The 72,089-nt window shown below is 44.6% G+C and overlaps 1 protein-coding gene across 5 annotated transcripts; it reads left to right on the top strand.

Annotated features, from left to right (window-relative positions):
- Window positions 1-28,890: 28,890 nt before the first annotated feature.
- Window positions 28,891-48,713, top strand: LOC123084671 (classical arabinogalactan protein 9). 5 transcript variants are annotated; one of them, XM_044506153.1, is made up of 10 exons: window positions 28,891-29,210; window positions 30,538-30,785; window positions 41,171-41,248; window positions 41,328-41,427; window positions 44,483-44,536; window positions 44,627-44,659; window positions 44,732-44,797; window positions 48,177-48,235; window positions 48,322-48,364; window positions 48,464-48,713. In XM_044506153.1, the coding sequence occupies exons 2-9, from the start codon at window positions 30,586-30,588 to the stop codon at window positions 48,335-48,337; spliced, it is 606 nt and encodes a 201-aa protein (XP_044362088.1). In that variant the 5' UTR covers window positions 28,891-29,210; window positions 30,538-30,585; the 3' UTR covers window positions 48,338-48,364; window positions 48,464-48,713. The 5 variants fall into 5 exon arrangements, with proteins under 5 accessions (XP_044362088.1, XP_044362089.1, XP_044362090.1 ...); XM_044506154.1 differs by having other exon boundaries at window positions 48,446-48,713; XM_044506155.1 differs by adding an exon at window positions 44,120-44,312 and having other exon boundaries at window positions 48,177-48,364.
- Window positions 48,714-72,089: the final 23,376 nt, after the last annotated feature.

The following is a 72,089-nucleotide window of genomic DNA, read 5'->3' as shown; positions in this document are numbered from 1 at the left end:
CCCCCAGCAAAAATCCATCGGAGCGCGCTTCGGAAAGATCCACTCCAGCATGGCCAACCTCCGCAGCTCCTCCTCCCGCCCCCGTAGCCCTAAGCCCGGTGATTGGGAGAGGTGTTCTGTCCCACACAGTCGATTAGTCGAACTGCAGACCAAGGGATTTCTCCCTCCAACGTATATGGTTCCCGTCCAAGCCGGGCTCGCCACCTACAATGGTGGGGAGCAAGTGGAGAGCTTCCCCAGCCCCTCTATGGGGGAGCGGGTATGCCTTGTTCCTTACTTATTAAGGGGACTCGGATTTCCAATTCATCCGTTCCTCCACAGGCTCCTGGAGTTTTACGGCCTCCAACTGCATAATTTCACCCCTGCTTCCATTTTACACATCGCCGGCTATGTTGCCCACTGCGAGTTATTCCTGGGCTATGAGCCTCATTTCGAGCTATGGAAAAGGTTATTTTGCCTCGTCCCCCGCACACAGAAGGGGTCACTTTATCAAGTGGGCGGAGCCGAAATATGGCGCATCACCGAAACCGGATACCTGTCCGGTACTCCGAAGAAGACGTCCGAAGAATGGCCTTCGGAATGGTTTTATATGGAGGATGTCCCCCTTCCGGACCCTGTTCGGCGGGGTCTTCCTGAGTTCAACAATGCTCCTCTGAAGAAACGCCGAAGTTGGCGCCCACGGAGCCCCCAGGAGGAAGACAACGGAGAAGTCCTTTACCTGATGAACCGGAGAAAAGCGCTCGCTCAATCTGGATTGACAGTAATCGAGGTTATGTCAATATGCATAATGCGGGGAGTGCAGCCACTTCAATATCGAGGGCATCCCCTGTGGTGTTTTAACGGGGAAGATAATGCCACCCGTTGCGGGCGGAAGGGTCCGGACAACGCTGCTGCTTTAGCAAAAATTATGTCCGAGTTGTTCAAGGGAGAGGTAGAGGAGTTCATCCGCATCAAGCCACGGGATGGATTCTCCATGTACAACCCTCCAAGCTGGGTGAGTTATATCTCCTTACTCCCATTCTTCCCGCATTCTTTGTCGTAGGTACTCACCTTGCCATTTTGCGGCAGGAACTGTGAAAAGCCATAAGGGAGGTCAACAACCCATCTCCACAACCAGAGGATCCTGACCGGGCCCTCGGTCCCGGACTCGAAGAAGATCCGGACATATTCATGGAGCTGATAGACCGGCAGTTCTACCAATTAAGCTGTGATGACACCATGGTGGCCATTACGGCCGACTATCCCGGACTGCTTCCTGCGTCGCACGTAAGAGAAAACCGAAAATCCCAACTCCAAAAACCAAGATCCCCTTTTAGACACTTCACCTACCATATACATATGGTGTTTTACAGGGAAGACATTCGAGACGCCGTGCCGAACCCGCGGCAACTCGCTAACAAGAGGCACCGAGGCCGGGCAGGCCAAAAAGGAAGGCGGTCAGGACGGAGACGCCGGTGCAGAGGTATGACAAAAACCCCGCTCAGTGGTTGTCGTCTTTCTCAAAATGTAATGACGTCCATGTTTCTTTAGCAGAAAAAACGCTCACTGGAATATGTCCGGTGAGGCTGCCGATCATGCTTCCACCAGTCGGGCTCCAGGACCGGAGATAGAGGCGGAAGCCGACATGGGGCGGACGCCGGATACTCCCCCTACAGAGGATGCAAATAGACTATCCGCTACAAATTCAGAAGTGGGGAGCGCCATGAATCATAGGCGTCGCCGGGCCGTACTCTGTGATGCTTGCTTCTCACCAGAGGCATTTGATGCCTTCAATTCTGGAGACGCGTACCTCCGTGCTGCTCAAACTGGTCTAGCCAGAGCCACGGACCAGTATGTAAGGGATGTACGGGTAAGCAAATCTGTTGATTATATGTAACAGTAGCCCCTGAGACTTGAAACAGTTAGCAGAACTGATTTAAGGATCATCTATTGTGCAGGTTCTTACAGAGAAGAATACTCGACTGTCACAGGAGCTAGAGGAATGCAAGACCCAACTTTGGGCCGCCGTTGTTGCATTGAAGGAACCTAAAAAGTCCCCAGCTGGTAACATTTGTTTCAAAGAATGATGGGTACCATATAGCGTGCGGCGTGGCTGCAGATCTAACAATAGATATTGTAGATGAATCCAGAGAGAATCTGGAGGACCAGCATGCCGTACGACAGCTAAAGGCTGGCGAACGCGTGCTGACTGAGGTCAGGCGAGAGAAAAACAATCTCCAAGACGCCAATACCAAGTTGAGCGTGGAACTGAAAGATGTTCGAGCCTAGCTTGCGGACTCCGAGAAGGAGAATAAGCGGCTTCGACATGGCATTTTCAGTAAGTGCTTGAACGAACCCTTAAAAAGGGGACGGCGGAGAAGCTGGCTAACAGAGTTATGTCTGCAGGTATGCTGATGGGTCGTCCCGTGGAGGAGATGCCCGGGTCTGTGGGTGATCTTCTATCCGAGCTCTCACAACTACACGAACAAGTTCGGCAGGTGATGCAAGGTATTGCCCAGGCCTTGTGGCCATCAGTCTCCCTGCCAGAAGGCATTGGAGAGCTTGCGGAGAAGCTCAAGGGAGCACAGCGGCGCTTCCGATTATGAAAGATATCGACCTGCCGTCAAGGTGCCAGGGAAGCCTGGGCCATGGTGAAGACGCGGTATACCAACGCTGACCCAAACCACATGGCCGAGGTCGGACCTGTGGGGCCCGATGGGAAAGAGATCCCTGTTAGCTTAGTCTATGGGCAAGTAGAATTAGCCGCAAAGTATTCCCAACAGGATTGTAGGCTAGACCGCCTGTTGGATGGTATAGAAGAGGAATTTAGTCAGTCTACATGACTGTGTAATTAAAGTGACATGTATAATGCCTTCTAGCCGGATTGTAGATCATTTGTCATGGCGGACCTTTTCGCTTCAACCTCGGGACCCGATAGTCCGGAGTGTGTCCGAATACCCGCTCAGTTATATAAGAACCGGGGTATGCATGGAAACCAGGCGTAGGGGTCATTAGTGTTTGAACAGACAAGTGCCCAACTAGTTATGTTATATTACATGGGTAGTAAGAAACATCTTTCAGGGAGAATAGTTCTGTTAGGGGTTCCTTTCCCTGGGTACGCATGCCCTAAAGTGCTGGTCCGGACTTCTAGCGGAGAGCTGGCAAAAACATCTGGGGGCATATATGGAAAATAAATAAAAATCATCTTTTGTTCACCGACCGAATATTCCCTTAAGAACGCTAGCTTTCGGCTTCACCCAGTCTGAGGTACACATCCGGCTGACCCGGCAGTAACAATCGCAGAGGTGCTCCCCTTATGCCCTAGCCGAATTAACGGGAACGTAGGGCATAAATACAAGAGCCAGGCAACCCAGCTTGGCCAAAACTTAAGTCATATCGATGCATAGCGTGGCGAAGAAAAGGAACATGCGGAAGAATAACACATGTTCGGGGCATGAAGCCCAGATAGATAATTAAGCTTCTGTGTAAGAAGCTCCCAGGTATAATGAGCGCGGTTAGCGCATCTATAGTGTGCAAGCGAGGCACAAGTTGGCCCTTGAAGGCCTTGAGAAAGAATAAAAGAAAGAAGAGAAAAAAAGACAGATAATGTATATGCAAAAAATGGACAGAGGAAGGAGACGAACACAGAGTCCGGCGCTAGGCGTAGAATCTTCGGAGCCTGGCTGCGTTCCATGGGTTCGGCTCAAGTCGATTATTCGATGCATCCCGCAGACGGTACGCTCCACCGGTCAGAACTTGGTTAATAATGAAGGGACCTTCCCATTTGGGGTCGAGCTTGGTCTTTTTCTTCTCCGACAGGCGTAGAATTAACTCGGCAACATTATAAGTTTTGGCCCATACTTCTCTGCTTTGGTATCTGCGAGCATGTTGCTGATAGAATCGGAACGGGCTTTTGCCACGTCGCGCTCCTCCTCCAGGGTGTCCAGACTGTCCTGCCGATCGAGCTCGGCTTCTCTTTCTTCGTACATGTGCACTCAAGGTGAGTCATGAATTATGTCGCAGGGCAGAACTGCCTCTGCGTCGTACACCATAAAGAAGGGTGTATATCCGGTAGTACGATTCAGCGTGGTCTGCAGCCCCCAGAGTACGGAGTCGAGCTCCTCTACCCAGTGCGTGTTAGACTCCTTTAAGGACTGCACTAATCTGGGTTTAATGCCGCTCATGATAAGACCATTTGCTCGCCCAACTTGGCCGTTGGTTTGTGGGTGATAGACGGAAGCATAATCGAGCTTAACGCCCATGTTGCTTCACCAGAGTTTTACCTCGTCGGCCATGAAGTTTGTGCCATTGTCAGTGATGATGTTGTGGGGGACGACATAACGGTGTACAACCCCGGATATGAAGTCTATCACCGGTCCGGATTCGGCTGTTTTAACAGGTTTGGCTTCTATCCATTTGGTGAATTTATCCACCATGACCAGTAAGTATTTTTTTCTTATGGGTTCCCCCTTTAAGGGGTCCAACCATGTCAAGCCCCGAGACTGCGAAGGGCCAGGTAATGGGGATTGTTTGGAGGGCAGTGGGTGGCATGTGGCTTTGGTTTGCAAAAATCTGGCAACTGACGCAGCGTTGGACCAAGTCCTGTGCGTCTGCCCGGGCTGTCGGCCAATAAAAACTTGTACGGAAAGCCTTGCTTACAAGGGCCCGGGCTGCGGCATGGTGACCGCCGAGTCCGGCGTGAATTTCTGCCAAAAGCTTCCGCCCTTCCTCTTTGGAGATGCATCTTTGACGGACTTCGGTAGTGCTTTTTTTATACAGCTCTCCCTCGTGGACCCTGTAGGCTTTAGATTGCTGCACTGTGCAGCGTGCCTCATTTTGGTCCTCGGGAAGTTCCTGCCTAGTTAGGTAGGCCAAGAATGGTTCTGTCCACGGGGCAATGATGTCCATTATGACGTGGGATGAAGGTGTTATTTCGGTGGCAGAGCCTCCGATTATGTTAGAGTGTTCGGTATCGGGCATTTTGGTCGGGTCCAGACTATTGTTACCGGTGTCCCCTTCCCATACCACGGATGGCTTAAACAACCTCTCCAAAAAGATGTTGGGGGAACCGCATCACGTTTTGCACCGATGCGGGCGAGGATATCCGCCGCCTGATTGTTTTCCCGAGCCACGTGGTGAAATTCGAGCCCCTCGAACCGAGCTGATATCTTTAGGACGGCGTGTCGATAGGCCGCCATCTTCAGATCCTTGGCATCGAAGTCTCCATTTATTTGGGATATTGAGAGGTTCGAATCCCCATGCACCTCCAGGCGTTGAATGCCCATGGAAACTGCCATCCGAAGACCATGTAACAGGGCTTCGTATTCGGCTGCGCTGTTGGAGTCTATATACAGTATCTGCAGTACGTATTACACTGCATCTCTGGTTGGGGATGTCAGGATGACGCCAGCCCCCAGACCAGCCAGCATTTTGGAGCCGTCGAAGTGCATGATCCAATTGGAGTATGTGCCATACTCTTTAGGGAGTTAGGCTTCCGTCCATTCGGCAACAAAGTCGGCCAATACTTGCGATTTAATGGCTCGCCGAGGTTTGTATGTTATGTCGAACGGGAGGAGCTCAATGGCCCATTTGGCAATCCGGCCCATGGTGTCGCGGTTGTTTATAATATCATTAAGTGGCACTTCTGAGGCTACTGTAATCGAACACTCTTGAAAGTAGTGTCACAGCTTCCGGGATGCCATGAATACCGCATAGGCTATCTTTTGATAATGTGGGTACCGTGATTTGCATGGAGTGAGGACAGTGGATACATAATATACTGTCTTTTGAAGAGGTTATTTATGTCCGTCCGCTTCTCGTTCGACGACGAGCACTACGCTTACAACCTGATGAGTTGCCGCAATGTACAACAGCATTGGTTCGCCGATGTTTGGCGCGGCCAGGATTGGGTTGGTTGCCAGTATGGCTTTTATTTCTTCCAATCCGGCTGTGGCAGCGTCCGTCCACTCGAAGTGTTCGGTGCACCGAAGGAGGCGATAAAGGGGTAATGCCTTTTCTCCTAAGCGAGAGATAAAGCGGCTTAGAGCCACCACACATCCAGTTAATTTCTGGATTTGTTTGAGGTCCGTTGGGATAGCCAACTGTGACAGAGCTCAGATTTTGGCCAGATTAGCTTCAATTCCTCTACTGGAGACAATGAAGCCCAGGAGCTTTCCGGCTGGTACGCCGAAAACACATTTTTCCGGATTGATCTTGATGTCGTATGTTCAGAGGTTGTTGAATGTGAGCCTCAAGTAGTCTATTAGAGAGTCGACGTGTTTGGTTTTAACAACCACATCATCTACGTATGCCTCTACTGTTTTGCCAATCTGTTTCTCCAGACATGTCTGAATCATGCGCTGATATGTTGCGCCGGCGTTTTTGAGCCCAAAAGGCATTGTGTTGAAACAGAAGGGGCCGTATGGTGTGATAAATGCCGTTGCAGCTTGGTCGGACTCCGCCATCTTGATTTGGTGGTAGCCGGAGTATGCGTCGAGGAAACACAATGACTCGTGTCCTGCGGTAGCATCGATAATTTGATAAATGCGGGGAGGGGGAAGGGATCCTTTGGGCAAGCCTTGTTGAGGTCCTTGAAGTCAACACATAGGCACCAGGATTTGTCCTTCTTTGGTACCATCACCAGGTTTGCTAGCCAGTCCGGGTGTTTTATTTCTCTAATGAATCCGGCCTCCAATAACTTGGCTAGTTCCTCTCCCATAGCTTGTCTCTTAGGTTCAGAGAAACGCCGAAGAGCCTGCTTGACCGGCTTGAATCCCTTTAGGATATTGAGGCTGTGCTCGACCAGCCTGCGTGGGATTCCTGGCATGTCTGAGGAGTGCCAGGCGAATATGTCCCAATTCTCGCGCAGGAACTCTCGTAGTGCGGCATCCACGGCGGGGTTTAACTGTGCCCCGATGGAGGCTGTTTTTGTAGGGTCCGTTGGGTGGACTTGGAATTTGACTATTTCATCCGCTGGTTTAAAAGAGGTGGACTTGGATCTCTTGTCAAGTATCACGTTGTCCCTGTCCACTGTGGAGCGTAGTGCAGTTAATTCCTCGGCCGAAAGGGCTTCGGATAATGCCTCGAGGGCCAATGCGGCTGTTTTGTTTTCGGCACGGAGTGCTGTGTCCGGATCACTAGCGAGAGTGATGTTTCCGTTGGGCCCGGGCATTTTGAGCTTCATGTACCCATAATGGGGTATGGCTTGGAAGATCATGAACGCCTCCCGTCCTAAAAGGGCGTGGTATCCACTACTGAACGGGGCCACTTGGAATGTAATTTCTTCGGACCTATAGTTCTCCGCGTGTCGAATACCACATCTAGTGTGATTTTCCCAACACAGCGTGCTTCCCGACTGGGGATGATTCCTCTGAAGGTTGTACTACTTTGCTCAATGCGGTTCCAGTCTATTTCCATTTTTTGAAGAGGTTTAATCCACTACCGCCGTCCATGAGTACTTTGGTGAGTTGAAAGCCGTCCACAATTGGACTGAGGACCAGTGCAGCTGGTGCTCGGGCTGTTCGGAATTTAGGTTCATCATTGGCAATGAAGGTAATAGCCGTGTCACTCCATGGATTTATTGCTGCCACATGGCAGATTTCGGCAATGTTGTGGAGTGTTCGCTTGCGCCTATTATTTGATGCGAAGGTCTCAAAGACTGTTAATACCGTATTATTATCCCTGGGATGGTTCTCTGTGGCATCTGGGATGAGAAGATCCTCGCCGCTTTTGGCCACCTGCCGGAGTATCCAACATGGTCTAAGGCTGTGTGTTGGTATGGTATCCGCTGTACTATGAATTTTGCAGGGTCCGTTGAACCATCCCTCCAATACGGTTCCACGCCCTGTAGAGGGTTTTTGCTTCTTTGTAATTAACTCGGGTGTCTTATGATAGTGCACCCTTTTACTTCGGACTGGGTGTATATTCCGAGCCGGATTATCCCAAAATTTCGTTTCGGTTTTCCAGGCACTTTCCATCACACGGTACTTTTGTACTATGGACGCCAAGTTGGCGAAGCGTGATATGTCACGGCGACTTATGGCGTTAAGGATTCCCTTGTCCGTGCAGTTATTGCAAAAAAGTGAGACTGTGTCTTCCTCGCGGTAGTCCTTAACCTTGTTCATCACAAGGAGGAATCTGGCCCAATAATGATGTACTGTTTCATGGGGCTCTTGCCTAACATGGGAAAGATCGTTTATGTCTGGGTGGGTGGGTGTATTTGAGTCCGAACCCTTACCCGATCTGAGACCCAGGGGCCGAGGTGTTTCCAATGTTGGAAGTTCGGATTCCGGGATGTTGCTCGATGAGTCTGGCCCGCTGCCTGACTCTAGGTTCAGGGTTTGGGTGATGTCCTCCCGTAAACGGGTATCCGGCTCGGAGAGCTCAGGAATCCGGACATAGTTAGTCCTCAAGATAAAGGAAGAATCGCCGCATTGTTCCTCCACCACCGCAATATGATGGGTGACTGGTGGAGAGTTAATCTCCCTTTGATCGGGTTTAAGCCCAATTCGATCATAGTCCATAGCGACTCCCAAGGCGGCGATGTTATCCAAGAGCCCGTTTAGGGAAGAGAACTCCATTGGATCCATCTGCTCGGTGAATTTCGAGCCGATGTGGAGGCTGTTTTCGATGACCCGAAAAGTCATCGTCGGTGCAGCGGCCGAACGGGCGGTCATGATGAAACTGCCAAGCCGGAGAGTTTGGCCGACAGCCAGGGCTCCCCCGGCGGTAATGTTGTTTTTAAGAACGAGACGAGGCATCCTTCCTTACGGCGATGACACAGTGGAACTCTCAATGAAAGCACCAATGTCGGTGTCAAAACCGGTGGATCTCGGGTAGGGGGTTCCAAACTGTGCGTCTAAGGCGGATGGTAACAGGAGGCAGGGGACACGATGTTTTACCCAGGTTCGGGCCCTCTTGATGGAGGTAAAACCCTACGTCCTGCTTGATTATTCTTGATAATATGAGTAGTACAAGAGTTGATCTACCACGAGATCAGAGAGGCTAAACCCTAGAAGCTAGCCTATGCTATGATTGTCTGTTGTCCTACGGACTAAAACCCTCCGGTTTATATAGACACCGGAGGGGGCTAGGGTTACACAAGGTCGGTTACAAAGGAGGAGATATACATATCCGTATTGCCTAGCTTGCCTTCCACGCCAAGTAGAGTCCCATCCGGACACGGGACGAAGTCTTCAATCTTGTGTCTTCATAGTCCAACAGTCCGGCCAAAGGATATAGTCCGGCTGTCCAGAGACCCCCTAATCCAGGAATCCCTCATAGAGCACCTTTAAAAATCAGGGACTGACTAGACATTTTAATTCATGGTAAAAGAGATCCAATCACAGTCATACTCAATGTAAACTAACAGTAATGGATGCAAATGACAGCGGTGCTCTCCAACTGGTGCTTTTTAATAAGAGGATGATGACTCAACATAAAAGTAAATGGATAGGCCCTTCGCAGAGGGAAGTAGGGATTTGTAGAGGTGCCAGAGCTCGGTTTTGAAATAGATATGAATAATATTTTGAGCGGTATACTTTCATTGTCAACATAACAACCGAGAGATCTCGATATCTTCCATGCTACACACATTATAGGCGGTTCCCAAGCAGAATGGTAAAGTTTATACTCCCCCACCACCAACAAGCATCAATCCATGGCTTCCCCGAAACAACGGGTGCCTCCAACTAACAACAATCCTGGGGGAGTTTTATTTACAATTATTTTGATTTGATTTGCTTAAAGCATGGGTCTGGGCATCCCGGTGACCAGCCATTTTCTCGTGAGTGAGGAGCAGAGTCCACTCCTCTTGAGAATAACCCGCCTAGCATGGAGGATAGAGACTGCCCTAGTTGATACATGAGCTATTCGAGCATACAAAACAGAATGTTTATTTGAAGGTCTAGAGTTTGGCACATACAAATTTACTTGGAACGGCAGGTAGATACCGTATATAAGTAGGTATGGTGTGCTCATATGGAACAACTTTGGGATTTATGGAGTTGGATGCACAAGCAGTATTCCCGCTTAGTACAAGTGAAGGCTAGAAAAATACTGGGAAGCGACCAGCTAGAGAGCGACAACGGTCTTGAACATACATTAAAGTTAATAAACACTGAATGCAAGCATGAGTAGGATATAATTCACCATGAAAATAAATATCATAGAGGCTATGTTGATTTTGTTTCAACTACATGCGTGAAAATGTGCCAAGTCAAGCCACTCGAATCGTTCAAAGGAGGATACCACTGCTACCTCTTGAGCACTGCGTTGGTTTTGCCTTGAAGAGGAAAGGGTGATGCAGTAGAGCAACGTAAGTATTTCCCTCAGTTTTTGAGAACCAAGGTATCAATCCAGTAGGAGGCCACGCACGAGTCCCTCGCACCTATACAAACAAATAAACTCCTCGCAACCAATGCGATAAAGGGGTTGTCAATCCCTTCACGGTCACATACGAGAGTGAGATCTGATAGATATGATAAGATAATATTTTTGGTATTTTAATGATAAAGAGAAATAAAGATGCAAGTAAAATTTATGGCAAAATAAATAACTAAGTATTGGAAGATTAATATGATGGAAAATAGACCCGGGGGCCATAGGTTTCACTAGAGGCTTCTCTCGAGAGCATAAGTATTATGGTGGGTGAACAAATTACTGTTGAGCAATTGACATAATTGAGCATAGTTATGAGAATATCTAGGTATGGCCATGTATATAGGCATCACGTCCAAGACAAGTAGACAGACTCCCGCCTGCATCTACTACTATTACTCCGCACATCGATCGCTATCCATCATGCATCTAGAGTATTAAGTTCAAGAGAACAGAGTAACGCTTTAAACAAGATGACATGATGTATAGGGATAAACTCATGCAATATGATATAAACCCCATCTTGTTATCCTCCATGGCAACAATACAGTACGTGCCCTGCTGCCCCTACTATCACTGGGAAAGGACTCCGCAAGATTGAACCCAAAGCCAAGCACTTCTCCCATTGCAAGAAAGATCAATCTAGTAGGCCAAAACAAACTGATAATTCGAAGAGACTTGCAAAGATAACCAATCATGCATAAAAGAATTCAGAGAAGAGCATAGACAAACTTGATCATAAACCCACAATTCATCAGTCTCAACAAACACACCACAAAAGAAGATTACATCGAATAGATCTCCACAAGAGAGGGGGAGAACTTTGTATTGAGATCCAAAAAGAGAGAAGAAGCCATCTAGATAATAAATATGGACCCATAGGTCTGAAGTAAACTACTCACACTTCATCAGAGAGGCTATGGTGTTGATGTAGAAGCCCTCCGTGATTGATACCCCCTCCAGCGGAGCTCCGGAAAAGGCCCCAAGATGGGATCTCGTGGATACAGAAAGTTACGGCGGTGGAATTAGGGTTTTGGCTCCGTATCTGGTAGTTTGGGGGTACCTAGGTATATATAGGAGGAAGGAGTACGTCGGTGGGGCAACATGGGCCCCACGAGGGTGGAGGGCGTGCCTGGGGGGGGTAGGGGCGCCCCTACCTCGTGCCTTCCTTGTTGATTGCATGTAGGGTCCAAGTCCTTTGGATCATGTTCGTTCCAAAAATTACGTTCCCGAAGGTTTCATTCCGTCTGGACTCCGTTTGATATTCTTTTTCCGCGAAACCTTAAAATAGGCAAAAAAAACAGCAATTCTGGGCTAGGCCTCCGATTAATAGGTAAGTCCCAAAAATAATATAAAAGTGTATAATAAAGCCCAATAATGTCCAAAACAGGATATAATATAGCATGGAACAATCAAAAATTATAGATACGTTGGAGACATATCAAGCATCCCCAAGCTTAATTCCTGCTTAATTCCTGCTCATCCTTGAGTAGGTAAATGATAAAACAGAATTTTTGATGTGGAATGCTACTTGGCATAATTTTCAATGTAATTCTTCTTAATTGTGGTATGAATATTCAGATCCGAAATATTCAAGACAAAAGTTTAATATTGACATAGAAATAATAATAATACTTCAAGCATACTAACCAAGCAATTATGTCTCTTCAAAATAACATGGCCAAAGAAAGTTATCCCTACAAAATCATATAGTCTGGCTATGCTCCATCTTCACCACACAAAGTATTCAAATCATGCACAACCCCGATGACAAGCCAAGCAATTGTTTCATACTTTTGGTGTTCTCAAACTTTTTCAATCTTCACGCAATACATGAGCGTGAGCCATGGACATAACACTATAGGTGGAATAGAATGGTGGTTGTGGAGAAGGCAAAAAGGAGAAGATAGTCTCACATCAACTAGGCATATCAACGGTCTATGGAGATGCCCATCAATAGGTATCAATGTGAGTGAGTAGGGATTGCCATTTAACGGATGCACTAGAGCTATAAGTATATGAAAGCTCAACAAAAAGAAACTAAGTGGGTGTGCATACAACTTGATTGCTCACGAAGACCTAGGGCATTTTGAGGAAGCCCATCATTGGAATATACAAGCCAAGTTCTATAATGAAAAATTCCCACTAGTATATGAAAGTGATAGCATAAGAGACTCTCTATCATGAAGATCATGGTGCTACTTTGAAGCACAAGTGTGGAAAAAGGATAGTAGTATTGCCCCTTTTTATTCTTTTTTGGGGCCTTTTTTTGGCCTTTCTCTCTTTTTATTGGGACAATACTCTATGAATGATGATCATCACACTTCTATTTATTTACAACTCAATGATTACAAGTCGATACTAGTACAAAGTATGACTCTATATGAATGCCTCCGGCGGTGTACCGGAATATCAATGATGCATGAGTGACTTATATGAAAGAATTATGAATGGTGGCTTTGCCACAACTAAAATGTCAACTACATGATCATGCAAAGAAATATCACAATGATGGAGTGTGTCATAGTAAACGGAACGGCGGAAAGTTGCATGGCAATATATCTCGGAATGGCTATGAAAATGCCATGATAGGTAGGTATGGTGGCTATTTTGAGGAAGTTATATGGTGGGTTTATGATACCGGCGAAAGGTGCACGGTATTAGAGAGGCTAACAATGGTGGAAGGGTGAGAGTGTGTATAATCCATGGACTCAACATTAGTCATAAAGAACTCACATACTTACTGCAAAAATCTATTAGTTATCGAAGCAAAGTACTACGCGCATGCTCCTAGGGGGATAGATTGGTAGGAAAAGACCATCGCTCGTCCCCGACCGCCACTCATAAGGAGGACAATCAACAAATACATCATGCTCCGACTTCTTAACATAACAGTTCACCATACGTGCATGCTACGGGAATCACAAACTTCAACACAAGCATTTATCAAATTCACAACTACTCAACTAGCACGACTCTAATATCACCATCTCCATATCTCAAAACAATTATCAAGTTTCAAACTTCTCATAGTATTCAACACACCCATAAGAAAATTTTATTATTAATCTTGAATGTCTAACATAATTAAATCAAATTACCATGCTGTTTTGTAGGACTCTCAAAATAATCTAAGTGAAGCATGAGAGAACAATGGTTTCTATAAAACAAATCTACCAACGTGCTCTAAAAGATATAAGTGAAGCACTAGAGCAAAAACTATATAACTCAAAAGATATAAGTGAAGCACATAGAGTATTCTAACAATTTCTGAATCATGAGTGTCTCTCTCGAAAAGGTGTGTGCAGCAAGGATGATTGTGGAAAACTAACAAATACAGACTCAAATTATACAAGACGCTCCAAGCAAAACACATATCATGTGGTAAATAAAAATATAGCTCCAAGTAAAGTTACCGATAGAAGTAGACGAAAGAGGGGATGCCTTTCGGGGCATCCCCAAGCTTTGGATTTTAGGTGTCCTTAGATTATCTTGGGGGTGCCATGGGCATCCCCAAGCTTAGGCTCTTGCCACTCCTTGTTCCATAATCCATCAAATCTTTACCCAAAACTTGAAAACTTCACAGCATAAAACTTAAAGTAGAAAATCTCGTGAGCTCCGTTAGTGAAAGAAAACAAAACACCACTTCAAGGTACTGTAATTAACTCATTCTTTATTTATATTGGTGTTAAACCTACTTTATTCCAACTTCTATATGGTTTATAAACTATTTTACTAGCCATATATTCATCAAAATAAGCAAACAACACACGAAAAACAGAATCTGGCAAAAACAGAACAGTCTGTAGTAATCTGTAGCTAACGCAAGATCTGGAACCCCAAAAATTCTAAAATAAATTTCTGGACATGAGGAATTAAGCTATTAATCATCTTAACAAATAATTAAATAAATATCACTTTCCAAATAAAAATGGCAGCAGTTCTCGTGAGCGCTAAAGTTTCTGTTTTTTACAGCAAGATTAAAAAGACTTTCCCCAAGTCTTCCCAACGGTTCTACTTGGCACAAACACTAATTAAACACAAAAAACACAACCAAAACAGAATCTAGATAAATTATTTATTACTAAACAGGAGCAAAAAGCAAGGAATAAAAATAAAATTGGGTTGCCTCCCAACAAGCGCTATCGTTTAACGCCCCTAGCTAGGCATGAAAGCGAAGGTAGATCTAGGTATTGCCATCTTTGGAAGGCAATCCATAAGTGGCTCTCATAATAGATTCATAAGGTAATTTAATTTTATTTCTAGGGAAGTGTTCCATGCCTTTCCTTAACGGAAATTGGAATCTAATATTCCCTTCCTTCATATCAATAATTGCACCAATCGTTCTAAGAAAAGTTCTACCAAGAATAATAGGACATGAAGGATTGCAATCTATGTCAAGAACAATAAAATCCACAGGCACATAATTCCTATTTTCAACAATAAGAACATCATTAATTCTTCCCATAGGTTTCTTAATAGTGGAATCCGCAAGGTGCAAGTTTAAAGAGCAATCATCAAAATCACGGAAACCTAGCAAATCACACAAAGTCTTTGGAATCGTGGAAACACTAGCACCCAAATCACACAAAGCATAGCATTCATGATCTTTAATCTTAATTTTAATAGTAGGTTCCCACTAATCATAAAGTTTTCTAGGGATTGAAACTTCCAACTCAAGTTTTTCTTCATAAGATTGCATGAAAGCATCAACGATATGTTTGGTAAATGCTTTATTTTGACTATAAGCATGAGGAGAATTTAGCACGGATTGCAACAGAGAAATACAATCTATCAAAGAGCAATTATCATAATTAAATTCCTTGAAATCCAAAATATTGGGTTCATTAATATTTAAAGTTTTGACTTTTTCAATCCCACTTTTAACAATTTTAGCATCAACATCTAAAGACTCCGATTTTTTGGAACGCCTTCTAGGTAAAGGTGGATCATATTCAGTCCCATAATTATCAAGATTCATATTACAAAACAAAGATTTAATAGGGGACACATCAATTACTTTTAGATCTTCATCTTTATTATCATGGAAACTAGAAGAACACGCTTTCATAAAGCAATCTGCCGGGGTTCTGATCCACGAGCACCTATGGGACCGGCGGACCGAGTCCCTTTCGGTTCGGCGGGGGCGGAGGTCGCACGAAGAGCGGATCGAGGCGAAGCACACGAGCAGTTTACCCAGGTTCAGGCCGCACGGATGCGTAAAACCCTACTCCTGCTTTGTGGTTTGTATTGAGTTCTTGCTCGAGAGCGCGGAGTGCTACAGTACACTCCAGCAGCTAACGAGACCGAGCGTGAGTGTTCTCTTTCTTCTAACCAGCCCACCTCCCCTACGTTGTGCATGGGCCTCCTTTTATATGCTCAAGGGGTCACCGACAGGTGGCAACGTAGACAAGGGTAAAAATGGAAAGGTGTTGTGGTAGGTACAGCTACCTGCTATAGTGTATCATACCTAACCCTGACGGCAGGGGACAAGGGCATTAAATGCCTGTCTGCGTCGTCTAAATAGTGCAAAAGGACCGTCAGGGACGCCACCGCTCGCCACGATGGCGATCTTGTCAGCGACGCTTCCCACCGCGCACCCCTGGCTGCACAGCCTCCCGCCACGTATGCGTGGAAGGGTCCCAGAGCGACACGTTGGTGGATGTGCCGGAGCGCAGGCGCAGAGTGGTGGCTTGCCGCGGCAAGCGCCTTGCCGCGGTCGTTGTCTTGTCGCGTCCGGGAATTTGTCACTCACCGGGCCTTGCCGGGACACGTGGCGCGTCGCGGCAAGTTCCTTGAGATGCCTTGGTTGGCCTTCCCGGCAAGCTCCTCTCGCCGGGGTCTTGTCTCCTTGGCTTGGATACTTTGTTCTTGAATGGCTCCAAAGGAACCACGGAGGGCCTTGGCGGTCACCCGGCAAGCCTTGCCGCGGGATGCTGCGACTGCCCGTGCACAAGTTCGGGATACTAAGGTACCCCTACTCTAGTACACTGACACAATCTTTCTTAGCACGCATCCTAGCGGTTCTTTCTTTGCACTCATCAATGGAAATTCTCATGGCTTTGAGAGACTCATTGATATCATGCTTAGGAGGAATAGATCTAAGTTTCAAAGAATCAACATCAAGAGAAATTCTATCAACGTTCCTAGCCAACTCATCAATCTTAAGCAATTTTTCTTCAATCAAAGCATTGAAATTCTTTTGCGAGGTAATAAATTCTTTAATATTAGATTCAAAATCAGAGGGTATCTTATTAAAATTTCCATAAGAATTGTTGTAGGAATTACCATAATTATTGGAGGAATTACTAGGATACGGCCTAGGATTAATGTTTCCTCTATACGCGTTGTTACCAAAATTATTCCTACCAACAAAATTCACATCCAAAGATTAATTATTATTCTCAATCAAAGTAGACAAAGGCATATCATTAGGATCAGAAGAAACACCTTTATTAGCAAATAATTTCATAAGTTCATCCATCTTACCACTCAAAACAGTAATTTCTTCTATCGCATGCACTTTCTTATTAGTAGATCTTTCAGTGTGCCATTGAGAATAATTAACCATAATACTATCAAGGAGTCTAGTAGCTTCTCCTAAAGGGATTTCCATAAAAGTGCCTCCCGCAGCCGAATCTAAAAGATTTCTAGAAGCAAAATTCAATCTGGCATAAAAATTTTGTATAATCATCCACAAATTCAAACCATGTGTAGGGCAATTACGTATCATTAATTTCATCCTCTCCAAAGCTTGTGCAACATGTTCATGATCAAGTTGCTTAAAATTCATAATATCATTTCTAAGAGAGATGATCTTAGCGGGAGGAAAATACTTAGAGATAAAATCATCTTTGCACTTATTCCATGAATCAATACTATTTTTAGGCAAAGATGAAAACCAAGCTTTAGCACAATCTCTAAGAGAAAACGGAAATAGCTTCAACTTAACAATATCATTGTCCACATCTTTGTTCTTTTGCATATCACACAAATCAACGAAGTTGTTTAGATGGGTAGCGGCATCTTCAGTAGGAAGGACGGAAAACGGATCTTTCATGACAAGATTCAGCAAAGCGGCATTAATTTCACAAGATTCAGCATCGGTAAGAGGAGCAATTAGAGTGCTAATAAAATCATTGTTGTTGGTATTGGTAAAGTCACACAATTTGGTATTATCTTGAGCCATCATGACAAGCAAGCAATCCGACACACAAGTAAACAAGAAACGAGCAAAAGGAGGCGAATAGAGAAATAGAGGGAGGATAGAGAGAGAAAGAGAGGGCGAATAAAATGGCAAGGATGAAGTGGGGGAGAGGAAAACGAGAGGAAAACAACAAATAATGTAATGCGGGAGATAAGGGTTTAGGATGGGTACTTGGTATGATGACTTTTGCGTAGACTCCCCGGCAACGGTGCCAGAAATCCTTCTTGCTACCTCTTGAGCACTGCGTTTGTTTTCCCTTGAAGAGGAAAGGGTGATGCAGTAGAGCAGTGAAAGTATTTCCCTCGGTTTTTGAGAACCAAGGTATCAATCCAGTAGGAGGCCACGCACGAGTCCCTCGCACCTACACAAACAAATAAACTCCTCGCAACCAACGCAATAAAGGGGTTGTCAATCCCTTCACAGTCACCTACGAGAGTGAGATCTGATAGATATGATAATATAATATTTTTGGTATTTTTATGATAAAGAGAAATAAATATGCAAGTAAGATAAATGGCAAAGGAAATAACTAAGTATTGGAAGATTAATATGATGGAAAATAGACCAGGGGGCCATAGGTTTCACTAGAGGCTTCTCTCGAGAGCATACGTATTACGGTGGGTGAACAAATTACTGTTGAGCAATTGATAGAATTGAGCATAGTTATGAGAATATCTAGGTATGATCATGTATATAGGCATCACGTCCGAGACAAGTAAACCGACTCCAGCTTGCATCTACTACTATTACTCCACACATCGACCACTATCCAGCATGCATCTAGAGTATTAAGTTCAAGAGAACAGAGTAACACTTTAAGCAAGATGACATGATGTAGAGGGATATACTCATGCAATATGATATAAACCCCATGTTGTTATCCTCGATGGCAACAATACAATATGTGCCTTGCTGCCCCTACTGTCACTGGGAAAGGACACCGCAAGATTGAACCCAAAGCTAAGCACTTCTCCCATTACAAGAAAGATCAATCTAGTAGGCCAAACCACTCATCGACCGCTATCGACCGCTATCCAACATGCATCTAGAGTATTAAGTTAAAAACGGAGTAACGCCTTAAGCAAGATGACATGATGTAGAGGGATAGTTTCATGCAATATGATAAAAAAACCATCTTGTTATCCTCGATGGCAACAATACAATATGTGCCTTGCTGCCCCTTCTGTCACTGGGAAAGGACACCGCAAGATCGAACCCAAAGCTAAGCACTTCTCCCATGGCAAGAACAACCAATCTAGTAGGCCAAACCAAACTGATAATTCGAAGAGACTTGCAAAGATAACCAATCATACATAAAAGAATTCAGAGAAGATTCAAATATTGTTCATAGACAAACTTGATCATAAACCCACAATTCATCGGTCTCAACAAACACACCGCAAAAGAAGATTACATCGAATAGATCTCCACAAGAGAGGGGGAGAACTTTGTATTGAGATCCAAAAAGAGAGAAGAAACCATCTAGCTAATAACTATGGACCCATAGGTCTGGAGTAAACTAATCACACTTCATCGGAGAGGCTATGGTGTTGATGTAGAAGCCCTCCGTGATTCATACCCCCTGCGGCGGAGCTCCGGAAAAGGCCCCAAGATGGGATCTCGTGGATACAGAAAGTTAGGGCGGTGGAATTTGGGTTTTGGCTCCGTATCTGGTAGTTTGGGGGTACGTAGGTATATATAGGAGGAAGGAGTACGTCGGTGGAGCAAAATGGGCCCCACGAGGGTGGAGGGCGCTGGGGGGGGATAGGCACGCCCTCCTACCTCGTGCCTTCCTTGTTGATTGCTTGACGTAGGGTCCAAGTCCTCTGGATCATGTTCGTTCCGAAAATCACGTTCCCGAAGGTTTCATTCCATTTGGACTCCGTTTGATATTCTTTTTCCGCAAACCCTAAAATAGGCACAAAAAAAACAACAATTCTGGGCTGGGCCTCCGGTTAATAGGTTAGTCCCAAAAATAATATAAAAGTGTATAATAAATCCCAATAATGTCCAAAACAGGATATACTATAGCATGGAACAATCAAAAATTATAGATACGTTGGAGACGTATCAACCACTGACGGTGTCCTGGAACAATCAAAAATTATAGATACGTTGGAGACGTATCAACCACTGACGGTGTCCTGGACTAGGGGATATAGTATAGTTGGGTTGCCTTGCTCCTGTGTTTACCCCTACGTTCCCGATTGTTCGGCTAGGGAGTAAAGGGAGCACCTCTGCAATTGTCACGATCGGGTCGCCCGAGCCGGACCTCAGACTGGGTGAAGCCGAAAGCTAGCGCTCTTATAGTTTTCAATGATGGTCGGCACACAACGGAACTCATGAGTACAAAAAATCTATTGCACAAGTCTCATAATAACAATGAGCACCGAAGAAAGGTATCGGTGGGGGTACTATTTTCTTCGAAGATGCTTCTTACACTTCACGGTAATACAGCATAAGTTCCCTGAGCGCGCTTTGTCTGTTACAGCTTTATGGCCTGATTGCCTGGTTATTGGAAACACCGTCGATATTCTCGACCGATGGAGTACATAACACTTTTCAGTTCTTGACCGAAGAGGGAGAAGCTGACGGTCGGTTAAGACGCGTTTAAAGTTCGGTTGAACATAGATATGATATAAGTACTTCGGTACATGCAATCATTCTTCTACCCAAGTCACTTGGGGGCTCTTAAAGTTTATTTGAGCCGTTTTATAATAAGTGTTCTTCTTCTTAATCGTTGCAAAGTTTTATTATTATTATTTATCACTCCTTTTTTCGACACGAGTGTGCGGTCACTAGCCGGGGAGCCTAATTTCTCTCTCAAAGCCGCTAGAGTTTAGTTTGCTAAACTGGCCTGATGAGAAGTACTCCGCCCTCGGGATAGGAGGTTGAAGCCGTAGGCTGACCCGCTCGAAGTCTTGAGATAGGATGTATCATGTTAAAACACGACAGAAGCACTTCTTTTTTCTAAGACCAACTTTCAGATTGGCACTGAACACTTGATATTGTTCGGACGTCATGTTTTTACTGACGTTTCTTGGTTTTCCAAGCTTTTTGGCACTTTTAAACTATTTGTGCTTTTCCAGCATTAGTCTCGTAGTGCAACGCCGGACACCTTTAGGGATTCGGCAAAAACATTCTCAGGTATTGCTATATATGCATTGGTTTCGAATTGTGTCTTCGGTCAATAGTTGGGTTGCCCGGCTCCTGCACTTGCTTCCTACGTTCCGTTTTGTTCGGCTAGGCGTGCAAAGGGAGAACCACTGCGATTGTGCTTCTATCTCACATGGTTAAGCACCTCGGTGGAGAAAGCCGAAAACTGACTTTCACAATAAGCGTAAACTGGTCAGCGATTCGATGACTATGTTAAATGATGGGCCGTTCATAACATTGGCCGAAGTGTTTACGGCTTGACCCCAACTGTCGCCGAACACTACTGGGGGCTATTAACTGGCCTCCCAAACTAAATCCTCAATATTTTGCTCTTACATTAGAGCTGAGGTTTAATGATCATGCTTAGCATGACAACCCAAAGAAAAGAACCAATAGCGGGACTATTTTCTTTGGAAGACATTTCTTCTGTTAAACAGTAATATAACTCTCTGCGTACCTTTGTTTATAAAACTGTATGGCCAGATTGCCTTGTTTGTTGTAAATCTTTGCCCTCATAAAGGCTTTATAAAGTAGGACAAACACACCTCGGCTATTGGCCGAGGAGGTGGAAGCCGATGGTCGGTCAACAGAGTTTGGTACAATGCAGATCCGAGCATTAATGACGTAAAGTACTTGGATACATAGAGTCATTACACATAATTTGTGATTTTACTATGGATATTGATCCTTAATTCGGCCACCCGTGCCCGCATTAAGGCTCGGGGGCTACTGGGCTTCGGGCTTATTATTTACAAATATTAAAGGGGCACATCGATCCCCTGATCTGGTGTTGCCACCCGACCAGTGTCTCGGGGGCTACTGCATTGCCTGTTCAATGCAGAAGATTTTAAGTGCAATACAGTTGCCAAGGAGATTTTGATCCTCAGGTTGGTCGGCTGCACCCAACCTGAGTCTCGAGGACTAAGCACGCCGCTTTTTGTGTCCCGAAGTATTCTGCCGAGCTAGAACTTGATCCTCAGGCCAATTTTGCAAATCAACCTGAGTCTCAGCGGCTACTGGGATCAGCGGTCTTACGTCATCCTTCAGGTGCATCTCAGGTTTTAGACTGATACACACCTTGAGGGCTACTAGCCATATATCTCAACAGAGAATAAATTGCAATAATAAAAAATATTGACAAAAAATCGGCCCACAGTCAGGGTGGTGCACCACCTCGGAAGCAGTCCGGCATAAAGCTCGGGCACTAGTGGCTGGCTCCATAGAGGGCATTTCCGGCATTAAGCTCGGCTAAACTCCTTCAAGGGTGGGGGGCGCGCCTGCCCCCTGGGCGCGCCCCCTACCTCGTGGGCCCCCTGGAGCTCCTCCGACCTCAACTCCAACTCTATATATTTGCTTTCGGGGAGAAAAAATCAAGAAGAAGGATTCATCGCGTTTTACGATACGGAGCCGCCACCAAGCCCTAAAACCTCTCGGGAGGGCTGATCTGGAGTCTGTTCGGGGCTCCGAAGAAGGGAATCCGTCGCCATTGTCATCACCAATTTCATGATGCTCACCGCCGTGCGTGAGTAATCCGTCGCCATGTGTACAATATATAGTATCATAAAATACCAGCAAACAAAAAAGAATTAAATGGAAAACACAAAATTAAAGGAAAAATAAAAAATATAATCAAAACCACCCAAATTTTTTAGTACCGGTTGGTGTACCAACCGGTACTAAAGGGCTCCCCGCCCCCGGCGCTCGCTCGTGCCACGTGGTGGCCTTTTAGTGGCGGTTCGTGCAGAACCGGTACTAAAGGTGGGGGGGCCTTTAGTCCCCACTCTTTAGTGCCAGTTGCAGAACCGGCACTAAAGGCCCTTACGGACCGGTGATACATCCCGGTTCTGCACTAGTGCGTGTGGCGGCTGCAATGAACGATGTATTTGAATCCTAAGTCAAGATTTGAAGGGTCCCTTTTCCCATAGAACTACATAATACTGCCGTTATTAGTTCCTATTTCCCCCCTTTCTTTTCACTTGAAACAATTTGTTATTTTCTCTATGTACGTACCGTCACATCTTCAGCGAGTGTATGACAAACACAAGGATCTATTTGCAACGGAGTTGCAATCTACTATGAACTCAGTTTCTTCAGGTCTCCAATCAATTCAGTCATAGCAGAGGACCAAGCTTGTGTCAGCTCTTCAATCAATTTACTCAAAGCAGATGGCTGAGGTTCTAAGAGATGCATACTCTGTGTCCAGTAACAAAGAGCAAAAAGATACCCCTTCTTATGAAATTCCTGGACCATTATTTGACATGACGCCGTGGCTTGCATAGTAGGGGCAATCTGTTGGCCCAACAGGTATTGTTCTTGTTATGCAGGTGTCTCCCTTTTCTCTTATATCTATTGGCCCAACAATGCTCACTTTTTTGCCCATGTTCTTCACGCAACCACCAGATTACCAGAAGCAAAAGAGATTATTGAAGTGAGCAGCATCCCAAACTTAAATGAGAAGAAAAAAAAATTCTTAAGAGTGTCGCCAAGAGAGTCATCAATGCACCGAAGATGAAGAAGCCCAACGTGGATGCCGAGGATGATTAGTTATACCAAAAATACATAATGGGTCAACAAAACCTGAAGTCGCTAGCCACTGGAGAAACCTAGTAATCCACTATTCACCCATTCCTTCCATTTTTTATGGTTGTTTTTTCTGCTTCATAATACACAAATTTCCTATTTAAGTGTACATTGACGATAATGAAAAATTGTTCGCAACATTAATCATTTTGTCTCAATAAAAAACCATGCAACCCTCCTTTCATCTCAATAGGTGGATTCTACACCTAATATGAGTTTTGGCAAAGTTCTTTGAAGCTAGAGGGGAGAATAGACACTGAGGTGATGACATTGCACACTGTGAGCTTTAACTTGGCACAGCTGTCTGCTCAGAAAGAGCGGAATACATTTGCCTTTCCTGTGCAAATGACTATTTTATACCTCCCGGCGATGTAAAATAACTATTTGTTGTACTGAACTTTCATACATATTTTAAATTAAGTGACCATATTATAATTTCAATTAATACAATTTTTATTACTCGGTCACATAAGAATGTTTTCAAATAATATATTCATCATTACACAATTGTAATGTATATCAATCAAATTTTTGGTTCTACATAATTTAAATTGTATGATTTACCAAATCTCTTTTTTGTTAAAATCCTTCAAAATAATTTTCTAATATTGCATAAACTATATAGTGTATACACATATACCGGCATATATATAAGAGAATATGCTTTCTGTAATATGTGTGTGTATGTGTGTGTGTGTGTCCATATATCTTTTAATATTATTGAATAACATGGTAGATATTTGTAAATCGTACATACGAACAAATATTTTAATAGTGGTTTCTATTATATATTAGGCAATCATATTATAGAAACGTTTAGAGTATAGCAAATGTGACTTAATTACAAGTTGGGTTCGGTAATAGAATCATTGAAGAACCAAACGGGTTGATTGTACTATTGCACAAGCTTTGATTAACTGACATGCTCATCTAGATTCACTTGGCTTGATTTGGTGCAAATGAGATTTTCTACTAGTTTCTCAAATGAACCAAAGTTGTTGACTTTCACAAGAAGAAGAGACGTTGTTAGGCAGATCTGATCTGTATGCGAGTGGTTTGCACTGCTTGGTTTGTGGACTTCACATGGCCTCTCTTGGTCACTGGTCTTTTCTGGCTCTTCTCTCATTTGGTGTTTGATGATACATTCGCAACAGAGTTAGACAAATAGCAAGCAATATGCCAACAAAATGGGAGGGATCGAGTACACACTAACATCTTCATCTTGGGCTTGAGGGTAGTCCATGTTGTTGATCAAGGGAGTGAAACCAAATCTCCCCTTGAAGGCTGAAATGGAGTGGCGCCCGCAAGGAGCATCCTTAGTTGTGTTGATCTTGTCGATGAAGTAGACCAGATACCCCATATAGTGCATGGCGATATGCAGACACAAAATGAGGGAAGGCAGGTCCATCGAGGTCTCCCTTCACCCATCATCTTGATCTTTGTCACCTTTAATGGTGAAGGCCTCCATCCCCATAGCGACGTGCATGTAATCATCGCGGTAAATGTAGAAAGAATCAGCAACCTGTATATGTCGGTGCAAGGATAAGGGTTAAGGCTAGCTAGAAAATGGGTGGGTTGTCGAATCTCCTCCGATAACAACGACAACGATGACGGCTCAATTCTCCTTCATTGTTGTCGCCTCCTCATCATATATGGTGCCATAGTAGCATTGTCTTTCTTTTCCGCCCCTATCATTATCTGGCATCTTCTTCTTCAAGTCCATGCACGACCCCGTGGACTTATCATGACTTCTAGTGTGACATGCAGATGTGTTGACTTATATATAGTGATCGATGATTTGTGGAACAAATGAAAATGACATCACTCCCTTCCCAAAATATTTTTTTACTAGTTGTCTACGTCTGGGACACTTCCTTCTCAGACACGTCTTCTTCTTCTTCAAGTCCATAGACGACCTCCATGGTTGCGCAAACTCAGGTCGACCCGATGGTTGGGAAAGAAGGGTTGATGTGTCATTGAAGCTATACCATACAATTTTTCTAAAGAATGAAAATTAGGGATGGACTTATCAAATTCCATATTATTTCTGCTTTTTCCTGAGTTTTGAAGAAGAAATATATTGTGTTACTCAAATGAGGAACAAAAGAGAAAATCAAGTGTGACATACAAGCTACATAGGATCACATGCCCAAATTGTTTTTTTTTCAAATAAATCACAGCTTCAATGTTGACCTCTGCTTGGTGATATCTATGTATCGACATGTTTTCCATAATGTTATCTCAACTAAACTCTTCTATCTTTTTTAGTTGTGCTTGTTGTGCCTTGTTACCGGCATATGACATTGTGTGTATGATTATGAAGTCATATGCTGGGGCCACCAGAAATTCACTTCTATCCTCGAGGAAGACCGCAAAGTCTTCTTGGAGCTAGGACCGAATCTCGGGCGTTGGTGATTCTTTACTGTGTGTTGACAATCTCCTTGCCTTGGTGCATGTCCACCTAGATGCCCTAGAATATGTTGTCTTTACTAGTATAGTTTTATATTACACTTAACATAGTTGACTAAATTCATGTGGATTGTAATGTTAAGATCTAATTTTATACAATTTTAAAGTCCATTGTTACTGAAAGGATCGATATGGTTGATGATAACCTACAAGTACATGGGATTGTTGGTAGCCTTTTTTGATAAGTAAGAGTGTCGAACCCAACGAGGAGCTAAAAGGGGCCTTTATGGAGCTAGTCACTCGTATCTGAGCTTCATGCAGGACTGCTTCCGAGACTATTAAACTGATGATACTCCCAAGTAGAGGTCTTCGGACAAATATGTCGGGATATCAGCTAGTTCGTCGTGATTAACATAACACCCTGGGAAAAGGAACCGCTAGAGGAACCATTTTTCGCCGAAGATGTGGCTTGCGTTAAAAAGCAATATAACATAACTCTATGTAAGACTTACATTTTGACCTTGTGGCCGTATTGCCTCGTTCCATGCAAACGTCACCTGTGACCAGGCTAATGTTGGGAACACTCTTCGTCCTCTGGCCGAGGAGGTAGAAGCCGACGGTTGGTTGACGAAGTCTGAAAATTACGGACATGAACATAAAAATGGCCAAGTACATAGATACATAAAGTCATAATTCAGCTTCAACTGTTTAATTTTTTCCTTGCCGACATCTTGCAGGTCGACCGACGGGTCCCTCAGAGCCAGCCGAGGAGCTGTGAAAGAATTTTTTTCCTCGCCGGCATCTCGTAGGTCGACCGATGGGTCTCACAGAGCCATTCAAATTAAAACTCGCCATGCCACATTTTCAAACTACATCTACCATGCTAATTGTGGTCACAACTTACCTTTTTTTACACACATGGCAAATTTCTTATAGAACATATGGCAATTTTCACATACATCTGTCATGGTAACTTTTGTAATGATGTGTTTTACATTACATACATGACAAAGCTCTCACACAAAGGATGGCAAAATTTGTATACATCTGCCATGGTGTAATTGTGGTCGTTTTTTTGCCCAGTTTATTTTCTGTACTGTTCATTCTGTTTCGCACATGGTATTTTTTGCCACGGCATTTCCCGAACATAAAGTGTTGCCATTTTTTGCTATCTACCATGATTTGTAGAGCAATGGTAATCACCGTGTTTGCGTCATGACAAATCTATACAAATCTCAATGAACTACAATAAAAATACAATGGCAAATCTTAACATGCATCTGCCACAAGAACTTTATCCATTTTTTAAAATATGCCCCTACAAGTTCTAGTTCATTGAGCATATAATGTCAGAAAACTTGTGTGGATTGGTAATATGGCAACTTTTTCGAACAAGTGTGTCTCATACATCATGGCAAAATCTGGAACATTTTTTCCTGAATAGTCACACGATAAATGCATGAATTTTTTATCTTTCAAAACATAATTACCTTTTGAGAACATGGAAAATTTACTTTGGAGAATGGTAAATTTACATTTTATTGCCATGGAAAAAAATTGATTGCCATGGCTAATTTTATTTTTATTGCCATGGCAAAATTTACCTTCTTATTTGCATCGCAAGTTTACATTTATTGCCATGGAAAATTTACCTTTTTCTTTGCCATGGCAAGTTTACCTTATTTTCATTGCAATGATAAAATTAACTTTACTTTATTTGCATGACAAAATTAACTTTACTTTATTTGCATGACAAAATTAACCTTTTATTTTGCCATGGCAAATTTAACTTCATTAACATGGAAAATTTACCTAAATCACCATGGCTATTGCGATGGCAAGTTTTATTATTTATTTGCCATGGAAACTTTACATTTATTGCCATGAAAATTTACCTAAATCGCCATGTCGATATTTAACTATTATTGCCATAACAAGTTCTACTATTTATTTGCACCATGGCTAATTTACATTTATTTCCATGGCAAAATTAGCTATATCATCATGGAAGATATTTAACTTCTTCGCCATGGCAATTTTCAGTTTTTATTTGCCATGGGAAATTTACATGTACTGTCATGGCAAAATTACCTATATTGCCATGAAAAAATTACTTTTACATATATGTAAATTATTCTTCAATAGTTCACATCAAATTATTTCTTATTTTTTGGCAACTTAACTTTTATGGTCCATCTAAATTTTTATCATTTTTCCATGTCAAATATATGCAAATTTTAATTTTATATACATGGTAAACTTACTTTTATTAATAATGATAAATTTACTTTTCATGGTCCATGGCAACTTTGCTTTTTACTCCTCATGTTTTTCTTGTCTACTACCATGGCATTTTTTATTGGACCATGACAAATTAAGTTATTTGAGCATGGCAAATGTAGTTTATGGATCATTGCAATTTACTTTTTCTTTGTAACATGGAAAAATTACTTTACTTTGATGGCAAGCGTAGTTTAAGGATCATGGAAATTTTAGTATATGCACCATGGGAAATTTCTTCCTTTTCTACAACATGGCAAATTTCTTTTGAATGTGACCATGGCAATTATAGTCTGTGCATCACGGCAAACATAGTCTATGTAAATTTCTTTTTTTACTTCATGGCATTTTTCTTCTTATACAAAGCATGGCACTTATAATTAAAACACCAAGGCAAATTTTAACATGCATTATTTGCCATGGCAATTTTGTTCATAATTGGTGTTACTTCACATACATGGAAAATTCTTCATACTAAACACGGTAATTTTATTTAAAATACCATGGAAAATTTTAATATGAATTTGCCCATGGCGTTTTTTTATTTCAACTTTTTGTGTCTATTCACACACGGCAAATTTCGCATACAATATATGTAAATTTAGTTAAGAATACCATGACATGTTTTGCTATGAATCTGCCATGGCAAATTATTTTGTTTGTATGATGGAAATTGCCACGACTTTTTTCTTTTTTGGGTTACTGCTAAAATATACTCCTTTTTACCCATGGCAAACTGCGTTTGAAAGTTGATGGCATTTTTTACTTAAAAAAGCAAAAAATTGTGCTTTTTTTGTCACAGGAAAAATGCAAAATCTGGGCATTTTCTTTTGTTTTCGCTAGTGGGCATTTTTGTTTCACTCAGAAAAAAGCAAAACCACATCGATCGACTCCTTCCCAGCCTTGTCTCAAAAAAAAAAAGAAAAGAAAAAAAAGAGACTCCTTCCCAGCCCGCTGACTGTCTCCCTAGCCCCGACCCGCCGCCGCTGCCGCCGCCGCCTCCCTCCTCCCGCCCCGCGCCGCTCTCCACCTCCTCCCGGCTCCCATCCACCGAAAGCCGCCGCCGCCGCTTCTCCTTCACATCGCCGCCTTGCCCCTGTACGACGCCGGCCGCCTCCCTAATCGCGAACGGCGGGGAGGAGACGAGGCGCGGCGGAATTCCGCACCGGAGTAGAGCGGACCGTCTCCTCGCAGCTCCCCCGCCCACGCTGCCGCTTGTGAGGTGAGCAGGCCCCGATCTGTCGAACCAAGTGATAATTTGGGATCTCGTCACTGATTTGGGAACGGATCGAGATGAGGATCGGGGGAAGAAGAGGGACGAACCCTAGCTGCTCTGCTCTAGAGATAATTTGATAATTTTCGTCTTGCTTTTCCATTCCCAGAGTCTGGCTTATATATGCCCGAGAGTTACAGCAGTGACAGCGAGTGAGACACAGTTGGTAATTTTGAATTGCATTGTTAAACTCGCTCAATGACTAAGTATCACATCCTGTCCTTCCATTTGCATCTACCCGCTCTGCCGATAACTGACGAAGCGTCAGTTTTCTTCAGTCTTGGTCAGTTAGCTGCACCTTCAGGGTTTGGTCTTCAGATATCTTCAGTTAACTTGGGCCTGACAATTTCCCCCCTCTTAAGGTGCTGCTTGTGCACGAGTAGCTCTAGGAACATGAGTTGGCCACTGTGGTGGTGCAGTGAATTCCGGGAAATTGGCCTGGAAGAAAAAGAGAGATCTTCCCACGTTGCGTCAGTAGGTGCCATGTTTTCCCAGTGAACCAACCATTGTGCCACAGGTGTGTGTTTCCTCTGGATAATTCTTTTATCCAGAACCGCAAATGGTGAGGTTTTGAGTTTGCCATCCTCAGTCACCATAGGTACATTAGGAAGAGGGATAGCCTGAGAGCCCAGATGTTTCTTCAAGTGACTAATGTGGAAAACAGAATGTATGAGAGCTGTGTCTGGTAATTGTAATCTGCAGGCAACTGTTCCCACTTTGGCCAATACCTTGTAGGGACCACAGTATTTCGACCTGAGTTTCAAAGAGCCTCTTAGTCCAAAGGCATTCTGCCTGTAAGGTTGTACTTTGAGATAGTCATTGTCTCCAACTTCCAATTGTCTTTCTGTCCTCTTGAGATCTGCAAAGTATTTCATTCTATCTTGAGCTTGGGGAAGGTTACCTCTTAGTTGCTCCCTCATCTTCTCTCTTTGCTCTACAAGTGGCTCTAGCTTCTGGCAGTACTGTTCTGGGCAATGATAGTTCTCTAATCTGAGGGGGCTGATAAGCATACAATGCTTCAAATGGAGAGACTTTTAATGATGTGTGATAGGTAGTATTGTACCACCACTCTGCCATTGACAACCAATTCATCTAGTCCTTGGGATTTTGGAAACTACATCTTACATGTGTCATTGACTGAATTCAACATAAAAAAAATAGTCAGCAGGTGGGCAACTACTGTGTTTATGCACACAAATTTTCATGCTTCATTTTCCTTGGTCAGGCAACAGACAAGTAGCAATTACATACTAAAATAAAATGCAATGTATTGCAGGTGATAGCACCCCCGCCCCGTCTACCGTGTCACCGCAACCTGCCGCCCATGGCCGGGGAAGACGGCAAGGTGGATCATCCACGCCGCAGCGGGCGCCTGAAGGCTCAAACTCGCGCGGATCAGGAGCACGGTGCTGAGGACACCAGCGAGGTGGACTGCTCGCGCCGCCGCTGTCTCAGGCCTCAGTCTTCCTCGGGCCAGGAGGTCGATGGCGAGGCGGACCACCCGCGCTACAATTTACGCCTCAGGTATTCGTTTTCCGCCAATCCTACCTTCATGTAGTGTTTGGTCAGGTTTAGCTTAGTAGGATTTGTATAACCATTTTGCTAGTTATTGTATAGGAACATACAATCAAGTTACTTTGCTCTTAACAGTACACTTGCATGCTGAACATAGATGTGCAGGATGCATACGTGCCTTGTGTAGCTTTTTATGTAAGCATGTTTAGCCTTGTAATTGTAGGTTTGGGGCACAAGAATGCACCAAACAAAAAATTGGTAATAAGAGAGGTCTGACAGGCTAGGACACCGGTGAATTGATTTGGCTCGCATGATTGGACCAACCTATTTAGGAATCTTTTGTCTATGGTGTGGCTTAGCTGCGAAATTAAGCGCAAGAAAAAAAGAAGTAATTTTTTTGGTCCACCTTAACTTTCTAGCCGCCGCTATAAGCCACTCGGAGGTAGCTTCCCGAGCTTCCCCTTTAAGTGGAAATTGCTAAATCCTACGTAGAATTTACCTAAAAGGGAACCATTATTCCATACAAAATGCCAGCGCACCAATCTACTTTGGACAACCTGCATAAAGACAACAACACCAGCCAATCCAATCCTGCACAACCGCCTCCTCGTCGTAGACACCATGGTTGTCGGCTGCCTACTCTTTCGCCTTGTCGTGGTTGTGGTGTCCCTCATCACGACGTCTCTGGTGGCCTTTCACGCGTCCCCGCCAAGCTCACACCACTGCCTCTAGTTCGCCGCCTCGTAGAGTTGCACTGCCTTGCTATTTCGCTCCACCATTCGAGGTCAACACCTTTATCGTTGTGGATCCTAGGTTGTTGCGAGGCTTACAGTGTCGGTGGTTTACACACCGACCGTTGAGTTCTCTGAGCCGTGCTCCTCTCCGTCTTTGTGTGTGCCTCGGGTGAAGTAGGCCACCATGTTTTTGGGTGTTCAAGGTTGATAGGCCTTCTACACCGAGCTTGGAGCCATCGCCGGTGGGTGATGTGGTTGCTTTTATTCCTCGTCACCTCCTGGGTCGGTTGGCTCCTCATCTGCATGCTTGCCTGCAAGGTCGCCGGCTTCCCTCCACCATCGAGCCCTACGACTTGTGCTCTCAACTCTGCTGCCTAGCCGGAGCTCGAAGGTAATCCCGCACCGCTGTGCTATTCTGATGCTTTGCCCCTCTGCTTCAGCTGGAGGCCGTTGCTAGAGCCGCAAGCGCACTCACTCGTGCATGCTTGTAGATTGCTCGATGATTTACAGTTGCGCCTTGAAGTTGCCGAGTGCTGGTTGCGTTGCGTGCCTGGTGCTGCCACAAAGAATCAACCCATCCAGTGTCCTACCTAGCTTCGTGAATCAGTCAGATCGATTGCTATCAATCTAGCTAGCTATATATCTCGTCTTTTCCCATCTAGCTATGTTACTTGATCTGCTTTGCTCTCCTTCTCACCCTAGTTCCTTGCCACCCCACTTCCTGATGTGCATGACTGGAGTACCTGCATCCAGACTGCCCCGAAGGCCCTAACAAGACAGTGCCCTAGTTTCTTGCCACCCCACTTCCTGATTTGCATGACAGGAGTACCTGCATCCAAACTGCCCTAAAGGCCCGCCCTTAGAGCAACTCAAATTCTGTAAAACTGTGTGAAACTTCTTTGCACGATAAATTGGAGGATACAATGCCCTCTGCATTTGCAGCCAAGAAAAGTTATCAGGTGGCGAAGCGCCCATGGTGAGACCATCCTCAGCCAAAAAAAGTTCAAACCATAGCCTCGTTAGCCGCTTGGTCATGTGGTTTTTGAATTCCAGTCTCTTGCTTCTTAGTCCCATTCCAGTCTCTTGTGTGATATCGTCTAGGAATCAGGATGGACTACCTTGTAGGGGTGGTCCTAGCGCTGAACACCGACTCGGACTCCTTGTACTCGGTTGGTATTATACGAGTTCAATGCCTCAAATATCATGTTGACGACACCGTTATTGTGGAAATAGTTTGACTCGCTTCTAGTAGCTCCCAAGTATTTGTACTCCTACCGGCTCCTTTGGCAGTTCGTCTCTGGCGGCTTTGTCGGACCTTCAAGCGACCTTCCATCGGGTGACTCGATAGTTCCCTAAGGTGTGGCACAACACCCTGCCTTCTTTAGACTTCCTCTTACCCCATGGAGTAGTCTTCGACGAGAACTTGAAACTGAACATGATCATGTCCGCGAGGCTCCTTTGTCGTTCCACCGCCTCCCCATTGATGATGGTGTAGGCCTTGGCACATATGGCGATGCGCTGGGCCTCAAGGAGGGTACCCATCAACATGTAGTCCATGAAGGGCTTGGTCCATCTAGGGTTGATTAGGAGGACCTCTTCTCCTTGTGCCCATGCATCTTCGTTGGGGGAGGAGGCAACTCACTTGGACCAGATTGGGACTCGGGAGCAGCCTTTTCCTTGACTAACAGTGAGTGCAACTCCTGTAAGAAAACGCTTGGCAGGACCGAGTCACGAGCGGGCCGTAGTCTGGCTAGCTTGTTTGTTGCCTCATTGTATCAGCGGAGCACGTCGACGAGATTCGAGCCCCCATGGGCGATGAGCCGACGAATACCGAGCGATACGATGGTGAATATCCCGTGTAGGAGTGCATTGTACTTGGCCGCATTGTTCGACGCGGGGAAGTCAGGTTGCAGGACGTACTTGAGATCTTCCCCTCTGAGGGAGGCGAGTAAGACACTAGCACCCGTGCCCTTGGCTGTTAGTGATCCATCAAAATGGAGTATTCGGTACTCGAGATTGACTGTAGGAGGGAGGACTTGAGCCTTGTGGTTGAGCTTCATGCTAAACTGCTTGAGGTTATCGAATGTCCCTACTAGGTCCATTATTAGGTCCTCCTTTTAGGTCTTGATTACCGCGCCGTCCACGTAAGCTTGCATGTTTCTTCCATTCAGCTTGTGGAAACAACGCTGGATGCATTGTTGGTACATGTCGCATGGTTTTTCAAACCAAAGGGTAGGAAGGTGTAGCAGAAGGCATTTGAAGGGGGTGATGAAGGACATCTTGAACTGGTGCTAGCCCGAGTAGGCGTCCAGTAGACATAGCACTTCCTGTTGAGTCAAACTTGTCTTAAAGAAAGGCAGGCCGGCAGCAGCAGCAGCGGCGCATACCTTGCTAGCCAAGGTAGTAGTAAAAGAAAACGTAGTAAATCCTATAGTAAATGTATAGGGCAGCAGTTATGTAAACAACACCTGTGACATCAACGCTTAGATAAGCTAGTATAGTTAGTCGGTTCAGTTTTAGCTATAAAAGGAGTTGCACCCCGGTTGTAGCCAATCCATCAAGCGTAGAAGCAATCTAGCGCCAAGCCATTCAACAACGATCCATCAAGTAGTGTAGCTAGCTTGTGAAGTACTAGTAGTACTCTCCTATGTAAGAGTGCGTGCGTACACTATATAAGCAGTAGTTCATCTCTTGTTTGTTCTTTCGTCCGTTTTGGTTGATCCTCGGTAGAGTTAACTAGTCTACACATTGGGGCTAACAATTGGCATCAGAGCCCTAGGTTTTAGTAGCGATGGCCGGTGTAGAAGGAGAGCAGCAGCGCAACACCTGTCGCAGTCATCACAATACAACTCCGAGTCGCTGCGTCCACGTGAGCAGTGAGCACACAACCAGTCTAGGCGCGACCGTAGCGGTGAGGTCGTGGTTAGGGAGATCGTGCGCGAGATCGCATGCAAAGGTAGCATGCCCATCACCTTCCCGATGCTCACGCGCTCGAACTATAGCAAGTGGGCGTTGATCATGGAGTGCAATCTCCATGCCGTGCGCCTTTGGGTTTCCATGGAGGACAGCATGGTCGAAAGAAATGAGGTCACGAAAGCCGTGGCAGCGCTCATGCGCGCCACGCTGCCGGAGATGCATGACATGCTTGCGGCGAAGGCAAACGCCAAGGAGGTGTGGGAAGCCATTCGGACCCAGCGTCTCGGCAACAACCGCGTGCGTGAGGCGAATGCGTAGAAGCTGCGGGTGGACTTCGAGAACGTCACCTTCAAGGCGGGCGAGCTCGTTCACGACTTCGCCATGCGGATCTCCAGCTTTGCGTCGCAGCTCCACGCGCTTAGCGACGTCATGGACGACACGAGAATGGTGGGAAAATATCTCCGTGTCGTTCCACCTTGCTTCGCTCAGGTAGCAATCTCCATCGAGACCTTGCTTGACCTGAGTGAGCTCGCCATCGAGGAGCTCACGGGACGGCTACGGGTGGTCGAGGACCACCTCGAGGATGGCCGCAGGAGCTTCAGTGGCGGACGACTCTTACTCTCGAAGGAGTGGGAGGTGAGGAAGCTTCAAGGACGTGGTGGCAGCGCCACGAGCAACGGAGGCGGCACCGGCTGAGGCGGTGGTCGCACCCAAAGCGGAGGCGACAACCTTGGGCGGAAGCCAGGCCAGCCCCAATAGCAGGACGGGGCCGGATGAGGCGCCGACAATGACAATGAAAAGTGCCACTATTGCGGCAAGTCGGGTCATTGGTTCCAGGCATGTCTCACAAGGATTGTTGACGAGGCAGCTGTGGTTTCGGCAAACCTTGTCCAAGCTGACATGGACGGTGCGCCGGTAGTCTTGATGGCTTGCGCTGAAACCGTGCAAGAAGGCCCAGCGCCACCCGCGACCACGGTACCGGCAACCGTCGTGTCCGTGCAGGAGGCATGGAGCCTGTCAGCAGAATTCATCCCTACAATGGTAAGCAATTCTTCGACAACATTGTTCTCGGGGCCTATTGACTGGGAAGCGATGAAGGCACGAGCGTGGGGAACTCACGCCCCGGCAACCGTCGTGTCCGTGCAGGAGCACAGAGCCCGTCAGTAGAATCCATGCCTACAGTGGTAGGCAATTCCCCGACAACATTGTTCTCAGGGCCTATTGACTGGAAGGCGATGAAGGCACGCATGGGAAGTCACACCCCAACAATGCTCGGGCCCATGGCACATCTGGTGGACCATGCCCCGACCATGATGTTGGCGACCATCGAGTCCGTGGAGGAGCGCACGATGATTCAGGCCGGCCATACCTCGACAACCAAGTGTCCGGGGTCCATCGCGTTGGCAGGAGATAGCTCCCCGACAATGGCGTGTGCGTGCGGCTACGTCTTCCTCAAGGAGGAGAGAGCCGTGACCACACCCACGCTTGTAGGTGACAAGCGCAACGATGGTTGGTTCCTTGACAATGGCGCCACAAACCACATGACTGGTTCGGTCGACGTGTTTGCGGAGCTGGACCACTCGATCGCTGGGAAGGTGTGGTTCGCTGATGGCTTGGTTGTGGATTTCTATGGCCTTGGGACCGTCGTCTTTATCGTCGACGGGGGAGACCACAACGCGTTCATGGATGTCTTCATCCCGACCAAAGTTCAAAAAAGTGCTAGGCGTTAATTATGCGTTTGGCCACCTACTTGCGCTTTTCTAGCTTAGGCGCGATTAGGCGTTACGACTGTAGCATGAAGAAATAAGCTAGATGGGCTGGCCTAGCCCATTAAACCACAGGCCCATCTTCATATCCTCCTACTAAAGCTCTCTTATGGTGCAATCGACAGGAAATTTAGGTTTCGTCCTCACGCCGCCTCTTCCCCTCGTCCTCTCTCCCTTGCTGCACGAGGCTGCTTCTCTCTCTCTCTCTCTCTTTCTCTATCCCTTGCTGGAGAAGCTCGATCCCTCGCCGGAGAAGCCTGATCCCTCGCCGAAATCAGTCAATTTGTCGTCAGAGTAGCTGAATCCTTCGTCGGTGAGGATGAATCCTCGCAGGGGAGGTCGAATCCCCGCCGGGGAGATTGATTTCTCGCCTAAGAAACGTGATTCCTAGCCGGAGGACCTCGCCGGCTGCTTTTTTGAGCGCCTTGGGCCAAAGCGAGGTGCTAGGCAAACGCCCAACGCTTAAGCACGCCTAGGCAAGCGCCTAATAGCGCTTTTTTGAACAGTGATCCTGACACTCAAGAATAGCGTCATCAACATCGGCCAGCTCAACGAGAACTAGTACGACATCGTCATCTGGCGTGGGGTGCTCACTGTGCGCGATCAGCACAGACGGTTGCTCATCAAGGTAATCTGAGCACCAAATCGCTTGTATAAATTTTTGTTTTGTCCTATGTGACCAATGTGCCTTGCTGTAGGGCATGTCTTCGACGCCTGACGCTGGCATGCTCGGCTTGGGCACCTGCATTTCGGCGGGCTGTGAAGGATGGCGTGTGGCGGTTTGGTTCACGGCCTATCGTACATAGAGCACGCAAACGAGCTCCGCGAGGCTTCCCTTGCTGGGAAGTAGCGGCGCCTGACGTTCCCACAAAAGGCGAAGTTCAGGGTGGAGAAGCCCTTGGAGTTGGTCCATGGTGACATATGTGGCTCGATCATACCGGCAACGCCTGTACATGCTACTAGTCGTCGACGATCGTAGCCGTTTCATGTGGGCGGTGCTCCTCGCCTCAAAGGATGAGGTGGAGCGGGAGTGCAACCACAAGTTGCGCGTACTCCGCATTGATCAGGGTGGCGAGTTCACTTCGGCCACCTTCTATTGGCATTGCGCCGAACAAGGGGTACAATGTCACCTCATCGCCCCTTACTCGCCGTAGCAGAATGACGTCGTCGAGTGGAGGAACCAGATGGTTCTTGGGATGGCACACACCATGCTCAAGGCCAAGCTGGTGTCGAGCACGTTTTGGGGGGAGGCGGTGCTCGCAATAGTCTTCGTCCTCAACCGTTCCATCACGCGGAGTGTCGACGGCATGACGCCATACGAGGCGTGATATGGGAGGAAGCTCAACATGCGCTTCCTCCGCATCTTTGACTCGCCCACAGCTAAAGAAACTCGACGATAGAAGCACCCCAGTGGTGTTCTTCGGCTACGAGGCGGGCTCCAAGGCGTACAAAATGTATGACATCGTCTCGAAGCGTGTGCATATCTCCCGCGATGTTGTCTTCGACGAGGAGGCACGTTGGAGTTGGGAGGCGCTAGGAGAGGCGCCAGCGAGTAGCTCCTTCACCATGGAGTACACGTTGTGCACAAGTGTTGGTGCTTAGGCAGCATCCCCGAGCACAATGGCGACCCCGAGCTCAGTGACACCGGGTATAGCAACCCTGACCACTGTGGCCCCAAGCCTAGTGGCTCCAAGCACAACAGGTGCAACAAACCCTCGCTCTGCAACCCCAGACACCTCAAGCGAGGTCGTGCCAGTTTAGTTTGCAACACCCCCTACAGTGCGATCGGACCTATTCGACGCTGATGACAGCGGCGGCACCCCACACCGATACCGACGGGTAGATAACCTTTTCACCGAGCCGCCACAATTGGCAGAGAATGTCGGTGATGACGGCGGGACTTGTGTTGCATCTGATGGCCGGCGTGGAGCCGATCACATTTGTGTTGCATCTGATGGCCGGCGAGGAGTTGATCACGTTCACTGAAGCAGAGCGCGAGTAGTGCTAGCATCGCGCGATGCTGGACGAACTGTCGTCGATTGACGACAACACTACCTGGACACTCACCACGCTGCCCGCAGGGCATCGAGCTATTGGGCACAAGTTGGTGTACAAGTTAAAGAAGCACGAGCACGACGCCATCGTCGGATCTCCCCTCATCTCTAGCCGCGGTGCCACGTAGCCTGCCACTGAGTGGGGCTTGCCTCTGGGTGCCAACCACTGGTGGAGAGGCAAGCACCGATCTTGACACGCGGCTGGGTGCCCCTTAGCAGGGATGCAACTCACCGGGGTCGTCGGCGATGAAGTCGAGTGTGAGAGCCTAGCTTAATAGGGATGATAGACTACTCATATCAACAAAGAATTCCTTCTTTTCCAGGAGCCCATTTGGAAAGAACTCGAAAGGTAAGCGTGTTGAGCTTGAAGCAATTCAAGATGGGTGACTGTTTGAGAAGTTAGTCCCAGGTGCGCACGAGTGAGGACAAAGTGTGCAGGAAAGACTAGTGTTGATCTGTGGGGCCAGTCTAGATTCTGCCAGTAGTAACGACCACTAACCGACGGGTGTGTTCGGGGCATTACAAGTTGGTATTAGAGCCGACCCTCGCGGTTACATGGATGCATGGTCATGTTGTGCATGGCATTTGTGGCTATGACACATCTGCCGAACTGGACGCATAGACGAGTGCTAAGAGGGAACATTCATGTGAGCCGACGAGGATGTCGGTTCCTTTGAGTGGGGATGTATGTGAGAGCCTGGCTTAATAGGGATGATAGACTACTCATCAATAAGGAATTCCTTCTTTTCTGGGAGCCCATTCGGACAGAACTCCAAAGTTAAGTGTGCTGAGCTTGGAGCAATTTCAGGATGGGTGACTGGAAGTTGGTCCCAGGTGCGCACGAGTGAGGAGAAAGTGCGCAGGAAAGACTAGGGTTGATCTGTGGGGCCAGTCTAGATTCTGCCAGGAGTAATAGCCGGTAACCGACAGGTGTGTCCGGGGCATTACATCGAGGTACCCGAAGCGAAAGATCTGTCCCTTTGGGAAGGAGACGACAAGGACTAGCTTCCTAGCCGTGTTGGCGATGAAGCGCAAGGAGCCAGAGAAGAGACCTCGGTTTGGTGCGAAGCGACTAGTCTTGAAGGTTGAGGAAGCCATCCCAATCCAATCAGCTAGACCATGCGAACAACCCGTACACGACGCTCCAACTTCGGTGTTCTGAGTTTGGCAGTGCCGTCGAGCATCAACTGATTTTTTTGAAGAGGGATGCGAGCGGCGGGTTGAGATGGTAGCAGAAGAGACACACGATCTACCTAAGTTTGGGCCCTCCCTGGAGAGGTAATACCCAACTCCTTCCTGTGCTGGTTGTATTGCTAGGCTGCTCACCGGCGATCGGGAAGATCATGGGAGAGGGTTTCTTGGGTTACAAGTTGGTGCTGCGGCAACGTCCTAGCAAGAACAAAGGGCTTGGTGGAAACCCTAGATCTAGATGGCTCTAGAATATGTTCAATCCCCCTGAGAGGCCCCTAGCTCGCCATATGTACCTTGTCGGGCTAGGGTTACATGGCTTTGGTCAGACTAAAGGTGGGCTCGTGCCACCACTTGAACCAGACCATGCCGAGCACCAACACGACATTTTTTTTGCCTTGCCTCTAAAGTAGATGCAACGTTTGGCTGGTGCCGGGGAGCGAGTGGTTGACTCAGCCCACTCGGGGATGACATGGACAACCCTTGTATGGCTGGCGGTACCTAGGTATCATATACTCGTCTTCTTTGGTTCTAGCCACCATAGGAATCACACACCACCCAGGGCGCGTGTTTGCCAGTGTGCAGAGGTTGCTCGCCTATCATGGCCTCCCCCCGTCTGTTGGTTCCAGGCCACTCATCACCGCATGACTAGTCAGCTCGTGGCCGATGGCCAAGTTGCCGCCAAGATCGACATGACGGCTCCACCCACTCCATTTCACACATGCACCTTGCATCAAAGTTGCGTGTTTGGCCCCTAGTCGCTACTCGTTGCTGCTCCTCATCGACATCTCACCTGCACGACTTTCTCCACAACCTCCCCTACAATCACGATGGCTCCTGCATCATCTTGTATTTGTGTCCTAGCTTCTAGTTTTCTATATTATCCACTGCATCCACCAAATCCATTGCCCTTTCATGTTTTATGCCTTGCAAGTCCACCAAACTTTTATATGTCAACATTCTTTTCTAGTCCTTGTGTCCGTAGGATTTTCGTAGCCTTCGTTTGCATTGTTGTTGATCTACACCCATTCTTTTGCCGCTGGTTTCTAGGGAACGATTTTTTGTGCAATGCTTCATTCTCTTGATGTGCCATCTTCTTTTGACAACCCATCTCCTCTTGATACTTATCGTGCATCTTCTACTGATGCGATGTCTTCCTTTGGTGCGCCATCTTGTCGTTACCCCCCTTTGGCTTGACTCAACATGTTTTTGAAGCCTTCTTATTACACTTCAAAACTGGATGTGTGCGGTGGCGCCAAGCTTCGGGCGTTCTTTGGGAGAAGATACTGCTACATAAGCTTAAAGGCAAGTTCTATAGGACGGTGATTCGACCTGCGTTGTTGTGTGGCGTTGAATGTTGGCAAACTAAAAGACAACATGTCCAACAACTAGTTGTAGCAGAGATGGGCATGTTGAGATGGCTATGTGGCCACGCAAGAAAGGACCAGTCCGGAATGATGATGTACGTGGTGAGCAGTATTAGTATTGGTCTAGGAGTTTGCATTAGTCCATATTTCTTCCTTGTACCGAAGTCTTTAATATATTTGCCCCTTGGGCTATGCAATAGATATAAGTTGTATCAGTAATATGTTTAAACCTGTTGTGTATCCAATGCTCAACAAATATATTTTGCGCCTTTGTAGCTCCCCTTTAAATTTTTCATTTTTTTCTCTTCTTTTTGCTTAATTTGATTTTGTAGTTGTTGTCTATCCATTAAATTTTTGGTTGCTGCATAGGAGCCACTGTGCTGTGAGCAAGGAAGGCAAGGATCATAACAGGGTGAAAAAGCCAAAGCATGAGTTTTTTCTCTATATGTAAGTCATTATTGTTTTAAATTTTATTTTCTTGACAGTGATGTGGTTACCGTTATTTGATCTGTTGTGTTGTCCATAGTGATTACTATAGGGAGAAGGAGAAGGCAAACGGAAGAAAGTTAAACGCTCGAGATGCAAGTAAACAGGCTAAGTGGATGTGGAAAAAGATGAGTGATGCTGTAAGTTATTTCTGGAACCGAAAGTTGTTTATTGGTAGACATACAAATAAATAATTTTACTTTTAAAAAGAAAATAAATAGTGTTTATTTATTAAGGTAATAAGGTAAAATATCATAATTATAAGTGCGCATGATCAGACTTATCATGTAGCTTGTCTCTCAAATCAACTTGAACCTGCAGTGTCGTCGTTACGTATGGTCATTATATCTTACTCCCGCCGTTCCCAAATATTTGTCTTTCTAGGCATTTCAAATGGACACAACATACGGATGTATGTAGACTTATTTTAGAGTGTAGATTCACTCATTTTGCTCCGAATGTAGTCACTCGTTGAAATCTCTAGAAAGACAAATATTTGGGAACGGAGGGAGTAGTACATAAGTACTGTATATGTTTATAACTTTGTGACTCATTCTTCTATCTTGGACACAGATCCATCTGTCTAGGCTGATCCTCTTTTTAACCATGCACTATACTCCCTCCGTTCACTTTTGTAAGTCATTTCAGACAACTCAAAATAGGTTGTTTTGCACATTGTCTGAAATGTCTTTAAGGTCTTATAAAAGTGAACAGAGGGAGTAGTAATATTCTGTCACAGCGGATGTACATTCGAGGAAGCATGCATGCACCCAAAGGAATGTTCCTCCTGGCCTCCTAGCCATCCTAGAATAATCATAATTCATCGCAGCAAATGGCATCTCTTTTGCACACACTCGTATGCGCGTCGCCACAATACAAAATTCGGAGCCGCACATGCGCAAATGCCAACTACAATATAGTTTATATTTGTGCAAATGTACAAACTACGGTTTGGAGAACTTACAAGTAATGGAAGCAAAATGTGTCGCTGGCGATTTCTTTTCTTTCAATAATGCACATCCAACTGAGCTCCACTAAATTAGAGGACAGGACATATAAGTATACGGAAATTCTCCAAGGCAAAATTTCTTACATTTTTTTTAGAGAAAAAGCCAGGGGCCTTGCTTTATTGTGAAAAAGATTTTTCTTTAAACAACTTCCTCTCAGATTGTGTTTGGTAATACTAAGCAAAGAGAATGAGTGTTTAAAAGTCGATTGTTGGTTTGACAATAAAACATGACAACTCTATGTGGGGGCCGGCATGCCATCTTGGCATGAATTGAAAGTTCCCTTTCCTAAACGATGCTCATCTATCTCCCCAGAATCTTTGGAGAGATACATTTGTGGCCCATCTCTTTCCAAAGGACCGAGTCTTCTCATACACACCTCCCACAAATTTCCTTATCACCGGAAGCATGATTGAATCCTCCATGGGCTCTTGTTTGTAGCCTTTCTTACTTCACCAGCCCTAGCGTTCTCCTTACCCGTAGAAACTTCCTTGCCATTGTGGATCCTGATGCCTCGTTGGGATTCACTATAATCATTGGGTTCCTCCCCTGCCGCCCACGACGCCTCTGCCCCGATCCTCAATGAGAGTCCACATACTCCATTTTAGGTTCGCCACCAACGACACAGGTTGTTGTCGTTCCTCTATGGTAGACATCGGATCTCCGCACCACACTTCACATTCTCCACCGGTGGGCTAGCTTTTTGGATAAACCTAATATAACTTGAATTATAACAACAAAGTCTTTCAGTCCCAAACAAGTTGTGGTAGGCTAGAGTTGAAACCCAAAAGATATGGAAACTAAGTCATGGTTCTGTCATGTGGATAGCTAACTTCTATGCACCCCTGTCTGTGGCAAAATCTTTGGTGATATTCCAGTCCTTCAGGTCTCTTTACAGACTCCTCCCATGTCAAGTTTGGTCTATCTCGACCTCTCTTTACATTATCAAAGCCTTAACCATCAGCTATGCGCTGGCGGGGCCTGCGTTGAACATGCCCAAACCATCCCAGACAATGTTGGACAAGCTTCTCTTCAATCGGTGACACCCCAACTCTCACGTATATCATCATTCCGGGCCCGGTCCTTTCTTGGCCAACGCTCAGTGCCATACAACATCGTAGGTTGAATCACCATCCTATAAAACCCGCCTTTTAGCTTTTGTGGAACTTTCTTATCACAGAGAATGCTAGAAGCTTGGTGCCATTTCATCCATCCAACTTTGATTCGATGGGTCACATCTTCATGACTTCATCAATATCACCATCCTTCTGCAGCATCGACCCCAAATACCAAAAGGTGTCCGTGTGAGGTATCACTTGTCCATCAATGCTAACTTCCTCGTGCCTAGTACTACTGAAACCGCACCTCATATACTCAATCTTAGTTTTGCTAAGCCTAAAACCTTTTGATTATAAAGTCTGTCTCTGAAGCTCCAACTTCCTATTAACCCCTGTCAGACTATCGTGGACTAGCACCACATCATCCGCAAAGAGCATACACCATGGGCTATCTCCTTGTGTATCCCTTGTGACCTCATCCATCACCAAAGAAAAAAGATAAGGGCTCAAAGCCGACCCTTGGTGCAGTCCAATTTTAATTGGAAAGCCGTTTGTGTCTCCATCACTCGTTCGAACACTTGTCACAGCATTATCATACATGTCCTTGATGAGGGTAATGTACTTTGTTGGGACTTTGTGTTTCCCCTAGGCCCACCACATGACATTCCACGACATCTTATCACAGGCCTTCTCCAAGTCAATGAACACTATATGCAGGTCATTTTCCAAGTAACTAATTTATTGCCGTATTTTATGCTAAAATTTAGGACAAAGCCCCCTACAAGGCAGAGGCTATAAGACTAAGTGCAGAATACAAAGAAAAAAAAGGGAAGGATGAACTGCTCTTCACCAGAAGTGGTCTCCACGCCCCCACCGGTGAATGACACGGCTTCAGAGGTGATCGCCACGCCTCCAGCGGTGAATGGCACGCCACCAGCTGTGAATGGCACACCTCTACAGGTGATCGTCATGCCACCAGCTGTGAATGACACGCCACCAGCTGTGAATGGCACGCCACCAGCTGTGAATGGCACACCTCTACAGGTGAACATACTAAACAAATCGATGCCAACTATTAACTTTATAAATATTGGTTTGACATGCGGTTTTTGTCGATTTTCGGAATATAGGTGCCCAACTTCAGTGACCCGTCTTGGCTTCAGGATCTTCCAGCACCTCCACAGGTGTGTTCACCAGACGAAATCTGCCAACTTTATTTCATGCCGACTTGTTATAAATATTGAGACGTGCTTTTTTCGGCATTGAAAATGTAGGAGCCAGTATTCAGCTTTAGCGGAAGTTCAATGGTATGTTCTCAATATTTATCTTTTTGTTAACATTGAATCTATTTATATGTTTTAGTCACATCTTTGTTGTAGGACCCGGTGTCTATGTATGTTTCAACTGGGCCGGAAGCATCAAGCGATTCGAAGTCTTTGTTTAAGGTAACGTCTTAAATCTTTAAGCAAGTGACGCTAATTCTGAATTTTACGTGTCTTTATTTGTCGTGAGTTAATCAAGTAATTCTGAATTCTAGTCACATCAAGTGATTTTCGTTGGGGCGTATCCCTCCCAGCGACGCGCCACATCGGAACCCGGGTGTGGTGGCAAATGGGCAAGGATCGGGTTGTCACCCTCCTAGCGGCGTGCCGTATCTTGATCTGGATACGGTGGCAAGTGAGCGATGATCGGGTCGTCACATCCTTTGTGGCATGCTACATCGGCGCTCGGATGTAGTGGAAAATGAGCAAGGGTCTTCGCATTTGACTCGACGAGTGCGAAAGGTAAGGAAGCTAGCTGAGCCTAGGAGGATTCGCTTAGGTAGCTGGAACGTAGGGTCTTTGACAAGGAAGCTTCGGGAGCTAGTTGATGCAGCGGTGAGGAAAGGTGTTGATATCCTTTGCATCCAAGAAACCAAATGGAGGGGACAGAAGGCGAAGGAGGTGGAGGATACGGGCTACAAGCTGTGGTACACGGGGACGGCTACAAACAGAAATGGCGTAGGCATCTTGATCAACAAGAGCCTCAAGTATGGAGTGGTAGACGTCAAGAGACGTGGGGACCGGATTATCCTGGTCAAGCTGGTAGTTGGGGGCTTAGTTCTTAATGTTATCAGCGCGTACTTGCAATTTGGGTTTGTTGCACCAATTATACTGTAGGGGGTTCCCTTACAATCTTTCTGTCAAAAAAATGAGAACACCAAGAGGGAGTTCTAGGAAGGCCTGGAAGATATGGTTAGGAGTGTATCGATTGGCGAGAAGCTCTTCATTGGCGGAGACCTCAATGGCTACGTGGGTACATCTAACACAGGTTCTGAAGGGGCGCATGGGGCTTTGGCTATGGCATCAGGAATCAAGAAGGAGAAGATGTCTTAAGCTTTGCTCTAGCCTATGCCATGATTGTAGCTAACACCCTCTTTAGAAAGAGAGAATGACATCTGGTGACTTTTAGTAGTTGCCAACACTCTAGCCAGATTGATTTCATCCTCTCGAGAAGAGAAGATATGCGTGCATGCTTAGACTGTAAGGTGATACTTGGAGAGAGTGTTGTACCTCAGCATAAGCTGGTGGTTGCTGACTTCCGCTTTCGGGTTCGTGTCCAGCGGGATAAGCATGCCAAAGTCGCTAAAACGAAGTGGTGGAAGCTCAAGGGGGAGGTAGCTCAGGCGTTCAAGGAGAGGGTCATTAAGGAGGGCCCTTGGGAGGAAGGAGGGGATGGGGACAATGTGTGGATGAAGATGGCGACTTGCATTCGTAAGGTGGCCTCGGAGGAGTTTGGAGTGTCCAGGGAAAGGAGAAGCGAAGATAAGGATACCTGGTGGTGGAATGATGATGTCCATAAGGCGATTAAAGAGAAGAAAGATTGCTTCAAACGCCTATACCATAGAGAAGTACAAGGTGGCGAAGAAGGCCGCAAAGCGAGCTGTCAGTGAAGCAAGGGTCGGTCATATGAGGACCTCTACCAATGGTTAGGTGTGAAGGAGGGCGAAAGGGACATCTATAAGATGACCAAGATCCGAGAGAGGAAGACGAGGGATATTGGCCAAGTTAAATGCATCAAGGACGGAGTAGACCAACTCTTGGTGAAGGACGAGGAGATTAAGTATAGATGGCGGGAGTACTTCGACAAGCTGTTCAATGGGGTGAATAAGAGTTCTACCATTGAACTGGACGACTCCTTTGATGAGACCAGCATGCGTTTTGTGCAGCGAATCCAGGAGTCTGAGGTCAAGGAGGCTTTAAAAAGGATGAAAGGAGGTCAGGCGATGGGCCCTGATTGTATCCCCATTGAGGTGTGGAAAGGCCTCGGGACAAAGCGATAGTATGGCTAACCAAGCTTTTCAACCTCATTTTTCGGGCAAATAAGATGACAGAAGAATGTCGACGGAGTACATTAGTACCAATCTTCAAGAACAGGGGGGGGGGGGGGGGTTCAGAGTTGTACTAATTGCCGTGGAATTAAGCTGACGAGCCATACAATGAAGCTATGGGAGAGAGTCATTGAGCACCACTTAAGAAGAATGACAAGCGTGACCAAAAATCGGTTTGGTTTCATGCCTGGGAGGTCGACCATGGAAGCCATTTTCTTGGTACGACAACTTATGTAGAGATACAGGAAGCAAAAGAAGGACTTGCATATGGTGTTCATTGACTTGAGAAGGCCTATGATAAGATACCACGGAATGTCATGTGGTGGGCCTTGGAGAAACACAAAGTCCTAGCAAAGTACATTACCCTCATCAAGGACATGTACGATAATGTTGTGACAAGTGTTCGAAGAAGTGATGTCGACACTGATGACTTCCCGATTAAGATAGGACTGCATCAGGGGTCAGCTTTGAGCCCTTATTTTTTTGCCTTGGTGATGGATGAGGTCACAAGGGATATACAAGGAGATATCCAATGGTGTATGCTCTTTGCGGATGATGATGTGCTAGTTGACGATAGTCGAACGGGGTAAATAGAAAGTTAGAGTTATGGAGACAAACCTTGGAATCGAAAGGGTTTAGGCTTAGTAGAACTAAAACCAAGTACATGATGTGCGGTTTCAATACTACTAGGTGTGAGGAGGAAGTTAGCCTTGATGGGCAGGTGGTACCTCAGAAGGACACCTTTCGATATTTGGGGTTAGTGCTGCAGGAGGATGGGGGTATTGATGAAGATGTGAACCATCGAATCAAAGCCGGATGGATGAAGTGGCGCCAAGCTTCTGGCATTCTCTGTGACAAGAGAGTGCCACAAAAGCTAAAAGGCAAGTTCTATAGGACGGCTGTTCGACCTGCAATGTTATATGGCGCTGAGTGTTGGCCGACTAAAAGGCGACATGTTCAACAGTTAGGTGTGGCAGAGATGCGTATGTTGAGATGGATGTGTGGCCACACGAGGAAGGGTTGAGTCCGGAATGATGATATACGAGATAGAGTTGGGGTAGCACCAATTGAAGAGAAGCTTGTCCAACATTGTCTGAGATGGTTTGGGCATATTCAGTGCAGACCTCCAGAAGCTCCAATGCATAACGGACGGCTAAAGCGTGTGGAGAATGTCAAGAGAGGTCGGTTCCCCCCCCCCCCCCCCCCCCCTCCCTTTTTTTTCTGGTGATGTTTTTGTTTTTGCTTTTGCGTGCTGGGACAAATATAAGAGACGTGGGAGGGAACCGAACAATTCCAGAAAACGGAGGTGGGATGGGGGAGGCCGGATGAAATGAAAAATAGCGACGTATAAACACCAAATCTCTTTTAATAGTGAAGAAAGATTGCCACATGTCTTTCTGTTAGACATATCAAATATGTTAACTGATAAAATTGTTTTCTTTCAATCTGCATAGAAAGGAAAAGGTGATGGCGTGCGGCCTTCGCCCCCGTCGGTGAACAGGCCAGCTGTGAGGTATCTGCAAATTAAAGCTCACATTATTGTTTACAGTTGTGTTTGTGCCAACAATTTGACCGATGTTGCTCCAAACTGTGATGCAGGCGAGGTAGCAAGTAGAAAAGGGAGCAAGACAAAACTTGTGTTGTGAGTCTCAGTTAATTTGCATTGATATTTGCATCCCTCCAAATGTCACGTGCTGCACAGATTTTTCTTATTTACACCCAGTAAGGTGCTGTGCTGCAGACCTTGTGGACGCTGCACGTCATGGCAGCCAGACAGCGTGCGATTGAGCTCCACTACTCCAGTTGAGATCAGCTTGTAGAGTTTCACATTCTTCGGTTCAGCTTGTAGACTTTTTTTTCTTTTCTTTTCTTGAGTGCAAATGTTAAGGGTCCGTAGGAACAATTTTGTACAAGTTTTCTGCTAGCAAATGTACAGGGCTACGTAATTTGTTTAGTAATCGTAAATTGCTAGCAAAAGTTGTTGTCCTGAACCAGCATATGACTTGTGGCTATACTTCTTTTTTTTGTTTTCGAGAAAACCTGTGGCTATATTTGGAGGATTAAGTTATTGCTAGGACTAATTGATCATTTGGTCAGTCAGCTTTTCATGAGCTCCCATATTTCAGTAAACTCGTTTCTCCATGGGTTCCCTCTTACGGATTTAATGTCTGACTGGAATGATGATTGGAATTGGCTGTTGAACATAGTTAACCTAGATTTAATTTTTCCAACACGGCGTGTGGAAATCTTGGTACTGAAATATTTAGATCATATATGTGTGATTTGCTGCCCAGTAGGAACAAAAGCAAATGAATTCTTGTTAAGAAAAGCATTTTTGTGAATAGTCAGCTGTTGAACCATCTGATTTACTACAAATGATCTGCAATGCCTTGTGTTTGTTTACGGAGGAAGTGTTTTGTCGCTCCCTTATGATTATCTTACATTCTTCACGTGGGAGAGTAGACAACTTTTGGCGATGAAATTGTGCGTTTCCTATGTGCTGAATGTTTTCTGGATTATATCATTTGTGATGATTTCTTGATAAATAATTTAATTTAATTTGTCAGTGGTTTCCGCCATCGAACCTTCAAATGTAATCCACGTTTTAGTTTTAAGCCATGGATTAGTGGCGCCTACCTCTGAGACCTTTTTTCCTTTTGAGATTCATCCCTGCTTTTATTAACTCATAATATTGTCAGGGATACAGATGATATTTGGTTTCTCAGTCAACCAAACATGCCTACCTAAAGGTAAAGAAATTACAGCTTTAGCTAAAGGGAGAATGTGCCTCTAAATTTGAGTCTCTTCTCATGGACCTCAGGCCACAGCCCAATAACGAGCAGCGCTTGATCGATGAATTCCTTCGAGGTGCCTGTTGTTTGACCAATTGACTGTTGACCAGGTGAAATCCTTCGGGGTGCCTGTTGTTTGACCGATTGACTGTTGACCAGTTGACATTTCACCGAATCTTAAAAAACATAAATTTGAAAAAAAATCATGAATTTAGAAAAAAGTAAACAAAGTTAAAAAAAATCAAGTACTCGAAAAGGGGTTACAAATTTGAGATGTTCAGAAATTTGAAGAAGTTCATGAATCTGAAAAGCTAAATGAATTCAAAAATAGTCTGGATTTTAAAAAGTTCCTGGACTTTTAAAAAAGTTTATGGATTTGAAAACTTGTTACCAGGTGTCAAAAAAGTTCATGCATTTGAAATAATCTTCGCAGATTTCAAAAAATTACAAATTTTAGAAGTTTCATGAAGTTGAAAGATTAAAAGGAGGGGGATAGTGACATATATGTACCCGCTTGGTCGCTAATGATGTTTATTGGCCGGCCCGTATCTGGTTTTGTTCCACCGGTTTTGGGATATTCTAGAACCTCCCATGAACAAGTTTTCTCTTTTTCTTCTTTCTTTCATGTTTAATTTGTTTCCCCATTTTTCTATTTATACTTTTTCCTTTTCCTTTTTATTTCTCCTTCTTTTTCATTTTCATTTTTGCGAATATTTTTGCAATTTTTATGAAATTATCAACATGTTTTGAAATCTTGAACATGTTTTAATTTTTTCTAACAATTTTTAATATATGGGCATTTTGGAAAGTTTCCAATATTTTTTGATTTTCCCAATATTTTTGAAAAATCACAAAAAATGATTACATTAACCTTTTTTTGAAAAACTAATTTTTTGTATTGATGAATATTTGTTGGTGTCCCGATTTTTTTTCGAAATCGTGAACATTTTTTGTATTCATGAACATTTGCCAAATTGAACATCATTTTTTAATATGCGAATATTTTTTTCAAAATCACAAACCTTTTTTGAATTCGTGAACATTTTTCAATTCCCTAACATTTTTTCGAAAATCGTGAACAATTGTTTTGAAAATTCACTGACTTCTAAGCCTCTATCTATCTATTTTTTTTCTTTTCAAATTGCTCTCAAAATTTATCTTTCTCTTTCTATACATTTTGAAAAAATATATTCAAATTCTAGCAATTTTTGAATTTTTGACTCTTTTTTTTGGATTCTGAACACTTTTCTTGATTTTTCAGATTTGTTTTTGAAATCTCTACAGTTGGGCTGGCCCAAATGGTGAGCGGGAGGGAGAGGGATGACCATTAAAAAATTTCTGTCGGACCTGATAGACCAGACTTCGGCGACTTGGGACATGAACCGGCTAGAAGAAGTTTGTTTGCTGATTGACAAGGCATCGATCCTTCAAATCCCAATATGCACTAATGATATAGCGAACACATGGTTCGAGTTTTATGAAAAAAATGTTAGTACAGACAAAACTGAGGAGAGAGGCTTGGCTCGCCGGGACCTCGGGATCCTCAAGCTTCTATCGTGACGCTGACTCATGGAGACAACTCTGGAAAATCCAGGTACGAGTAAAATTCGCATGTTCTTGTGGAGACTAGCAAAACATTCCATCCCTACCGAAGATGTCAAAGCACATCAAAAGATGGCAACGTCGAGCGCTTGTGGTTTATGTGGAACACGGGATTCTTGGCGTCATTCCATGCTTGAATGTTCAATGTCTCGCAGAATTTGGGCACTTGTGGATGAAGATTTGGCAGAACATCTTTGCGCAACGTCCGAACCCAGTGTCAAACAATTGATTTTCACCATGATCGACACATTATTGCATGATGCCTTCATTCGACTAGCTGTTATCCTTTGGGCTATCTGGTGGGCTAGGAGGAAGGCCATCCATGAAGAACTAGCTGTTATCAAAGCCCCTTGACAACCCATCAATTCGTTACACGGTTCATCATGGAGCTTCAACTACTGTCAAGAGCAGAAACTAGAGGAACACCACCACCAAGAGTTACAGCGGCTAGACCTAAAGCTCCCCCACCGGGATTTGCAAAGATTCACGTTGATGCCGGAATTTCTATAGCCCATACAAGGAGTGCATCTACGGCAGTGTGTCGAGATGAGGCGGGTAACTTCATGGGTAGCTAAGCCCTAGTGATCATTGGCTTAATTGATGTGGCAATAGTGGAAGCGGTTGCTTGTCATGAGGGTTTATCCCTAGCGCAAGATCTTATGCTACCCAGCTTCATTATGGCATCGAATTTGAAAGGTGGTGAGTGACATTGACAAAGGTAGTCGTGGATCTTATGGAGCTATTATTAGCGAGATTAAGCTTAGGTCATTAGCTTTTAATTGTAAATTTACTTTTGGCGGTAGAGCCTCGAACACGTATGCAAATATGTTAGAGAAGTTTTCTCACTCTTTGGATCAGGGGCAACACGTTTGGTTGTTCGAACACCATGATCCTTTTTGTATACCATACCATGCGGACTTTGAATAATTAAACTTGGTTTAATCACTAAAAAACTCATAATTGTATTGTCTAAAAAATTATTTTTTCTACATGTCATTTTAAATAAATATCGTCGTGTTTCAAAAATATTGTTCATGGCATTTAAAACAAATGTTTGTGGAGGTTAAAAAATCTTTATACAATGTTAAAAAAACATTCACATGTATTAAAAAATGTTCATTAATTTTTTTAAAAACTTTTATACATTGAAAAAATGTCTATTGTCATTAAAGTTTTTGAACTTTTATTTGATGTTTTGTTTAAAAAAGTGAATTGGGAAAAAGTGTTTGAAACATGTATCTAATGAAACATGGTTTAGATTCCGAAGATGTAGCTAGAGCTTGAGATGTACTATTATTCGAAATCAGCATAAAGTGGATTCAAAGTTTTGAATTCGAGTTCATATAAGTAATCATGTGCTATGTTGTGGAGATAATATACAGATGATGGTTTATCAAGACAACAATCATGACTGTAGATTCTTATTCAAATTGTGAAACAAATTCAAATTTAGTACATATTGCAGCGGGTAGTATATACATTTAGAATGAACTAAAATGTTGATTTGAGTAGGCTACATGCATTATACACCTAGGCAAATATTTTGATTGAACATAACAAGGATTCAAAGTTTTGAATGACATTTGTAGTAATTCATACAGTAAAACAGGACAAGACTCTTTCTTGTGTGGTGCGAGTTGTTTTTTTTTGATTGAGGGAAGTGCGAATCGATTTAGTACAGTACACGTTAGGCTTGTCCCATTCAAAAACCGAGGCCGCTAGATCCTCTCTCCACTAGTCACAAAACCCTAGCCTCCTCCGTCTGCCACTCCACCGCTGCCCAGTGGGAGCCTCTTTCTCGATGACGTCGTCCACCGTAATAGCTCGACGTCCCACATCGACCCCACGGGATGATGATTCGTCGTAGATCTCATTATCCCGCCTGTTCAGCCGCCCCGTCCTCCACCTCCAAGGAGCTGCTCCGACAATCGCCTCGTCTATCATGGTTGCCCAGTCCCACAACCCTGCCTTAATCTGCCCCACCGGAACCGTAACATCCTCACCGACTCCTTGGATGAAGCCGAGGCCTACTCGGCACCACCAAAGAGGTTCTACACTCATTGCATCACGTCTTCTCCTTCACTCAACCTCACGGCACCGCCGGTGCTCGATCCTGCACCGCCATGGCGCGACTCCCTCGACGCTGGCGTCGCCGGCGACATCCCGCATGGCATCTCTCCCCCATTGCGAGGCTCCCTCAGCAGCGGCGTCCATACTAGCCGAAGCTACTTCTGCTGCTCCGGGTCTCATTCACACTTCTGCTCTGATCTTGCTCTCGCTCATGATGCTGCTCTGTTATTGCTCTTGCTCGCACTACTGATATTGGTACATGGCCTGCTGCAGCTACACAAGTTGCTACTCTGGCTCTCGTTCGCGCTGCTGCTCTCGTTCATGCTGCTGCTCTCGTCCACGCCGTTGCTCCGACAGTTATCTGCTAGTCCGTTCCCTGACTGCTGATTTAGAATACTGCTTCTCTGCTACTAGTGCTCGAGCGGCCTAAACTACCTTTGAAGCGCTTCTCTGCTACTAGTGTGTTCAGTTTCAACAGTAAAATTCAGTTTCGAAAGTAACATTCAGTTTCGATAGTAAAATTCAGTTTCGACAGTTAAGTTCAGATTCAACAATTTTTACATCATCTACTGGAGTTGGGTATTTTTTGGTGCTGTAAATTTCACATCTAGCACTTTTTGGTGATATATTTTACATCATCTATTGGATATGCTATCAGAATCCCACTTCAGATTAACAAGGTCGGTCTTGTACCACTTCAGCCTTGCCGTCATACAGCTCGCCAGAGCTGCTCCAACGATGGAACCATCCATCACAACAGAGCAGTACCCTCGATGCCATCTACAGACGCCTCAGATCTTCTTCCCCAGCTCCGACAGCAACCTCCGTCGCAACATCTTCAGGGACCAACCCAATGATGCTGAGGTCTACACGGCTACACCAAAGAGGTTGTACACTTGTTGCATCACTTTTTCCTCTACCTTCATGTCGATCTCTTTGGGCTATTTTGGTTCAAAAGAAAAAGTGAAGGAAAACATAGCAATAGGAAGTTTTCCTATGGTACTTTACTATTCAATTATTCATGCATTTGGTTGAATGGAATGGAGCAAAATAAAACTAAAGCATTTTTTTCCTTTCGTGTCTGTTTCAAAGAAAACACATAGAAATTTTAACATTCACCTGGACCTACTTATCAAAATCCTATGCATGAAAACAAGACTAAGTTCATTCGTGGCATAATAACATTTTAACTGTACACATTTTCATGTGGTTTGACTTTAATTTGGCCATGTTTCTTCGTATCACTGTGCTCTTCCAATTCCTATGAACCAAGCACCCTAGTAGAGAGATATCATGTGTTTACAAATGCTTTGTTTTCCACGGGCATTCCTGCTACTTGTGAGCTGCGTTGGGATTTTCTTGAAGAGAAAAGGATGATGCAGTATAATAGAGATAAGCATTTCCCTTGGTTAGAAACCAAGATTATCAATCTAGTAGGAGAACCACACAACAACTCTTTATTAGTACCTACACGAAAAATAACAAATACTTGCACCCAATGCAAACAAGGGTTTGTCAATCCCTTGGCAGTTAATTGCAAAGATTAGATCTCGTAGTGATAAATAGATAAACAAAAACATAAAATAAAATAACGCAAATAAAAGTGCAGCAAGGTATTTTTGGATTTTAATATATGATTAAAATAGACCCGGGGTCATAGTTTTCACTAGAGGCTTCTCTCTTGAAAATAGCATACGGTGGGCAAACAAATTATTGTTGGAAAATTGATAGAAAATAAAATGATCATGACGATATATAAGGCAATGATCATGTATATAGGCATCACGTCCGAGACAAGTAGACCGACTCTTGCTTGCATCTACTACTATTACTCCACATATCGACCACTATCCAGCATGCATCTAGAGTATTAGATTCATAAAGAACAGAGTAATGCCTTAAGAAAGATGACATGATATAGACAAAGTAAACTCAATTAATATGAATAAACCCCATATTTTTATCCTTGATGGCAAAATATAAATACGATGTCCCTTTCTGTCGCTAGGATTGAGCACCTCAAGATCGAACCCATCGCAAAACACGTTTCTCATTGCAAGAAAAATCAATCTAGTTGGCCAAACCAAATCAATAGATCAGAGAGAAATACAATGCTATAATAATCATGCATAAAAGAGTTCAGAGAAGACTCAAATAATATTCATAGATAGACTGATCATAAACTCACAATTCATCAAATCCCAACAAACACACCACAAAAAGGGATTACGCCGAATAGATCTCCAAGAACATCAAGGAGAACATTGTATTGAAGATCAAAGAGAAAAAGAAGCCACCTAGCTACTAGCTATGAACACGTAGATCTCTGGTAAACAACTCACACATCATATGAAGGGCAACAAGGTTGATGTAGAGCCCCTCCGTGATCAACCCCCCTCCGGCAGAGTGCCGGGGAAGGCCTCCAGATGGGATCTCACGAGAATAGAAACTTGCGGCGAGAGAAAAAGTATTTCGGGTGGCTCTCTGATGTTGGGGGAACATTGGGCATTTATAGAGCTAAGATTAGGTCAAAAGGTGGCACGAGTGGCCCACAAGCCTAGGGGCGCGCCCCTAGGGTACGCCTGGCAGGCTTGTCGCCTCCTCGTGGCTCTTCAGGTCTTCTCCCGAAGCTTCTACAGTCCCATCTGGTCTAGAAAAAAATCAATCCGAAGTTTTTTTCATTTGGACTCTTTTTGATATTGACTTTATGAGAAGCCAAAAACATGCAGAAAACAACAACTAGCACTGGGCACTGAGTTTATAGGTTATGTAACGCCCGGATAATTAAGCTACAGTAAACCCCAGTTAATGGTGCCATGCCATCACATTACTGTTGCTAATCCTCACTTGATCCAAATCACTATTCAAATTTAAAGTCAAAAATTCAAATTTGTCAAACATGAAAACTAAAATGTTCAAAGTGTGGCAAATAATCTCTGATTATTTTTCATGTTGAAACCTATATTTTATTATGTGTTTATAATGCCCTAAAATAAATAAAACATGGGCTAAAACAATTATTAAATGCTTTTAATTAACGAACAAATACAAACTATTTAATTAAAGTGTCAAATTATTTATGGCGGTGGCTTTATTAATAATACTAATTCACGGGCTAGTGGTATATTTTAGAAAAACTAAAATAAAATGAAACTAATAAGAAATAGAGGCTAAAAAAAAGAAAGAAAAAAAGAAAAATGAAAAGGGAACCCCCCTCTCTGCATGGGCCCTAACCGCTTGGCAAGCACAGTCGGCCAGCCGGTCGGCCCACCTACTCTCCCCGTTGGCGTCTTCCTCCTGTCCTCCCCTCATCCCTTATTCGCTCGACCGAGTGAGTGCACACCCTCTCCGTCCCCGCCTGACCTACTCGTCGCCCCGCGCCTCGCTGCCGAGGAGATAAGGTCGCCCCCTCGGGCTCCGCCCCTGTTCCTCACCCACTTGCCCCTTCCCCGCTCTCTCTACATTTCCCTCCTTTCCTTCCTCCCTTGTGCCCACCCGGCCTGGCCGCCGCTGCCACCTCACCATGGCTAACGACCTCCCCTAGCCACGCGAAGACGTCGAGGAGCACCACCGACATCACCTGCATCGACTACAGCCAGCAGCGCGAGCTGGGAGGCGCTGCAGCCCCGGATCCCCGTCGTCTTCCACCTCGGGCGCGGCCGCCCTCGTTGTCGCATTCCGGCATCACCGAGTCTCCCCTGAGCCCACTTCGTGCACCTGCAGGAGCGATGTGAGCTCCTCTTCCTTCTTCCTCTCACCTCTTGCTCGCGTTCATCCTCTGGGCCGCATTGCCGTGCTTTGACCGCCACCATGCTTACGAGCACCACGCTCCCGAGCTACTATGACCTCACTCGTCCGCCCTAGCGCGCTCATGGGGGCCCGTAGATGCCGCCCCGCTGCTCGTTTGCTCGCTCGTGCCATGTTTCAGTGTAGCCCCGAATGTCGGCGCCGCCTGCCGTCATCGCTGCGCCCAACTCCGGCCACTTTTGCCCCATGGCCACCGCCGATTGATGCGCGAGAACGTCCACTACCGAACGAGCCCAACCGCGGGTCTGGAGACCCTCAGTAGCCGATTTCCGACCAACACCGGCGGCGCATGATATGTCTCCAATGTATTTACTTTTCCTAACACTTTTCCTCTTGTTTTGTACTCTAATTTGCATGATTTGAATGAAACTAACCCCGGACTGACGTTGTTTTCAGCAGAACTATCATGGTGTTGTTTTTGTGCAGAAATAAAAGCTCTCAGAATGGAACGAAACTTTGCGAGAAATTTTTATACAATAAAAGAGAATTTCTGGAGCCAAGACCTGCCAAAGAGGGGTACATGGGTGGGCACAACCCACCAGGGCGCGCCCCCTCTCCTGGCGCGCCCAGGTGGGTTGTCCCCACTTGGTGGCCCCGCAGACCCTGAAACCAACGCTATAAAATCCTATTTTTAGAGAAAAAATCAGGGAGAAAGAATTATCGTGATCCACGAGACGGAGCCGCCGCCAAGCCCTGTTCTTCCTCGGGAGGGCATATCTGGAGTCCGTTTGGGGCTCCAGAGGGGGGGATCTTCGTTCTTCGTCATCACCAACCCTTCTCCATCGCCAATTCCATGATGCTCCCCACCGGGAGTGAGTAATTCCTTCGTAGGCTCGCTGGTCGATGAGGAGTTGGATGAGATTCATCATGTAATCTAGTTAGTTTTGTCAGGGCTTGATCCCTAGTATCCACTATGTTCTTAGATTGATGTTGCTATGACTTTGCTATGCTTAATGCTTGTCACTTTGGGCCCGGGTGCCATGAACTCAGATCTGAACCATTTATGTTATCATCATTATATGCATGTTTTAGATCCGATCTTGCAAGTTATAGTCACCTACTACGTGTTATGATCTGGAAACCCCGGAGTGACAACAACCGGGCCCATTCCCGGTGAATACCGTAGTTTGAGGAGTTCATGTATTCACTATGTGTTAATGCTTTTTTCCGGTTCTCTATTAAAAGGAGGCCTTAATATCCCTTACTTTCCAATATGGACCCCGCTGCCACGGGAGGGTAGGATAAAAGATGTCATGCAAGTTCTTTTAATAAAGCACGTAGGACTATTTACGAAATACATGCCTACATTATATCGATGAGCTGGAGCTAGTGTCGTATCGCCCTAGATTATAACCGTCTCATGATGAATATCATCCAACAAGTCACCGATCCAATGCCTACGAACTTTTCCATATTGTTTCTGCTAAGTTACTACTGCTATCATCACTGTTACACTTGCTACAAAATTACTGCTATCATTGTTACTATTACCATTGCTGCTGTCACTACTATCAAAACTATCAAACTACTTTGCTACTGATCACTTCGCTGCAGATAATTAATCTCCATGTGTGGTTGAATTGACAACTCAGCTGCTAATACCTTCAAATTTTCTTTGGCTCCACTTGTGTCGAATCTACAAATTTGGGTCGAATACTCTACCCTCGAAAACTGTTGCGATCCCCTATACTTGTGGGTTATCAAGACCTTTTTCTGGCGCCGTTGCCGGGGAGCATAGCTATATTTGTTGAATCACTTGGGATTATTCTCAATTTATCACTATGAAGAATCTGAAGGATCCTAAGACTAAGATATTTCCCTCAAGTACGAGGGGAGGTAAGTAACTGCCATCCAGTTCTGCTTTAGATTCACCTTCTGTTATGAGTAAACTTGCAACACCACCACATGCTATTAATTTTGATATGTCTCAAGTTATTGATGATGCTACTTCTACTATGAATGATGCTTATGATGATGCTAGTACCTTGCTTGATAATGATGATGTGCCACCTGGTGAATTTCTTAATGAACAAATTGCTAGAGTAATACAACATGATGTTGTTGAATCTGATGATGAGCTTGAAACTGAATCTCCTGAAACACCTGCTAGAACTAGCCCTCCAAGATATGAATTGCCTAAGGTACCGGATGGTTATGTTATGAGTGAAGAAACAACTAGAGATATTCTTGAAAGTGCGTTAAGTCGACTAGAGGGGGGGTGAATAGGCAATTTTTATAAATTCTTCGCTGAGGAATTTCAGGGTGAGGAAATTCCTAAGTGAAGAACTACTTGCAGTGGAATAAGAACTCAGATGCAGACATGACATAACATAAGCATGGACATCATGATGAATTGAAAACAAGACACAGAGTACAGAAAGCGTAAGCACAGGATAAAACAAGATGAAGACAAATAGACTGAAGAAACTGAACTAAGGAAATTGGGAAAGTCTTCAGTCAAAGCCTTTAAACAGATATGAACAATTACACATCACAGTAATGAAGGAATGAAAGGGTTGAGGAAATAGAACCTGTAAGCTTGGTGAAGACAATGATTTGGTAGACCAGTTCCAACAGCTGTGACAGTTGTACGTCTGGTTAGGGCGGCTAGGTATTCAAACCTGAGGACACACAGTCCCGGACACCCAGTCCTGAACACACAGTTCAGGACACTTAGTCCTCACCATATTCCCCTTGAGCTAAGGTCACACAGACCTCACCCAATCACTCGTGGTAAGTCTTCAGGTGACTTCCAAACCTTCACAAACTTGGTCACTCGGCGATCCACAATTTCCTCTTGGATGCTCTAGACCATGACGCCTAACTGTCTGGAGGATGCACATTCCTCAAAAGTAACAAGCGTTTGTTCCACACAAGAACAATCTCTTCAGTGATGCTCAATCACTTTGGGTTTGTAGGTGTTTGGTTGGGGTTTTTGGGTTTTTCCTCACTTGATGATTTCACTCAAAGTCCTCGGAGGATGGGATGCTCTCAATGACAAGTGTCAGTTTCTCGCGGAGCAGCCAACCAGCTAGTGGTTGTAGGGGGCGGCTATTTATAGCCTAGGGAGCAGCCCGACATGATAAGACATAAATGCCCTTCAATGATATGACCGTTAGGTGGGTAGATATTTTTGGGACATCAAATTCCTCAGGGCTATCATGTTCCTCGCTTGTAGGCAATCCGCACTGGCGAATTCCTAACTCCGCAGTCAGAACAAATTCCTCAGAGACCAGAAGATCTTCATCTCTGGCACTGAAGAAATTGACTGAACTGTATGAGATTTCCAATGGCTTCACTCGAAGGGATTGGTAGGTGTAGGATTTTGAGATGAGCATCACTTGGAAACTTTTCCTTAGTTTTACCTCGACCCCTTAAACAGTACGGTGTTTCCTATGACTCAAGAAAGAGAAAATGAAACTATGAAAACAGAAGTTTTCACGCTTCATTTTCCTCATATGAATAACAAGTCTTCATGGTCACACCAATTTCTTCACTTTCAAAGTCTTCAGAAATCCAAAGTCTTTAGTCGAAGACATTCGTTTTTAGGGGTCGAATTTCTCTGTAAATATCAAAATCCTCATGGACTTATAGACCCGTGTACACTCACAAATGCATTAGTCCCTGAACCTATAAGTCTTCTATACACCAAAATCACTAAGGGACAATAGATGCACTTACAATTCTTGCTTGTAATGATAGATATGATCTAGAGAAATTATTATACAAGTATAAAGAAAAATCTCTGAATGCTAGAATGAAATGTGATCCTAAGTTTGCTACTTCACCTATCTTTATTGATGATAAGGATTATGAATTATCTGTCGACCCAGAGTTAATTACTTTGGTTGAATCTGATCCTTTCCATGGTTATGAAACTGAAACTGTTGTGGCACATCTCACTAAGTTGAATGACATAGCCACCCTTTTTACTCATGATGAGAAAACTTGCTAGTATTTTATTCTCAAATTATTTCCTTTCTCATTAAAGGATGATGCTAAAGCTTGGTACAATACTCTTGCTCCTGGTTGTGTGCGTAGTCCCCAGGATATGATTTATTACTTCTCTAAAAATATTTTCCTGCTCATAAGAAACAAGCTACCTTACAGGAAACATTTAACTTTTCTCAAACTAAAGAAGAGAGTCTCCCACAAGCTTGGGGGAGGCTTTGCCAGTTACTTAATGCTTTGCCTGATCATCCTCTTAAGAAAAATGAAATAATTGATATCTTTTATAATGGACTAATCGATGCTTCTAGGGACTTCCTAGATAGTTGTGCTGGTTGTGTTTTCAGGGAACGAACTGTTGGACAAGCTGAAGAATTATTGAATAATATATTGAAAAATTATGATGATTGGACTATTCCTGAACCACCGGCTAAACCCACTCCGAAGAAGAGGGGTATATTATATCTCAGTCTTGAAGATATGCAAGAGGCAAAGAAATCTATGAAGGAAAAATGTATTAAAGCTGAGGATGTTAAAAATTTACCTCCTATTGACAAAATACATGGGCTTAATACACCACCAACGCCTAAGATGTGCATAGTGAGGAATTTGCTTTTGAAGCAATGCACATTTGAAGAGTAGAATCATGGAGATCTCCCCCTATATCTTGAATTCATACACGCATTCAACATAAGATATGAAGAATTTGAAATGCATGATGAAATATGGTGACTGATGCGATTCAGCATGCGTGCATTAACAAATATGAGGAAATAGCATGCAGAAGAACATAGCAAAAGTATCAGACCACCATCAGGTTTAAGTTTACAACTCGATCCAATAAAACTTCAGAAGAAGGAGAGTTGCAACTTAGAAAAAAACGCCCATATATAGAGACCCGCTTGATGACTAACTCAAATTTCTCCCCCTTTGTAATCGAATGACCAAAAGGGAGGAAAAGTGACGACTAAGGCCCCTGAAGAATATCATCACTGAGCGATGAAGGAGCACCAACATTGTTGGGGTTAGTTGTTGATGTAGGGCCTGCCGCAATGTCGTCCAAATCTTCATGCTCATCAGTCTCACGTGATGAAGAATATGAGCTGGCTACCAAGGAAGGAACTTTGGTCTTCTTGAATTTCTTCGCTGCTGGTTGAGACCATTCAAAGTCCTGCTTGAAACCCATTTGCTTCAGATCTTCTTCACCATAGAGATGAGGCAGAACAACCCATGTACGATTGAATACTTCATGGAGGTAGAAGTGGGTTTTCTTCACTGCATTGTGTGTAGTAGTCATGTTGTCAAGAATAGAGCCAAACTGACGCTTAACCCATTTGTGGTTGTGATCGACCTTCTGGTGAAGACTGAGGGGAAGCTCACGATCAGTCATCACCCTTGGAGTTGTGCCTTGAGGATTTTGCTTTGAGGCATTGGTGGAAGAGTCATGAGTGTCAGAGTCATCATTGGTGGAATAAGATGCAGCTTTGCGGAACTGACCATCTAATGGACGAATGCCTTCATCAATAATAGCAGTAGCCTTTCCCTTTTCATCAGCTGAGGAAAATGTTCGCTTGAGGACTTCTATTGGGGGGCAAGTAACTGACGTGATTCTGCAAATCAGCCTTGTAGTTGATTGAAGACATTGATCTGAGGAATCTCATAATCCAGGGAGCGTAAGGCTTCAATTCAAAGGGAGACAATGCAGCGTTGGCCAGAGTCCTCATGAAGAAATCATGGTAGTTGATAGGAATGCCATGAATGATGTTAAATAGCAGATTCTTCATGATACCAACGACCTCTTCTTCATTAGAGTCGTGGCCCTTGATAGGACTCAGAGTCTTGGACAAGATGCGATATACAGTCTGTGGTACATACATCAATTCCTTCATGAGGAATTTGGTCCTTGAGGCTTGACCGGGCTTCAGCTGCTTCATCAACACTTGCATATAATGGTCAGTAAGTTCAGGTTCATGATATATACAATGTGCACCTTCAAGGGGAGGACTGACAGGCAGGGCATGAAGCCATTCAGATTCCGGTGCTTTGAAGTGAGTATTCTCTGTCATCCAGTCCAATACCCAAGAGTTACATACCTGTACTCCCTCCATTCCCGTGCCCATCTCCTCTCTATCCTTTGTATGCGCACCTTGCGCTGATTTTTGTCCTCCTTTCCATGTGTGGCCTCATTAGGAGTGCAATAATCCTTGTAAATGTCATCAAGGATCTCAAAAGCTATGTTGACTTCCAGCTTCTTTACTCCCTTCTGAGGTTTCTTTCCATTAGCCATTTTCTTCAGCTGAGGATTTTGAGCAGTTGAAGTCTCTGAAGAGGTATGCCATTTTTCTTCGAGGAACGCTGCAAATGAGTTAAGTTGATGAGAACCTAGTGATTCAGCAGCATACATGTGTACCTGTGAACAGAGTATAGGTGCGAAGAATTTGGAGAGGTCATATGCGTTCTCAGAAGTTTTTGCAAAATAACAAGTTTGAGGAATTTGACCAGATGTGTCTTGAGGAATTTCACTAAGCGTTCTTTGACTTAGGTTCTAGAGTTGTGTAGATTGAAAATCCACACAATTGAGGAATCTTGAAGAAAAACATGGCTTAGGAAACAGATCAAGAACATATGTTTATGTGGGGTGTTTAGAGTGTGAAGATTAAAGAATAAACACCTTTTGAAGATTTTGACAAAATCACTGGAATCAGTAAGGGCAGTAAAAGTAACTTTTAATTACCCTTGACGAAGAACATGACGAACTGGGAGTGTAGATTGGAAGTTCATCAGTGCAGATCTTCCATGCCCTAACTTGGCAGAGGAAGACGACTACGGTGGCGGCAAAGCAAAGAAATCCGTGGCCGGTGTGAGTACGACGACGACGAGGTCGAGGCAGTGAAGCTCTTCCTCACCAGCGACGATGAAGTAGCAGTGGTGCTAGATTTTGAGAGCTCGAGCAAGGAAGTGAGGTCAAGCAGAGTAAAAACAGACTGAGGAAGGGGAGGGGTATTTATAGCCACGGTGAAAAGCTGCTCGTTCGAGGAAAATGGACGAACATGCCCCTGACCTTTCTCATCTGTGCGACATGTGTCAACCACGTACTGTGAGGTGGAGATCGTGTGAGATCGTGGGTGAATAGGTAAGTATTATCGTGGAATGTGGAATGGTTTGAGCGACAAAAGCCAAAAATTCAGATATGCTTTTTTTAATGTTTCGTTCGCAAATTCTTCAGCTGACAAGGACACAGTGAAGATTTTGAACGGGTTTCAACTAGAACGCACATGAAGAATTTTTGAATAGACTAGGTTGAGTTTAGCACAGAGGAAGCAACTTGAAGGAATAACAATAAGTGAATGCTGTAGAGGACATAAACTCATATACATATATAGCCAATGAAGAAAAACGACGGAAACGGTGAAGACTTGCAAAGTTGAAGAATTTGAACAACTGAGGAATTTCAAAAAGAAGAAAAACTAAATTGAAGATTTTCAACTTTTGTTGGTGGCATGACTGTAGCGACCAGACCTCAAACAGTGTGATCTCTGTGCTCCGGTGTCATCCCTGGATTAGTAATGCTGACACCACACAGTACTCGGAGGATTTATAGCAGAGTAGCAATCACACACTTATTACATTGAGTGTCTCAAAAGAGAACTTATTACAATAAATATGGCTTAAGGCCATCTAGTGATGATAACAGCGGAAGGCTTGGAAGATAAGTGAGTCCATCAACTCCAACGGCATCACTGAGTATAGAACCACGGCCTAAAACTCCTCAATCGTCGTCTGAAAAGTCTGCAACATTAACGTTGCAGCCCGAAACGGGTCAGCACATGGAATATGCTGGCAAGGTAACACATAGAGAGTATTGGAATGCAACGGCTATACTATATGCATATTTGGCTGGTGGAAAGCTCTATGGTTACAGTTTTTGCGTAAAGCCAATTTTTCCCTACTTCAAAGGAATAAAATTAATTACTATCATGGTGGTTGTTAAACATTGAGAATGGTTGACAGCATTCTCAATCCCAATTAAGTAACATCATTAAACCCAACAATATTAATTTTAGAGTAACATGTTGAGATTCACATGAAAATCCAGGTACTAGATACTCAAGATGTCCATAACCGGGGACACGGCTAACCATGATTAGTTTATTACACTCTGCAGAGGTTTGCGCACTTTTCCCCACAAGACTCGATCGCCTCCGTTTGGTTTCTCGCACTGCAGGGTGTTTGAGAAGACGGATGACCGAGACACAGTCTTTCAGAATCGCTAGCACCTTACGACGGGTAGACCGGTACACCTACTTTCCCCTACATCTGCTAGTCTACCACTGTAAGAGTTCGCACAACTTAGTCAACTATGCCAGAGCCCATAATGGCTTGTGGCTGCACACGGAAGTTTCTAGTATGAATAATCTCATGATCCCTTTGAGCCTGGGTGGCGGTCCAAAAGAAAACAGGCAAGTCCTGGTAACCCCAGGTGCCTCAATCCACCCAGATGTGTGTTAGGTTGCCACCTTAGATAAACCCTTAATTATAAATCTCACATCTGTCATGGATTTCACTCACCCAATCCACGTCTACTAGCATAGCATGGCATAATAAGCAAACGTAGAAGTAACTCCCAAAGGTTTGATAATAAACAGGTAATAGGTACTACCTCATCTACTTCCCATCCCACAGTTTAATTAGATCCTAATCATGCAATGTGTGAGGATTGATCTAATGCAATAAAACTGGGTTGTAGAAAAGGTATGATCAAAGTGTTACTTGCCTTGCTGATGATCCGCGAAACCTAGAGATTCAACGTAATAGGCGGCGCACTCCGGGTATTCTATCGCAGACAAACAACAAGCATACAATAAGTACTCATCTAATGCACAGGTAAAACTCAAATAGAAGATCTAACCAGAAAGTTCAACTTAAGAACCCTGGTTGGCAAAAGAATCAAATCGAACGAAGCAAAAGAAATCAAACGGCGAAAGAAAACAACTTTGTTATAGTAATCTGGATCTAGGGCAAATTTTACAGTAGCAAAAACATGTTTAAGTTGATTATTCGGAAAGAGGGTTTCGAGACAAAACTCCAGGCGCTTGAATCGCCTGATTCCGATAAACGAGCGAAAAGTTATACTAAAACGAAAATCGGATCAGAAATCGCGATCAGAAAATAACCGCGGAAAAATCCGACGAAAAACAAAAACAACGAACAGTTTTTTTTTTAAAAACTGCATGGAAAACGAGGCGGCGGCGAACCTCGAAAGGCGCGCGGCTCCGGTGGCGGCGGCGGCTGGGCTTGGGTTTCGGTAGGCGGCGGGGTGGGCTCTCCTCGGGCCGGCTCGGGCGCTATTTAAAGGCCCCCGGGCGGAGGTTTCCTGGCCGGTACGGCCCGGAGTCGGTTACGCGTTTTTTTAATCCGCTCAGAAGAAAAATAAAAAGAAATACTAAACGGACTCCAAAAATCACGAAATAAATTTTGCCGGGTTCCTAAAATCAAGACCGATAAAGTGAACATTTATCTGGGCCCAAACTACAACTTTGAAAAATGCGCATTTTTCCTAAATTCGAATAAAAATACCGAAAAACTCCGAAATAAAACTTATTTGATTTTTTTATTAAATCCTCAATATTTCTATATTTTGGGAAAGTCATTTTTTTCCCTATCTTATATTTTTGTAATAGAAATAATTGATGATAAAATAAATAAAATCAAATGATCCTGTTTACATAATTTGAGAAAACTCAAATATGTAAATAATGAAATCCCCAACTCTCTCCGTGGGTCCTTGAGTTGCTTAGGATTTTCTAGGATCAAAACCAAAAGCAAAATAAAATATGATATGCCTGATGACCTAATGTATAACATTCCAAATTGAAAATTTGGGATGTTACAAACCTACCCCCCTTAAGATGAATCTCGCCCTCGAGATTCGGGTTGGCTAGAAAATAGGTGAGGGTGGTCTTTGAGCAAATCTTCCTCTCGCTCCCAGGTGGCTTCATCCTCCATGTGGTGGCTCCACTGAACTTTGCAAAACTTGATAACCTTGCTGCGAGTAACTCGGCTGGCAAACTCGAGAATCTTGACTGGTTTCTCCTCATAGGTCAAATTGTTATCCAACTGAATTGCTTCTAATGGCACTGTGTCTCTCAAAGGTATGTCAGCCATCTCCGCGTGACACTTCTTCAACTGAGAAACGTGAAACACATCATGCACTCCGGCCAATCCTTCTGGCAATTCCAACTTGTAGGCCACTTCTCCCATACGCTCCAAAACTCGATATGGTCCTACAAATCGTGGCGCTAACTTCCCCTTAACTCCAAAGCGCTTAATCCCTCGAAGTGGGGATACTCGAAGATAAGCTCTATCTCCGACTTCGTAAACTGTCTCCTTGCGTTTAGAATCTGCGTAGCTCTTCTGCCTGGACTGGGCTACCTTGAGCCTATCGCGAATCAACTTCACCTTCTGTTCAGACTCCTTAATCAGATCTGGTCCAAACAACTGGCGGTCTCCAACTTCGTCCCATGACAACGGTGTCCTGCACCTCCTTCCGTACAAAGCTTCGAAAGGTGCCATCTTCAAACTGGTCTGATAGCTATTATTGTAAGAAAACTCTGCATATGGCAAATTATCGTCCCAACTAGATCCATAATCTAGCGCACAAGCTCTCAGCATATCCTCCAAAATCTGATTGACTCTCTCAGTCTGTCCATCTGTCTGCGGATGAAAAGCTGTACTAAATTCTAGCCTAGTACCCAAAGTCTCATGCAACTGCTTCCAGAACTTTGAGGTAAACTGGGTTCCTCTATCTGATACGATGCTCCTCGGAACTCCATGCAAACATACGATCCTGGTCATGTATATCTTTGCCAACTTAGCACTGGTGTAAGTGGTCTTTACTGGGATGAAATGAGCTACCTTCGTCAATCGATCAACTACAACCCAAATTGAGTCATAGCCTGAACGAGTCCTTGGTAATCCCGTGATAAAATCCATGCCTAGCTTATCCCACTTCCATTCGGGTATCGGCAATGGTTGCAACAATCCTGCTGGCTTCTGATGCTCTGCCTTTACTCTCTGACATACATCACAAACTGCTACATACTCCACAATATCCTTTTTCATTCCGGTCCACCAGAAAATATCCTTCAAATCCAAATACATCTTGGTATTTCCTGGGTGAATAGAATACGGTGAATCATGGGCCTCTTGCAGAATCAACTTTCTGATCTCCGGGTCATTGGGCACGTAAACACGGTCTTCAAACCATAGGGTGTCGTGCTCATCCTCACGAAATCCTTTAGCTTTTCCTTTGCTCAGTTTCTCCTTTATAGCGGCAATCTCTTTGTCAGTTTTCTGAGCTTCTCTGATTCTATCCATCAAAGTTGACTGAATTTCCAATGCTGCTACATAGCCTCTCGGAACTATTTCCAAACATAGTTCACGAAGATTTTCTGCTAACTCCTTGGGTATTTCTCCCGTCATTAACATATTGACGTGGCTCTTGCGGCTTAATGCATCAGCTACTACATTAGCCTTCCTGGGATGGTAATGCAATTTCATATCATAATCCTTGATAAGCTCCAACCATCTCCTTTGTCTAAGGTTCAACTCCTTCTGCGTGCAAATGTACTTCAAACTCTTATGATCCGTGTACACCTCACAATGATTTCCGATGAGGAAATGTCTCCATGTCTTCAATGCATGCATTACGGCTGCTAACTCCAAATCATGCGTAGCATAATTCAATTCATGGGGCTTCAGTTGTCGTGAAGCATACGAAACAACTCTTCCTTCCTGCATAAGCACTGCTCCAAGTCCTCGACGTGAAGCGTCGCAATACACCTCATAATCCTTCGTTTGATCTGGCAAAATCAACACTGGTGAGGTAACCAAACGTTTCTTCAACTCCTGGAAACTAGCCTCACACTCCTCAGTCCATTTGAACTTAGTATCCTTCTTCAACAACTCCGTCATAGGCTTTCGCAATCTTTGAGAAATTCTCAATAAATCTCCGGTAGTATCCTGCGAGTCCAAGAAAACTCCGGATCTCTCCAACTGTTGTTGGTGCTTCCCACTTGGTCACGGTTTCAACTTTAGCGGGATCTACTGCTATACCTTCTCCAGATATAACGTGTCCGAGGAATCCTACTTCCTTCAACCAAAATTCACATTTGCTGAACTTGGCATATAATTGATGTTCTCTGAGCTTTCCAAGTACCAAACGCAAATGCTCCTTATGCTCCTCTTCATTCTTCGAATAAACCAGGATATCATCAATGAACACTACGACGAACTTATCCAAAAACTCCATAAACACTTTGTTCATCATGTTCATAAAATAGGCAGGCGCGTTAGTCAGTCCAAATGACATAACGGTATACTCATACAGTCCATATCTTGTGGTGAATGCTGTCTTAGGAATATCCTGTTCTCGAATCTTCAACTGGTGGTATCCTGATCGCAAATCGATCTTGGAAAACACTTTAGCTCCTTGCAATCGATCAAACAGATCATTGATCATTGGTAGTGGGTACTTGTTCTTGATCGTTACTTCATTCAATCCTCGATAATCAACAACCATCCTTAACGATCCATCCTTCTTCTCCACTAGAAGTACTGGTGATCCCCAAGGCGAAGAACTTGGGCGAATATATCCCTTATCCAGTAACTCCTTAATCTGCTTCTTAATTTCCACCAAATCTTTTGCTGGCATCCTATATGGTCTCTTCGATATTGGCCCAGTGCCTGGCAAAAGCTCAATCAAAAACTCAATGTCTCTATCCGGTGGCATGCCTGGCAACTCTTCGGGAAATACATCAGGAAAATCCTTTACCACTGGTACTTCCTCCTGCACAACTCCTGATAAGGAATTTACTTGTGTCCTGTTTGGCGCATGCCGGGATACATACTTGATCCTTCTTCCTTCTGGCGTTGTGAGCAAAATTGTCTTACTGGCGCAATCGATGTTTCCTCCATACATCGACAGCCAATCCATACCAAGAATCGCATCCAGACCTTGGGATTCCAAAATAATTAAATCCGTTGGGAAAACATGCCTTCCTATACTTAATGGCACTTGAAAACATCCTTGACTGGCCATGTACTCCGCTCCTGGTGAGCTTACTAGCATAGGTGTTTTAAGAATCCTAGTGGGCAGGCTATACTTTTCCACAAATCCCCTTGATATGTATGAATGCGATGCACCAGTATCAAAAAGAACGAGTGCAGTAAATGACTTAACCAAAAACTTACCTATTACTGCATCGGGCTGAGCTTCAACCTCCTCCACATTAACGTGGTTCACCTGTCCCCTATTGAAAGGGTTCGGCTTCTTTCCAGAACTTCCATTGCCATTTTGTCCTTCAGGACAGTCATTTGCATAATGTCCTGGCTTCGAACACTTATAGCAAGTGACGTGGCTCAAGTCCTTCTTGGCTGGGGTTGATGGGGTGCTGCGGTTCTGGCCATTGCTTCCTCCATTCCCATTACCATTCTTGGTGCCATTGTGATTGTGCGAGCTACCTACCCCATGGGTATGCTGAAAATGTCCTCCTGGTCTAGGGGTAAAATGAGGCTTCTGCTGAGCTCCTGAATTATACTTTCCTTGTCCATACTTCCTCTTGCGGTTCTCAATTTGCTGCTGCTTCCCTTCAATCATAAGAGCACGATCTACCAACTCCTGGTAGTTGTTGAAGGTGGCTACCATCAACTGCATACTCAACTCATCATTCAGTCCTTCCAGGAATTTCTCCTGCTTAGCTGCATCCGTAGCAACGTCATCTGGGGCATAACGTGCTAGCTTACTAAACTCCTCCACATACTGGCCAACTGTCCGTCCTCCTTGGCGCAAGTTACGAAACTCACGCTTCTTCATGGCCATTGCTCCTGCTGAAACATGGGCGGTACGAAAAGCTTGCTGAAACTGGTCCCATGTGACAGTGTCGACTGGGAAGGTGGCTGTGAAATTCTCCCACCAAGAGGCTGCGGGTCCTTCTAACTGATGTGCGGCAAACTTAACCTTCTCCACATCTGTGCATCCTGCTGTGGTCAACTCCCTAGCTATCTTGCGGAGCCAATCATCTGCTACTATCGGCTCGGTGCTACTGGAAAACACCGGCGGATTCAGCCTAAGAAAACGGGCTAAGTGGTCAACAGGTTGTGGTGGTGGTGGTGGGTTGTTGTTGTTCCCCTGATTCTGATTCTGAACTAGCAACTGCATCAAGGTGTTCTGCTGTTGGATCAACTGGGTGAGCTCCGGCGGAAAAGCAAATCCGGGGTCACGTCTCGGAGGCATCTGAGGTTTTAGAAAAGATGAGATATAAGAATAGAGGGGGTCTAAAGGGAAAACACTACCCATATGCACATGAGGCAAAAGCACACAATTCACTTCAATCAATCAAACAAAGGCATACAATCGATCTAACTATCGCAAAAGTGCTCGGACTACTATATTTACATGGTGGACTACTACTACTGATGAGGTGGTCTACTAGAAATATTCTATGGTTGTAGACTCCATGATATCTGCTCCTGCTTCATCAACATAGTCATCATTGCTACTATCTTGTTCCGAGTCGGTGCCGTCAATGATGATGTAGTCTTCCGGGCTAATCTCTTTGGGTTCTTCGTCTTCATCTACTGGAGTCGGGCCTCCCATAAATATTCCAATCTTCTTGATCAGATCGTCATTCTTCTCCACCAATACTTCAATTTCTTCTTCATAATCTTCGCGTGTAGCCTTGAGTTCTTCCTCTAATTCCTTGATTCTAGTCTTAGCCTTCTTCAGATCTATCATGTCGGCGCACATCTGATTTTCCTGTCATCGAATGTGCTGGTTTAACTCCTGAGTAAAAGCTGCAATTGATCTATCTTTCCTGGTGCTGATCATCTCCCAGTGTTCATCTCGGCGCCCACAAATCTGGTAGATAGTATCCTTGAGATCCTTGCGGTAGACTTCTCCAATGCGTCCCATGGCGATGTGAGCTGCCATACTCTTTCCTAGACTCCAAGTTGGTGCATCAAAAGAAAACTGTATGGGCTCAGTGACTGGCATGAACATCCTTCCTGGAACTTGAACTTGTATCATCCAGCACTCTTCTTCAGGTAAAATGGCGTTGTAGGTTCCCGTGAAGCTTGGTATTCCTATGT

The sequence above is a fragment of the Triticum aestivum genome, chromosome 4A, assembly GCF_018294505.1.
Source record: "Triticum aestivum cultivar Chinese Spring chromosome 4A, IWGSC CS RefSeq v2.1, whole genome shotgun sequence".
Taxonomy (NCBI): domain Eukaryota; kingdom Viridiplantae; phylum Streptophyta; class Magnoliopsida; order Poales; family Poaceae; genus Triticum; species Triticum aestivum.
Note: the sequence above shows the minus strand (reverse complement) of the source record. Positions and strands in the feature narration are given on the sequence as shown.

What these genes read in the sequence shown, in the direction of transcription:
- LOC123084671 (XM_044506151.1), top strand. Translation starts at nt 30,586, where the DNA reads ATGGCCGGGGAAGACGGCAAGGTGGATCATCCACGCCGCAGCGGGCGC. An exon ending in CGCTACAATTTACGCCTCAG is followed by an intron (nt 30,786 to 41,170) that starts GTATTCGTTTTC and finishes GTTGCTGCATAG; the next exon opens with GAGCCACTGTGCTGTGAGCA. An exon ending in ATCTTCCAGCACCTCCACAG is followed by an intron (nt 44,537 to 44,626) that starts GTGTGTTCACCA and finishes TTGAAAATGTAG; the next exon opens with GAGCCAGTATTCAGCTTTAG.